The sequence below is a fragment of the Tenrec ecaudatus genome, chromosome 13 (assembly GCF_050624435.1).
Source record: "Tenrec ecaudatus isolate mTenEca1 chromosome 13, mTenEca1.hap1, whole genome shotgun sequence".
In the NCBI taxonomy this organism is placed as follows: Eukaryota; Metazoa; Chordata; class Mammalia; order Afrosoricida; family Tenrecidae; genus Tenrec; species Tenrec ecaudatus.
Window position 1 is genome coordinate 125,554,174 of NC_134542.1, and position 72,089 is coordinate 125,626,262.

The 72,089-nt window shown below is 42.0% G+C and overlaps 3 pseudogenes; 1 reads left to right on the forward strand and 2 right to left on the reverse strand.

Annotated features, from left to right (window-relative positions):
- The first annotated feature begins 26,475 nt into the window (after positions 1–26,475).
- Positions 26,476–26,879, forward strand: LOC142424329 (microtubule-associated protein 1 light chain 3 beta pseudogene; annotated as a pseudogene).
- A 7,282-nt stretch (positions 26,880–34,161) lies between these two features.
- LOC142424091 (peptidyl-prolyl cis-trans isomerase A pseudogene) lies at positions 34,162–34,581 on the reverse strand (annotated as a pseudogene).
- Positions 34,582–68,750: 34,169 nt separating this feature from the next.
- LOC142424092 (large ribosomal subunit protein eL29 pseudogene) lies at positions 68,751–69,219 on the reverse strand (annotated as a pseudogene).
- Between the last annotated feature and the right edge of the window lie 2,870 nt (positions 69,220–72,089).

Here is a 72,089-nt window from a genome sequence, read left to right on the forward strand (position 1 = left end):
TTGTAAAATCTACAGCCACATCCTCAACAGTCACTGAGTCCTAAAGTAGCCAGCACAATCTATTTTATCTGAGGATTAAGCATTCGAATATGTGTGAAAAGAAAGATGAGGCTTTTAATCTTGCAGTATGTTCATTTTATCGTGATTTTACACATAATTATGGGTTCTATAGGGTCTACTTTCGGGTTAACCCATTATTTTCATTCTTTAACAACATGCATTCAATTATCCAAAGAATCTCATCTCATAGACTTATCAATATGAAGAACCTTCAATATGTTTGTGAAAAACTTCCATCACCTTTATGGAATTAACATTTTTCCTACTCATTTTGCGAAGTCTCCTCAAGTTTATAACATAGTCAACTCAGCACTTCCCACTAGGCCTGTCCAATTCCAGTCTATATCCTAACCTAAGAGTTTATAATAATTCAGAAATTCTCTATTACAAACAACATATTCTTCGCCCCCTCTTTCTCTCTTATTGAGGGGAGGGTTAACAATTTCCACAGCGACAAATAAAACTTATATATATAGTTAAACTAAGTGAGTGTTGAAATGTTTTTAAATAGTTTCATTGACATATAATTTACATATATAATACAATTTAATAGTTTAATCATATTCAGAAGAGTTGTGAATCCATCACAAAATCAATTCCTGAACAATTTCTTCTTTCTCATAATCATTGTTTTTAGCTCTCCATTTCCCAACAATCTCCCCTTGCCATCCTAGGGAATGTTTTTTGATTTAAACATATTACTTATTTTTATTAAAAGATCCTTTTATTGGGGACTTTATAACTCTTGTTACAATCCATCCATCACTTGCATCGGGTGAATTTTTACATGTGTTGCCTTCATTCTTTTCTAGACATTTACTTCTATTGAGCGCTTGGTATCAGCTCCTCTTTTTCCCTCCCTTCCCACCAACTCTCATAACTTCTTGAGAGATTATAAATTATTATTTTCATATCTGACAATGAACACTTTCTCCCTTCCCCCTAGTTTTCTGTTGTTCTGCACCCCTGGAGAGGGGTAAATGGTTATGTGTTGATCATTAGGATTGGTTCACCCTTTCATCCTTCCTCTACCCTTCTGGAATCGCTATTCCCACTCCTATTCCTGGAGTCTGTGTGTTATGAGCACTGATCTCTTATCTATATACCTGTGTACATGTTCTGGTCTAGTCTGAATTGAGAAGAAGCATTGGGGTCATGGTAGTGGGGGGTGAGAAAGACTCAAGAAACCAGAGGAATATAGTGTGTTTCATTGATGCTTTACTGCTTCCTAGTTGACTCATCCCTTTCTTGTGGCCCCTCTGTGGGGGGAATTGTTCCATTGTCTACAGATGGGTTTTGGATCTCTACTACAACCCCTCTCATCCTTAACAATATGTTTTTGTTGCTGTGTTTATTATGTGTCTTCTGATGCCTATTACCTGGTCCCAATGATTCCTCACGATCACATCGGCAGTGTGCTTCTTCCATGTGGGCTTGCTGCTTCTCTGCTGAATGGCGAGTTGTGTAACTTCAAGCCTTTAAGACCCCAAATGCGAGATCTTTTAAAAACTTGGCACCATCTGCCCTCCAGTTTTGCCTTCAGTGATTGTGTCAGGAGGGTGAACATATCAGACTGCCGATATGTTAGAACATAGTGTTCTTTAATTTAGGGAAGGTGTGAGCAGAGGCCCGAAGTCTGATCACTACCTAAATGAATTGCCATATACATAGACCAATACCTCTATTTTTGTTGATTAGTGCATTTCCATATGTAAATGTGTGCAATAATTGCTATATTCTAACCTCTGAATACTGTTTATTTCTGTGTCCCATAGGCTTTGATATGTTGTGGTATCATTCGCATTGTTTATAGGAACATCCTAATTTCAACTTTTATTTGGGCTCTTAGTCTTTTTTGAGCTTTGTGTTGAGTCTCCATGTGTTTGTGTTTTTAGTATTTCTTTTTTAGTTTTTTGTATTTAGTCTTAATGTGTTTTTATGTTTTTCGCCCCTCACCCCTTGGTTCTGAAGATATCATCTGCCCCGGATTCCCTGTGCCTCCAGCTCCTATATGCACCAGTGTACGACCTCTGCTCTATCTAAACTTGCAAGGTAGAATTCGGATCATGGTAGTAGGGGTGGGGGGTGGGGTGGGAGGAAGCATCCGGATCTGGGGGAAAGCTGTATTCTTCATCGGTGCTACATCGCACCCCGACTGACTCATCTCCTCCCCTAGACCCCTCTGTGAGGGGATCTCCAGTGGCCGACAAATGGGCTTTGGGTCTCCACTCTGCACTTCCCCCTTCATTCACTATGGTAAGATTTTTTTTTTTTGATGATGCCTTATACCTGATCCCTTTGGCACCTCGTAATGGCGCAGTCTGGTGTGTTTCTTCCATGTGGGCTTTGTTGCTTCTGAGCAAGATGGTCCCTTGTTTACCTTCAAGCCTTTAAGACCCCAGATGCTATCTCTTTTGATAGCTAGGCACCATCAGCTTTCTTCGCCACATTTGCTTATGCATCAGTTTGTCCTTGGCGATCATATCATGGAGGTGTGCACCCAATGATATGATTTTTGTTTTTTGATGCCTGATAACTGATCCCTTCGGGACCACGTGACCACACAGGCTGGTGTGTTCTTCCATGTGGGCTTTGTTGCTTCTGAGCTAGATGGCCGCTTGTTTATCTTCATGCCTTTAAGACACCAGGCACTATCTCCTTTGCTAGCCGGGCACCATCAGCTTTCTTCACCACATTTACTTTGGCTTCAGTAATTGGGTCAGGAGGGTGAGCATCATAGAATGTCAATGTAGTAGAAGAAAGTATTCATGCATGGAGAGAGTGCTGGAATAGAGGCCCAAGGTCCTTCCGCCACCTTCCTCATATATATATTTGCATGTACATGTCTTTGTCTAGACCTCTATAAATGCCCATTGCCTCCTAGCTCTTTCCTCTATTTCCCTTGACTTTCCTCCTGCCCCACTATCATGCTCTGTCCCCACCTGGGTTACAGCTATACCTCTTCTTTATGTAACCTTACCCGGGATCATTCCCTACCAGGCCTGCCACTTCCCCCTCACCACCAATTTGGATCCCATGTTGTTCCCTTGTGCCTGGGTTTGTTAATACCACTTCCTTACCGCCCTCACCTCCCCCAGAACTGTCGGTCCCATTGTTTTTCCTCAGGTTAATTCATCCAGCCTGTCTTATTTAGACAGACCTGTGGAGATAATAACATGCACAAAAACAAGACAGAGGAAAACAAAGCAACAGTATACAACCAGACAACAAAACAGCAACAACAAACCACTGACAAAGAACAAAACAAAACACATCAACAAAGAAAAGCTTGTAGTTAGTTCAAGAATCATTTGTTGGCCTTTAGGAGTGTTTTCCAGTCCAGTCTGCTGGGGCACCACACCCTGGCCCCAAAGTCCACTTTCAGCATTCCCTGGGGACCTTGCCTCTCCATTCCATTGCTGTTCCACTGCACTTCCCCAGTGCTTTGCCTCGGTGTGGTGGGATCAGGTCAGGTGCAATTCGCACACTGTGTCTCCGGTGCTGTCCCCTGTAGCTCCATTGGTCACTGAGGGGCATCATATCTCATAGTGGGGCCAGCCATGTTGTATTCTCTGTGGGCTGGCTGCTCTAATCAGAAACATCATCCTCACGGCCTGGTGGGCCAGGCTGTGTTCCACTCTCTCCTCCTGCCCCTTCATCTGCTCCCGTGTGCTCTGATCAGATATGTCCCTCTTCCGGAGCTGCAGAATCAATGTCATCCTTTGAAACTAATTCTTTGGGGGGCGTGGTGGCAGGAATCCACTTAATTTTTGGTGCTGTGACCAGCTTCCCAGACCTCTCCACTGGTTCCCTACTCCATGCCAGAATGTTGCATTCACACCTTGCGGTACTGGGTTGAAGTCTGATCCCTCTTTCCCTGTTGAGATATAAACAATATTCTCCCCTTGGGGTTCATACAAGTCTTTTCACAATCCATACATACATCACTTGAGTAAAGCTCCTTAATATGTTCATTGCCCTCATCATTCTCAAAATTTGCCTTCCACTTGGGTTGCTGGAATCAGCTCATTTTCCTTTTTTCCCTCCTCCTCCCTCCCCGCTCCCCCCTCCCTCATGGACCCTTATAAATTATTACTCTATCCTATCTTAGACTGCGCAGCATCTCCCCTCACCCACTTTCCTGTTGCCCATCCCCCAGAGAGAAGGTTACATATAGATCCCCAAGATCGTTTCCCCATTTCTACACCCCCTTCCCTCCCAGTGTCTCCACTCTCACCGCTGGTCCCGAGGTGTTCATCTGTCCTAGATTTCTTGTGTTTCCAGATCCCAACTGCACCAATCTGCATTCTCTGGTCTAACCAGGTCTGCAAGGTAGAATTGGGATAATGATAATTGGTGGGGGATGGGGCCGGGGGCGGGGGGGGGGAAGGAAGCATTCAAGAACTAGAGGAAGGTTTTGAGTAACATTGTTGCTATACTGAACTCCGAGAGACTCATCTCCTCCCCACTACCCCTCTGCAAGGGGTATCCCGCTGTCTACAGATGGACATTGGGTCCCCATCACACATTCCCCTCATTCATGATAATATGATTTTCCTCCCACCTTTTTTGCTTGAAACTTGGTCCCCTCGGCCCTTCATGATCACACATGTTGGTGTGCTGCTTCCATGTGGGCTTTGCTGCTTCTGGGCTAGATGGCCGCTTATTTACTTTGAAGCCTTTAAGTCCCCAGACGCTATATCTCTCAATAGCCGGGCACCATCATCCTTCTTCACCACACTTACTTATGCACACATTCGTCTTCAGTGTTTATGTGAAGAAGGTGATCACACATTGATGGTTTTTGTTCTTTGGTGTCTGCTACCTGATCCCTTCAATACCTCGTGTTCGTTTAGGCTTGTGTGCTTCTTATCTGTGGGCATTATTGGTTCTGAGCAAGATGGCCGCTTGTTTGCCTTCAAACCTTTAAGACCCCAGATGTTATATCTTTTTGATAGTCAGGCACCATCAGCTTTCTTCACCGCGTTTTCTTATGCACACATCAGTCTTCAGTGATCATGTCGGGAAGGTGGGTATCATGGAATGTCCGTTTAACTGAGCAAGGTGCTATGGTATTGAGGGAGTGTACGCAAGGAGGCCCAATGTCCACCTGCTACCCTACTACTGAACCTATAAATATATGCATATAGGTCTATTTCCCCCATAATCACAAATATATTTACAAATGGACATGTCTGTATTTAGACTTCTATGTATGTCCTTTGCCTCCTACTCCTTTCCTCTTTTTCCATATGCTTTCCTCCTGTCCCACTACCATGTTCAGCCTTCATTCTGGTTTCAGTAATTCCTCTCAGTTACCTTGCCTTTGGTCACTCCCTACCAGTCATCCCATCCCCTCCCTCCACTGGTTTTGAACCACTTATTGATCCCTTGTCCCTGGTTTGGCCAACACCTCCTCCCTTCCCCTACCTCCCACACTCTCATATCCCTCTGGGACCATTGATCCCGTTATTTTCTTCTCACATTCTTTGTCCTGCCTATCTTATCTAGGTGGACCCGCAATATAGTAATAAGTGCATAAAAATTCAGGTGACTTTAACAGCATCAAAGTGACACATAATAACATGGCATTGACAGCAGCAACACCGACACGCTGACAAACAAAAAGGCCACTGACATACAAAATTTAAAAGAAGAGAATAAAAAGAAAAAAAACCAAAAAGACAGCTTACACAAAAATCTGTTAGTAGTTCGAGGTCTGTTTATTGGCCTTTAAGAGTGTTTTCCGGATGAGTCTGATGGGGTGTCATGTCCTGGCCCCAAAGTCCATCCTTTATACTCCCTCAGGACCTCCTTGCTCTGCTTCCCCTGCTACTCCATTGCACGCCCCCAGTGTTTTGCCTCAGTGTGGTCGGGTCAACTCGGTTGCACATCCCCCACTGTGTCTCAGGCGCTGTCCCGTGTAGAGTCATGGGTCAGTGCAGGATGTCGCATCTCACCATGGGGCTGGCTGTATGGTCCTCTTTGTACAATGGGCCCTTCGAGCCGGGCTATCGTCCTCTGAGCTTGGTGGGCCCAGGTGTGCTCCACTCCGTTCTTCCTCCTTCCTTTGCTTCAGCTTCCTTCTGGGTGTGGTGTGGTAGGTCAGTTCCTTTCCCACACCAGATGATCTGTTTTCATTTTTCTGTGGTACTCCCTTCAATTGTGGGGGCTGGGCTAATTCTGGTTGGGGCTGGCCTATGGTTCAGTCTCTTTGTGTATTCCTTCGTGCTTTACGTTGCACTCCTGTTTTGGCATGTCATGGTGGGGTCCATATGCATGTTCCAGTTCTGTGGGGACACAACCAATACTCTCCCCCGGGTGGGTTAGTGCCCTGTTCCCCCCATGCCATTCACTCGGTTTCATCCCACCCCGCTTCTCCCTCCCCCTGGCCCACTTTCCTTTCTTTATGTTGGGCTCTCATGTACCTCCCTAGGTGTGGCCAGCCCTCCCCTATCTATGCTTCCACCCATTTATTGCAAGATAGATGTTTATTCTTCTATTCCTGGCATGCGGATTATACTTACCTGTCCTTTTGGATCTGGCGTACCTCACTTAACATAATTCCTTTCAGTACTTCCCATGATATAACGTGTTTCATGTGCTCATTCGTGCTTTTCGGTGCTGCATAGTACTCCATTGTGTGCATGTGCCAAAGTTTACTAATCCACTCATCTATTGATGGAAACGGGCTGTTTCCAAGTCTTGGCGATTGTGAATTGTGCCGCAATGAACATTGGAGCGCATATGACTGGTCGTGTTTTATTTGCTGCTTCCACTGGGTATATGCCCAGTAGAGGAATGGCTGAGTCATAGGTAGATCAATTTCCATTTTCTTTAACTACCGCCAGATTGTTTTTCACAGTGGCTGTACACATCTACATGACCACAAGCAGTGGAGGAGGGTTCCTACTTCACCACAACCCCTCCAACACTTGTTGCTCTCTGATTTGCTGATCTGGGATAGCCTCAGTGGTGTTAGGTGGTATCTCATGGTTGTTTTGATTTACATTTCTCTTTTAGCTAAGGAACTCGAACACTTTCTCATACGCTTATTGGACATATAGGTCTCCTCCTTAGTGAAAGTTCTTTTCAGTTCTTTTGCCCACTTCCATAGGGGGTTAACTGTTTTCCTCTTTTTGCGGGTCATGATGGTGTTGTAGATTTTAGTAAGGAGCCCTTTGTCCGATGTGTCATTACTAAAAATCCTCTCCAGTCTGTGGGTTGTCTTGTCACCCTCTTGGTGAAGTCTTTCGAAGTGCACAGGGACTTTATTCTTATAAAATCTCATTTGTCTATTTGTCTGTTTCCAGTCCACCTGTGGGTATACCCTTCCCTATTGCAGTAAGCCTATGAGCTCCCTGGGCCAGTGCTCTGAGGTTAGTCCCAATTCCCTCCTTGATGGTCCTGATGGTTTGGGGCTTAACGTGTAGGTCTGTGATCCACCTTGAGTTTATTCTTGTGCATGGGGTGAGGTAAACGTCTTGTTTCATCTTTCTACATGTGGATATCCATTGTTTCCAGCACCACTTGTTTAAAAGGGCATCCGCTTCCCACTTGATGTTTTTGGGACCATTGTCGAAGATCGGTTTTCTATATGCTGATAATTTTACTCTTGGGCTTCTATTCTTTTCCACTGGTCTGAGTGTCTGCCTTTGTGCTAGGACCATGCTGTTATGACCACTGTAGCTGTGTAATAGGCATTAAAATCAGGTAAGGCGAGTCCTCCAACTGTATCCTTCTTCTAGAGGAGTTCTCTAATTCTGGGTTTCTTCCATCTCCATATGAAATTAGTGGTCTGTTTTTTTCCAATTCTTTGAAGAAGGTTGATGGTATTTGAATTGGTATAGCATTGAACTTGTAAAGTGCTTTAGGTAGAACTGTCATCTTTACTATGTTGAGTCTTTCAATCCATGAGCAGACGATGTTCTTCCATTTGTGGAGGTCGCTTTTGGTTTCCTGTCATAGGGTTTTAAAGTTTTCCTTATATAGGTCTTTAGTATTTTTTGTTAAATATATTCCTAGGTATTTCAGTTTGTTCTTAGCTACTGTGAAGGGTACTTCCTTCTTAATCCCCTCTTCCATGACCCTGTCCAATGTGTATAGAAAATCTACCGACTTCTGTTTATTGATCTTGTATCCTGCCACTCTTCCATATTCCTCTATAGCTGTAGTGCTCCAGCTGTGGAGCTTTTGTGGTTTTCAATGTTCAAGATCATATCGTCTGCAACTAGTGATAGTTTCACCTCCTCCTCTCCCATTTGGATACCTTTGATGTCCTTCTGCTGTCTTATGTTGTTCCCTGAATGTCCAAAATGATATTGAATACAAATGGGGACAAGGGGTATCCTTGTCTTTTACCCTTTTTCAGTGGGATTCTTCTTGTCTTTTCTCCATTGACTATGACGTTGGCTGTTGGTCTTTCATAGATAGCTTGTATAAGCTTGAGGAGTTTACTTTCCAATCCTATCTTCATGAGTGTCTTGATTAGGAATGGGTCCTGGATGTTGTCAAATGCTTTTTCTGCATCTATGGATATTATCGTATGGTTTTTATCCTTTTTCTTCTCAATGTAATGTTTAATATTGATGGATTTTTGGATGTTAAACCATCCCTGCATCCCTGGGATGAATCCTACCTGGTTTGGTGGATAACATGTTTTATATACTTTTGTATTCTATTGGCCAATATTTTTAAAAAGATTTTTGCATCTATGTTCATTAGAGATATTGTTCTGTAATTCTCTATAACTGTGGGGTCTTTATGCTGCCTTCATAAAAAGTGTTTGGGAGTTTGCCGTCCTCTTCTACCTTATGGAATACTTTGTGGCGGATCGGTGTGAACTCTTCCCTGAATGTTTGGTAGAATTTTCCTGTGTCACCATGTGGCCCTGGGGCCTTTTTATAGATAGGTTTTTGAGGACCCTCTCTATTTCTTCTTTTGCTATGGGTTTGTTGAGGTTCTTGATTTCTGTCTGAGATAATCTAGGGAGAGACTGCTTTTCCAAATATTTATCCATGTCTTCCAGGTTTCTGAATTCATTAGAATACAAACCGTCATAGTACTTAGTGATTATCCTTTTAATCTAATTGGAGTCTGTTGTTATTGCCCCTGCTTCATCCCTCATCCTGTCTATTGATGTTTGCTCCTTTCTATCTTTGGTAAACTTTGCCAGAGGACTGTCAATTTTATTAATTCTTTCATAGAACCAGCTTTTAGCTGCATTTATCTTTTGCATTGTTCTCTTGTCTTCCCACTGGTTTAACTCTGCCCATATTTTTATTATTTCTTTTCTCTAGCTTTTGGAGGTGCTGTTCTGACTCTGTTCTACTTTTTGGAGGTTTTATGTTAACATATCTGTCATACGCCTTTTTTCTTTTTTCATGTACGCATTTAATGATATCAAGTTACCTCTGATAACTGCTTTTGTAGTGTCCCATAATTTTTGATACGTTGTATGCTCATTCTCGTTAGTTTCTAGAAACTTCTTAATATCCTCTCTGATCTGTTCATGTACCCATTCATGTCGCAGGAGATTGTTGTTCATTGTCTAGTTAGTTGCTCTTGCTTTTCTGGATGCCCTCTTATTAATCTCCAGCATCTTTGGCATGGTGATCTGAGAAAGATATGTGGATAATATCGATGTGTTTGAATTTACTCAGACTGGACTTGTGTCCCAGCACGTGGTCTATTCTTGAAAAAGATCCATGTGGATTTGAAAAGAATGTAAAACCCTTTGCATTTGGATGGAAAGATGTCTATCAGGCCCTGTTGCCTAAGTACATTGTTTAGCTCTCTGGCTTCTTTGCTGAGCTTCTTTCCCAGTGATCTGTCTTTCTCTGATAGCAGAGTGTTAAAGTTACCTACTATGATTGTTGATTCCGTGATTTCATTTTTCATCTTTTTAATTGTTTGTTTGATGTAATTCGCCACACCATTATTAGAAGTGTAAATATTGATTATGCTAAGTGCTTCTTGATTTACTGAGGTTTTGAGAATTACGTAGTGTCCCTCTTTGTATCTTTTTATGGTTTGGATTTTGAGGCCCATATGTCGGAGATTAAGATAGCCACCCCTGACTCTTTTGAATTACATTCCATTGGTAAACTTTCTGCCAACCCTTTATTCTGAGCATATTCTTGTCTGTGTGCTTAAAATGTGCCTCTTGCAGGCAAAAGATTGATGGATTATGTTTTCTGAGCCAGTCCTCAAGCCTCTTTCTTTTAAAGTATGAATTGAGTCCATTGGAATTCAAAGTTATTATCACTATCTCTGGATTCATAGTTGCCATACCCTGTTTTGTGTTTTGGGTATTTACCTATTTCACTTCATATCAGTGTGCTGTGTTTGAGTGGAGAGTTTCTATCATGTCCTCATTTCCATCTGAGACCCTGTTGTCTTGGTAATTGTTGTTGGCATGTTGGCTTCTAGATGGAGATGGGCTACATTGTAGTCTCCTGTTTGTTCTTGGGGGAGGTTAGTCCTCTGGCCATAGTGAGTCAGTCAGTATCTTCTGCAGAGTCGGGTGACTTGCAGCATATTCTTTGAGCCTCTCCCTATCCTGGAAGACCCTTATCTCATCATCTATCTTAATGGATAACTTGGCAGTGTACAGGATTCTAGGGGAGGCATGTTTTTCTTTCAGCTTTTGGAAGATGTTGCTCCATTCTCTCCTCCTCTTCATGGTATCTGCTGATAGGTCTGAGCATATTCTTACCTGCGTTCCTTTGTATGTGACTATCTTCCTTTCTCTTGCTGCTCATAAAATTTTCTCTTTTTCCTCTAAGTTGGATATTTTACTATTATATGTCTTTGCGTGTTCTGCTTGGGATTTAGCTTAGCTGGCGTCCTTTCTGCTTCCTGTATGAGTGTCTGATTCTCCCTTGTTAGGATGGGAAAATTTTCTTCCAGAAATTCCTTTGCTATCTTGGCTGTCGACTTGTGTGTTGTGTTGTGCTCTGGTAGACCGATTATTTGAATATTATTCCTCTTCATAGCATCTGTCATTGATCTAGGCTTTCTTCTGTTTCTTTAATTTTCCTATCTGACTGTCTTTCTCACTTGCTTAGGTCTGTTTAAGTGTCCTTGAGATCAGATATGGTTCTCTACCTCCTCAAGCCTAATCGTAAATTCTATGACCTTGTTTGTGGCTTCTGCTACCGCCTCTTAGCTCCTGCAGTTCTCTTTGGTGCATGGATTTCATCCCGTCTATTGTGGACTTCATCCCCTCTCTTGTGCATTTCATCTCCTCTATCATTGCATCCTTATGCTGGGTTTCTTCCCTTAGCTCCTGTATTACTGTGAGCAGACTTCTGAAGATTTCCTTCTGTGGCAGATCTGTATCTGTTTCTTCTATAAGAGATTTTACGTCTGCTACTATGTCTCATCTCTCTGTTTTTTTTGTTGTTGTTGTTGGGAGTGATGTGGTTTGTTGATTTTTTCCTGATCCTTTCACAGACTCCATGCTTCTGAGAGGCCAGGGGAACCTTATCTGTGTTACTGTTAAGGATTATTTCAGGCGACTGCCTATGACCTACTATAAGGGTGGGTCAGACTGCTGTGTAGGCCGAGTTCCCCGACGGCTTAGTGACGAGCAGTGGTGAGATGTTTCAGCAGCTGGAGTGGGGGCTGGAGCCTCAGTGAGTGCCCTCAGACTGCTTTAACCTGGTTTATCATGGTACTCTTAGCAGCTCCCTTTTTGTTTAGTAATAAAAATAATTTAAAATTTTAAAAAATAATTTTTAACAAAATTTTGGGCATAAAAAGAAAAAAATGGAGAGAGAGGAAGAAGGAGAATCTATAAAAGAGGAGAAAAAGCAGTGATAATAGAAGTGGAAGGAGAAGAAAAAAGAGATAGAAGGAAAACCTACAGAAAAGGGGCAAAGAGAAGTACTAGTAATAGTGAAAAAGGAAGAAGAAAGAAGAGAGGAAAGGCAACAAAGAAAGTAAAAGAAAGAAAAGAGAGAAACCAGCGCGAGATAAAAGATGTATATATGTATATATTTTATATATATATATATATATATATATATATATATATATATATATATATATATATATATATATACATATATATAATTTGCCCCTTCTCTCTCTAAGCTCTGATGATTCCTAATAGAATGTGGAGGTGGGGGATGCCATGCTTTCACAGGACGTGGTGCTATTCTGGGCTCCAGTGCCGGGTTATGTGGAGGGAAATGCTCTTTAGATCAGCAGGCCTTCCCAGGTCCCTGCAGGCCTGTAGAGTTGAGCCTGTGGGTGGAGGCTACACAGGCAGGAGCAGCTCCCCTAGGGCGGGCCTCCTGCACCGCCTGGAAAGTGCTGGGGCCACTATTGGTGCTGAGAGAGGCACAGGCCCAAGCGCCAGCCTCCTATGCTGGCTGGGAAGGGCTGGGGCAGGCTTAGGAGCTGGCACTGGGAGCCCCACAGGGTCCCTCGTTGGTGAGAGGCAGCTGGAGCACACGAATGGCTCTGGTAGGGACTGCAAAGCCGTGTCCCAGGCTCCCCAGCAGGCGGGGACGTTTATTGCTTAATCCACCAGCCCTGTGAGCAGTGCAGGCAGGCTTCGCAGTGATGTGGTGAGAGCCAGATCAGACAGCGGTGGCTCTGGCAGGAAACTGCGGACAGTGGTTCAGAGCTCCGAGCTGCTGGCCGCTGGAATCCCCGCAGCGCATGTGGGGGTGGGACAATGCTACTTCCACAAGAGTGCAGAACCCTGTCACTTAGTGCTCCCAGTGGGCAGGGGCACTCACTCTTGCGTCTGGTGCTGTTGATGCTGGACGGGGCGCCCTCAGCAGGCAGACTCAGCTCCCCGGGCCACAGCTATAGGTCTCCCAGGCCAGCCTGCAGCAGCTCCGGTGGAAACGCAGTGGGGGGAGGGGGGGAATAGCAGCGGCTGGGCTATGGCTCACACTGGTGGGAAGTGCTCAGCGTAGGTTCCCGGGCCGGGAGTGGAGCCCGTGCTAAGCTGACTGGGGGTGGGTGGCCAGGCAAACGGAGTGCCAATGGAGAGGTCCCAGGCAGCGGTGTGGGTGGAAGGGCCCCCATGGGGGTCGCCAGGCAGCCCGCAGGTCAATTATCTGGGCCTAGGATGGAGGGATGTGGGCCCAATGGCAGATCGCTGCCGCTGCCACTTGGGGAGAGAAGAACTGTGGGAAAAGGAAGCTTCTCTCCTAGTGGGGTCCTGCAAGTGGGCAGCTGCTGTAGGGGGTACCGCAACAGCTGCGCGTGTCTCAGGAGTGCTGGGCTCGGGGTCCCGGTCTAGGGATGGAGTGGGGCTATAGCTAGTCACAGCTGCAATGGCGGCAGCCTAGTGACAGATGTCCCACGAATCCGGTCCTGTATCACCCAGGTCCCAGCTCAGGACAAATACATGGGGTGGGACTGGGGTGCTGTCCCAGTGGGATATTTCACTCACCAGACTCCTACCGCTCAGCTACCTGGACACCAAACTAGCTTTGTTGGAAAGAGCTCTCGGAGTATGCGGGTCCCCTGGTTGGCCATCTTCCCAGAATCAACAATAGCATCTTTACACCACAGCTGTGCTTTCCCAAGAGACCCACAGCCCTGTCAGAAGAGAACTGATAGCCTTCAGTGTCCACGGCTGGGATTTTAACCTAGTGCCTGAAGAATGATTTGCATAGGAGGGAGCCCTGTGCTTATGAATAGATGCTCCTTTGTTTCTTCTGAGCCCATTGTAGGGTAATTCTTCTTTTGGACTCACCTGTGTGATAATTTGCAATGAGAGAGCACTTTTTCCTAGAAAGTGTCTGTGAATGGTCAAAGGACAGCCCAGGATTTCTGAGCCCAGTATTCTCTCCCTCCAGCCCTTCATTGCTCCTGCCCTGACTGAGGCTCCCATATATCCTGTACATCAGGTCCCGGGCAGTAAAAAGTTCCTTGAAACCAGCAGATCCACCGCACAGTGTCTTCTTTACCTCACACTCTCCAAAACACATTTCTTTTAGATATACTGATGCCACTTACTCAACCTCCTCAAAGTCCTTGTTAATTTTCATATGTGGTAAATATATGTTTTAGAAGAATTAATTCCAGACCAGTCCCAAGGAGTTAGGGATTGATGATGCCTCAAATATCCACCTCTTCCATGATGCCATTCAGTGCCCCTTTCCACCCACTCCTCCCTTGAGGATATTTCCTCAAGTTTCTGGGCTCTTCCAGCTCTTATACCAACTCATATATCCATTGCTTCAAGCACATTTGTACATATGTCGCCATCATCCTTTTCAAAACATTTTCTTTCTACTTGAACCCTTGGTATCAGCTCCTTATTTTATTCCTCCCTCCCCCACCCTCAGAACTCTTGATAAGTTATTATTATTTTCATATCTTACACTATCTGCTGCCTCCCTTAACCCATGTTTCTCTTGTTTATCACCCTGGGTGGGGGTGTTGCATGTACATCATTGTGATCAGTTTCCTCTTTCTCCTCCGGCCTTCACCCTGCCATCATGGTATTGTTACTCCTATTATTGTTCTGGGGGGGGGGTTAATCTGTCCTGGGTTCGTGTTGAGAGCTCTTAAGAGATCACTGGTACATATAGTTTTATGTTAGTATGTTAGTTATTAAGGTAGCAGATAGACATTGGGCCTCTACTCAAGTATCCCCTCAATGAAAGAGCACTTTGTTCTAAAAACCTGACATTCTGTGATGCTCACCTTCCTGACTCAATCGCTGAAGACAAAATGAGTGCATAAGCAGTGTGATGAATAAAGCAGATGGTGCCTGGCTATTAAAAGATAGACCCTCGGAGGTTTTAAAGGCTTAAAGATAAACAAGAGGCCATCTAGCTGGGGAGCAACAAAGCCCGCATGGAAGAAGCACACCAGCCTGTGTGATCATGAAGTGCTGACAGGATCAGGTATCAGGCATATTAAGACCCAAAACAAACAATCATATTCATGCAGACGAGGGAGGTTGGAGTGGAGACCCAAAGGGTCACAAGGAAGGAACGAGCCAGCCAAGTGCAATATAGCATTGATGAAGCATACCACTTTTCTCTAGTTCTTTAATGTTTTCTCCCACCATGTTTAAGTTGTTTTTGTTTGTATGTTTGTTTTATCAATCTTGAGTTTGTTTTGTTCATGGGATATGGTATGCATCCTGTGCAGATGGAGATCCAATTTATAATCACCATTTGATGAATCGAGAAATTCTTTCCCATTCAACATATTTTTCCCATTCATATTATTTTGGCTCTTTGTTGAAGGGTTTTCTGTTTTCCAAAGTACCATGCAGTTTTGACTACTGTGGCTGTGTAATAGTTTTTGATGTTGGGTAGTGGAAGGTCTCTTACTTCATTCTTTGAAATTTATTGCTTATCCTGCATCTCTTCCCTGTTCATATGAAGTTGATAATTACTTTGAACATTTCTGTATAGACTAAAGTTGCTACTTGGTCATTATTTTGTTGTAATTAAAGACTGACTTCAGTGACATTTATATTTATATGATACTGACTCTTCTTATCAATGAACATGGGCTATTCTTCCACTTATGTAAGTCCCTTTTGGTTTCTTGTTGTTCTGAGGTACCATGGAATAGGTTTCTGACTTATAGAAACCCCAAGCACAACACAAGGAAACACTGTCTGGCCTGTGCTGCCCTCACAGTTGTTCTATTGTTTGAGCCCATGCTTGCAGCTTCTGTGTCAATACATTGTGTTGAGGGTATTTCTTTTATACCCTGACCCTCTTATTCACCAAGCATGATGTTCTACTTCAGCAGCTGTTCTCTGCTGACATCGTCCTGTCATTCTTCATTCTAAGGAACATTCTGGCTGCTCTGCTCTATAATTTTCTTTGTGCACTTATTTTATTTCTCTGGATTGTTTTAACCCTGGGTATTGTAAATGATAGTTTCCTTTGTTGCTTTTTTTAGAGCTCTCATTAGTATACAGTAATACTATTTACTTTGTGTTCATTTTATATTTTGCCATATTGTCATGCAAACTTTGTCTCATCTTTGTTTATTTCTACATAGACTATTATATATGTGGATAATGAGAATTTTACTTTCTGTTTGCCTGATTGTACTGTTATGTAATAGTTCTCGCTAAGATATCCAGCACAAAGGTGAGTAAGACTGGTGATAGGGGACATGTTTGTCTGGCTCCTGTTTGCAAGGAGAATGCTATTAGTTATTCCCCAGTGGAACACGGTTTGAAGTAAACCAATGGCACGTGACAGCAACAATGAAAATGTTCACGACAAAATATATATATTTAATATAATATATACACTGGCATATATATGAACATAAGTTTCTGCAAGGTTACAGAAAACTTTATTAAATAAACATGTTGTGTTTAATATTATCCTTATTCAAGGCCAATACATATATGAACTCAGGGTCTCTGTCTTTTAATGCACTGTTACAAAACACAGATTGTAAGGATTAAAGAGCATTGTGTTCAAATCCAGGACTAAGGTGAACCTGATGCCAGCAATAGTACTGCATGGAAAATCTCACATGCATGGGAAAGTTGTACAATGATTAAAGAAGACTGATACAGAGTTTGTCCTTATAATTAGGTGTTGGGGAATATTGAGGATATCATTGACTACCAGGATAGTGATAAAATTCTGTGTTGGAAGAAGTACCATAAGAATATTCCTTAGAAGTTTGAATGTTGACAGTCAGATCAGAAACTGTGCTCAAGATTTCAGAAGGGGCCATTCCCTGGAGAATGACATTTTGCTTTCTGATTAGAGGATAAACAAGATGCATTGTTACTGTAACAATGTGATAAGACATGCCAAATATGATGATGGCTTAGGATCAGGCAGTGTTTTATTCTGTTGTACATAGAAACACTATCATTAGGAACAAATTCAATATATACCACTTGGTTTGGATTGAGGAAATGTGATTTATAACCAGTAAAATGTTATCTAAAAATTATTGCTAGAAAAAGTATGACAAATGAAGGTCTAAATAAATTAAATCACTGTCCTATGATAACTCTTTTTATCTGAGAATAATCAGGATTTACAAAGGACAAGCACTGATGTTCTTATCTAAGGCTTTTGCTGAGTGTGAACAGTGAAGAGTGAGATAAAAAGGAAAGCTTGGACTTCCTCTGCACCTGCTCCCAGCAGGCTTCCTTTACTACATGCAAACTGAGCACCAGTTGCAGGTCCACCCATTTCCTGCTGGGAGATATGTTTCTGGGCTCACTGTGACTTCCACACACTGTGTCCCTTGTACAGTAATACATGGCTGTGTCCTGTGCTTTCAGGTCTGTCATTTTTAGAGACACTATGTTTGTGGGCTTGTCCCTGGAAATGGTGAATCGTGTTTGAACTGATGGGAGAGTACCATTAAGTACTTCCACTTGGATTACTCACTTCTACAACCCCCTCCAGCCCCTTCCCTGGAGCTTGCTGAACCCAGTGCAGGTGATAATCAGGGAAGGTAAATCCAGAGGCTTTACATTATAAGCTCAGAGAAGTCCCAGGCTGTGTCACATCTGCTCCAGACTCCACAAGCTGGACATCACAGAGAACACCTGAACAAAGAGAACAGAGACTACACTCAATCCAAACTGCAGCGCTTAGACCAAGTCTGATGTAGGAGGGAAATTACCTTTGACAGTGATCAGAAGGGAAACCCATATCAAAGCTGTCGACATGATGTGGATGAGTACAGACCAGGGATGCTCTGAAAGGACCTGCACACACAGAGCATCGAGTGCCTTTCATTATCAGAGGAGGAGGGACTGCATTTGCATTTTTTTTGTTCCAGTGGACATTTATGAGCCACCATCCATGGATTCCTGAGACCTGATGCTCAGAGTTACTCTGCTTCTTGCTCTATGGACCACATGAGAGCTGCAGGGCAGTGGCTGCCCCTTCCCAAACCTATGTATAAAGGCAGGAAGCATAAGAAAGGAGGACAAATGTTAACAGAACACTCAAATAGGAAAAGGGGAGATAATCAGCGAAGGCAAATTCCACGACTTTTCTGGACAGACTCAGAGAACCCCCAGGCTGTGCCTATCTCTATGGCTGACTAGTGAACAAGAGAGAGAATGTACACACTGCCTAGGTACTTCTAGGTTATCAGCACATAACACCAATTAAATCCAGTAAGTGGCTGCATAGAAGAAATAAACAACCAACTGTACTTTGTGCCTCAGTTAATTCTGTAAGCTGTCTATATGCTTTTTGTTACTGAAAGGAAATCTACTGTGTATGGAACCATGGGTCTACTAGCTGGTCCAAATGGCATATTACCAGTATGTGATTTCTCCTATAATATCACATGAAAAGCTGACCTTCTGGGACCTCTCTATGCTCCTTCCTGTACACTGGAAGAAGTGGTTGAAAATGTTCCTAATATCAAAAATGAACTTTTACTCAATCCTGCTGTCATCTGGCAACAGTTCACCTAAAATGGCAAACACTGGACTTGATTGTACTGTCAACACCACCAGCACACACACTTCAGTTACAACAAAATCGTGGATTAGTTACTGTTTCTATCCTTGTTTACATTCTCTTTTTTGTTCAGAAGTCAACAAATGGAGCACCAAAGGAGATACTCCTGGGGTTTTCTGGGTGGTGATTATCAATATCATTCATATCTGGACAGTGTTCTAGTTGTTAGCAAATAGATTGTGGGAAGACCACTCTACTTTCAGTTTGTGTAATACTATTATGAAATGAAGTCCTAACTGACCTCTCCTGGAATCAGGATTTGGAGAGAGTTTAGAGTGGTCAAACAGGGCTGAAAACTCTGTTCAATTGTGCAGGTCACACAGGTGTGCATATACTGTGGCCTACACAGGAGCTTCTGTGCCTTATCTATGTTAATTACCAGTGGGATCCTTAAAAAAAAAGCTGGAGCAGAGAGTTATCCAGCAGATGATTGCAGCCATAGAACTTTCATTCTCACTGTAAAGTCAATGGTGAAACACTACGATCCTTTCTTTATTAAAATCACGAGAGAACGCATGGGGTAAAATATTTCTGTTGCTAACTGATGCTTCAGTTCTGATGCAGCGATCCGATGTACAACAAAATGGAACACCACCCAGTCCTGAGCCATCCTCACAATTGTTCTTAGATTTGAGCTCAAAGTGTATCTTGTCTAAAGTCTTCCTGCTTGAGGAAGAAAAGTCCTGTAGCAAAATATACAAACACTAATGCATACATATTACCATGACACAGTAACATATATACTAAACGCGAACACATGCACAGAAACTCGCATAATTATATTTGTATTTTCAGTCACAGTAATATACATATGCATATTTTGAACAAATTAGCATATACATGCATACTAGAACAAACCTTCATACAGTACCCACTCAATAATAAATACATATGCATTTACATAAAAAGATAAAAAAACACACCCTAAAATATACTCGAACTAAACAATAAAAGCAATGCAGACAAGACTACAAGTTCTATCACATAGTATTACATATTACATCAAAGGGTAGGACATATATATTAGCAAAACCAAACACAGAGAAATATATAACATGCTGGCAGTTGTCTCCAGGCTGCTGCTAAGCACCCAGGGCTGCATCAGGGGAGGTCCATGTGGCTTCTTCTCAGGGATGTCTCACAGGAAGTGAGCCTTGCCAGTTGACGCAGGGAACTGGGTAAGGCAGCTTCACCCTGGTCCAAGCATCAGAAAGCAAGAGACCAGAGAAGTAGAAAGGCAAACCTCACTGATTTCTCTCTCTACCCTTTTATCAACCTCACATATGTTTGTCGGCCAGGTTGGAACTATAATCTTTTTTTTTCATTAAAAAAAAATTTAATCATTTTATTAGGGGCTCATACAACTCTTATTACAATCCATACATACATTAATTGTGTAAAGCACATTTTTACATTCATTGCCCTCCTCATTCTTAAAACATTCGCTCTCCACTTAAGCCCCTGCCTTTTTCCCACCTCCTTTTTTCCAGTTCCTATCTGTACCAGTATACATCTTCTGATATAGCCAGATTTGGAAAGTAGAATTGGGATCATGATAGTGGGGGGAGGGTCAGGGGAATGGAAGGAAGCTTTTAGGAACTAGAGGAAAGTTGTGTTTCATCATTGCGACACTGCACCCTGACTGGCTTGTCGACTCCCCGTGACCCTTTCATAGGGGATGTCCAATTGCCTACAGATGGGCACTGGGTCCCCACTCCGCACTCCCCTTCATTCACTATATGACTTTTTTGTTCTTTGATGCCTGATATCTGATCTCTTCACACCTCGTGATCACACAGGCTGGTGTGCTTCTTCCATGTGGGCTTTGCTGCTTCTGAGCTAGATGGCTGCTCGTTTACCTTCAGTCTTTAAGACCTGTCTTTTGATAGCTGGGCACCATCAGCTTTCTTCGCCACTTTTACTTATGTACAAACTTTGTCTTCAGCGATTGTGTCAGGAAGGTGAGCATCATGGAATGCCAGTTTGATAAAACAAAGTATTCTTGCATTGAGGGAGTACTGGAGTAGAGGCCCAATGTCCATCTGCTACCTTAATACTAAATCTATGCATATGTGCACATAGATCTATTTTCACATCCTCCTACATATATTTAAATATGTACATGCCTTTATTTACACCTCTATAAATGCCCTTTGCCTCCTAGCTCTTTCCTCTATTTCCTTTTACTTTCCTCTTGTCCCACTATAATGGAACAATAATTTTTAACTATATCTAAGTGGCAAAGACATTTATCTGCAGAAAATAGGCTTTTTGTTTGTTTGTTTGTTTGTTTGTTTGAACAAATTCCTCTTATGCTCCTCTGCATTTTCATTCATGTGGGTCCGTGTTATCTTTGTATCTTGAGTAAACCCTGAAGTCCAGCCCTCTCCCTCCATTGGGGTTTGTGTCCAGGCTCCGACTGCCTTTCCCTCTGTGTGTGTGTCTGACTCAGAAATATGTGACTATAACTATAGCAGTCATAGAGCTAGCAGAGGGAATTTCAGTCTCTGGCATGTCTCTAGAGAAAGATATTCTGATCTGGAGTGATATTTGGAGGTACTGCCATCCACTGAATGTGTAGGGAACCAGTGGATGCCCTGAAATGAATAGGACTTGTATAGTCCATGGGAAAGGGACACAGGACAGGAAGGGAGGTGAGTTCTGTGGATGAAAATTGAGATTCAGAATAAGAGGTGCTTTGTCTTTCCCTTCCCATCTTTGTATCAATATTCACAACTACTAAATGAAACAAAACACCAAATTTGAATTCAGAGAAATGATTGACTCTCAAATGAGTCTGCGGTGAACAGGGGCAGACAGGCGTTGTGAATTATGACAATGAATGAACTCAGAAAGGAAAATTCCTGATTGTGTGAATGGAGACAGGATGACTTGACTTTGGACAGGTCTACTGGTGATAAGCTCTTTCAGTGCTCTTTTGTCTGAAAATATATAATAATAATATAGTTAGATCCTGCGAACAGCAGGTTCAGTTGTCCCTGGTTAGGAGGGATTAAAGGAGGGGAATTGAATGCAAGGGAGAAAGTGATTGAGGAAACAGATGAGATGAAGAGAATTAAACCTAGACATAGGAATTACCAATGAATATGGGAAGTATAGGGGACTGAAGATGAGAAAAGAACAGAAACTAAGTTCAAAATCATCATATCATTATAGGGAGGTTGGCTCATAGTGCTGATAGAAGTGAGGAGATCCACCATTTCCCTGCGGGATACTGAAATGGACAAGAATCCCTAGACACACCGGAAGCCAGTGGTGATGCTCCACCTCTGGGTCTTGTGCTTTGTGAGTCTGGAGAGCCCCTGCAGCCATGCCCTCCCACCAGGGAACATTTATGCCTGCATTAACCTCCAGTTCCCCTCACTGTGTGTCTTCTGCAGAGTCAGACATGGCTGTTTCCTTGAATTTCAGGTTGTCCATTTGAGGATATCGTGTGTTCTTCCTGTTGTCTCTGGAAATAATTTTTAACTATATTTTGGGAGGATGTCAGATGCTTACAGGCATCCTCCCTGAGGGCAATCTGTTGCCAGACTGCAGTGGGCCCCACTCCTTGCTGTGAAAGACAATGGACGCCTGCAGTCATCTATTTGGTTCCAGTAGGTGGTTTACACCCTACTGATAATGGTTCCTATGGAGATCCAGAGAAAAGTCAAAGTTAAACTGTCATCCTAAACCTAGGATCTGCCCATCTTGTCACATACATACTCCCAATCCCTCCTCTTCCTATTACATGTATGTCCCTAGACCACCCCCTCTCATAACTGTATTACCTATAGCACAGCCCCTTTCTGTGACATATGTCCTCATCTGTAATTAGGGGGTTTGAATGTCCCCAGAGAAGATAACAAGCCCGGGCTAGCATTAAACATTCTCCCTCCCTCCACGTGGATCACCAAGCAGGGTGAGCATGCTACCATGAATTGTGTCTGACTCCATTTATTTCAATAGTTCTCTTCTATCTCTCATGCTCTCCATAACTTTACTATGACTTTTACTTATTATTGTTGTACAGTTGCGCCTACCGGACCCATAATGATGTGTTAGGGGCTGGCTTCCCCTGACAGTGAGTTAGCCCTTCATAGTCTGTGTGGGATATCCTACCAACACTATAAATGTATGAAACCCACTGCAGCCCCTTCTCTGGATCTAGGCAGACCCAGTAAATATTAAAGCGACAGATAGTGAATGCAGAGACTGCAAAAGAGAGTCTCAGAGAAGCCTCAGGCTGCCTCAAGTGTCCCTCAGATTCCTCCAGCTACATCTCTCACTGGACACTAGAAAACACACAAACATCCTGGTTATCATATTCACTGTCTGTAACTCATGTCCACTTATACACACTTGCTATCTATCAAATCATCTTTTAAAATTCCAGGAAGTAAAAGTCAGCACAATCCAGACTCTATAGTGACTTAATGTGTTAAGTCCTGAATGGGGTCACTTGGAAATTCCAGCGCTGGGCACCTCTGCAAGACTTTCAGAGGTGGGGCTGGGTGGCTCTCATCAGCAGAGGCGGGGCTCTATTTGAATACCCTCTGCCTATATATCCATAAGTGAAGTTGAATGACTACTAAGAGGGTCACTCCCAGAGTAGATAAGAATGTTCTAGGTATCTTGGAGAGCCATGTGGGTTTGGTTCATTATTCAGTGGGCTGCTAAAAGGTCTGTCATTCTAAATCACCAATTGCTCTGCAAGAAAAATGTAATGCTCTTACTCCCATTAAGGTGTACAGCCTCAGAAGCCTATAAGGGCAGCCCTACTCTGTTCTATAGGGTCCTTATGAGAAAGAATTGACTTAATGGAAATGTCAACCACAGTTAGAGACACTTCCTAAAAATGCAGGGCCCCTCTCCACCTCTTTAAGTGTGGTCCTCGTTCTTTTACTGAACCAGTTAAATATTCCTGGTAGAATTAGATATTTAATCTGACTCAAGCACCCCTATCTAATGCGGTTTTATATTAACTTTTGGAAGAGGAAAATCCATATGCTAAAAGGAAAGCCTTCCCCAGCCCTCTCAGGACCTGCCCTTAATTGTTCCCTTGAGTTGGATATGAGACTGGCTCCCAAGTTACCTTCCCTTCACAAGGCCTCTGCACACCAAGCACTTGAAGGTACCGAGTTAACCTTAGAATTTCTATAGATGCTGAAGCTCTCTGCATCCCTCAGAGAAGCCAAAGCTGTTTGCAAATTTGCATAACACACTGGGAAGTTTCCAGGGAGTCTTCCATTGCCTCGAAAGAAGTCCCATATTTGAGCAGTTGATTGTGTTCTCCAAATCTGGGTATTTTGCTTTTTTTAAACGTTTTATTCGGGGCTCATACAACTCTCATCACAATCCATACATACGTCAATTGTGTAAAGCACATCTGTACATGAATTGCCCTCATCATTTTCAAAGCATTTGCTCTCCACTTAAACCCTTGGCATCAGATCTTTTTTCCCCCTCCCTCCCCGCCCCCCTCTCCCTCATTAACCTTTGATAATTTATAAATTATTATTTTGTCACATCCTGCCCTGTCCGACGTCTCCCTTCACCCCCTTTTCTGATGTCCGTCCCCCAGGGAGGAGGTCACATGCAGATCCCTGTAATTGCTTCCCTCTTTCCAACACACTCTCCCTCTACCCTCCCAGTATTGCCACTCACACCCCTGGTCCTGAAGGTATCATCCACCCTGGATTCCCTGTGCCTCCAGCTACCCATCTGCACCAGTGTACATCCTCTGGTCTAGCCAGACTTTCAAGGTAGAATTCGGATCATGATGGCGGGGATGGGGAAGAAAGCATTTAGGAACTAGAGGAAAGCTGTATTCTTCACTGGTGCTACATTACACCCTGACTGACTCATCTCATCCCCTAGAGCCCTCTGCAAGGGGATCTCCATTGGCCGACAAATGGGCTTTGGGTCTCCACTCTGCACTTCTCCCCTCATTCACTATGGTAAGATTTTTTTTTCTGATGATACCTGATCCCTTCGACACCTCGTGATCGCACAGGCTGGTGTGCTTCTTCCATGTGGGTTTTGTTGCTTCTGAGCTAGATGGCCGCTTGATGGTATTATGCTCTCTAATACTATATGCTTCCTAATGACCATGAGGCACTTTGATGCTTTATTCAGAATCTCAAAACTTCAGTTTCTCCAACTTTCAAAATGATATACAATTATCAACTATTTCAAGAATTGTAAAAACATGTTTTGTTTTGTGTTCTCTTCAAAAGATATTTGGGCTGAGATGAACACAATACAGTGTCAATCTACTGGCATTTGGCTGAACTATAAGGATGGAGAGAAACTGAATATGTTGAAAGAAGCTCATTGAAGTCAGAATTTAATGGTATAGAGACCACTGGACCTTCTGGGATTGATTTCAACTTATCCAGAGTTTGATGTGTTTCTCCCATCTTCTTAGAAAGAATGACAGATTTTCATTTTCAGTATCTTCCCGGCAGGAAAATAAAAGAGATATTTGGACTGTACTTGCTGAGGAGTCCCTGGAGAGGCTCTGGACTTGGATAAATTGGGAAAGTCTAGACACAAGAGGAAACAAACACTCAGCACCCTGCACTTGCTCCCATGGCAAAAACTGGGTCCCATGTACCTGAGCTTCCTCTGCTGCCCTCTTGGTCTCCTGACACTTGAGATGTTTGATCACTTCCCCTTCAGTGTCTCCTGGTACTTTTCCCACAGAATACATGCCAGTGTCCCCAGGTTTCAGATTGTTCGTGGTTGCAGTGCATTGATTTGAGAAGACAGGGTTGTTGCTAAAACTGCCATCACTAGGCTTCTTTGCCATATAATACAGGCTTTGTTTCTCAGAGCCTGATACATGTAGAAACTTGCTAGCTGCAGACATGGCAGTGAGAGATAGCCGTCTGAGAAAGCGTTCCCAACCCATGACTGGTCTGTAGCAGCTCTACCTGCACGATCACACCTAGGAAAAAGGGGGAAAGGGGAGCGCAAATTTAAGAGTTCTAAGATGGAAAGCACTATTTTTGACATTGAAAGTGCTCACAGGGTAGGACATTCGTGTCACCAAGAAGAATCCGGAAGGGTGTTACCTCCACAGGCATCTCTGATCAACATGGGAAGGATGAAGGCCCCAAAAGCTGACCTTCACATGTGACGTGGAGTTCTGCTGCCATATTTTACACTGCAGGTGATTCATGTGTGCTGGGTTTGTGGAAACAGGAGCAGGATGGTTCTAAGTAGGAACAGCTGAGTGATGGCCCCTAGAGGGGATTTTCCTGACCCATGTTCTATGATTCAATCTCTCCCCTTCATCATTTGCACTGACTGTGGACAAACAAGTCCTCCCTGAAACCATGGGTAGTTTGGTAGAAATGCATGTGGTTGGCCTGAGACGTGAACCACAATGAAGGAAATTCCCGAGGATGCCATTTTCCTTGGAATATTCCACTTTCTCTCTGGGGAGCTGAGTCCTATCCGAAGGACAAGGGCAGTCTATGAGAAATTCAGGCTGTTGGGTTAAAGTGAGGGTAAAATGATGAATATTTCTGAACATCCACGTCTCTTAAAAAAACACATTTTAATGATACTTTATCCACGTATTATACAATTCAGTGATTAAATAAAAGGTTGTAAAATCTTTACCACGATCAATTTTAGAATATTTTCTCCCCCCCATAATCATTAGTATTTATGTAATATTTTCACATTTTTCAAAAATACACACAACAAAGAAGTCACTAATTGAACAACTTCTACATGTGTGATTCGGTGCCATTGACCATTCTTTTTATGTTGTACAACAAATTATTGTATACTTCTGTGAATTGTTCCACAAACATTAAAATTAATTCACTGCCACCTAAGCAAAAACTCTTCCTCCTTCACGCATAGTAAAGTTTGGTTTCTGTTTAAAAATAATTTTCTTGACAGGGGAAGTTGCCGTCATCCTAGTCTGAGCTACCGTCTGACGCCGCCGCCACCGTCCCGCGATATGCCGTCTGAGAAGACCTACAAGCAGAGCCGCTCGTTTGAACAAAGAGTGGAAGATGTCCGGCTTATCCGAGAACAACATCCTACTAAAATCCCGGTGATAATAGAAAGATACAAGGGGGAGAAGCAGCTTCCTGTGCTGGATAAAACCAAGTTCCTCGTCCCCGATCACGTCAACACGAGCGAGCTCATCAAAATCATACGAAGGCGCCTGCAACTGAACGCCAACCAGGCCTTCTTCCTGCTGGTTCGCGGCCACAGCATGGGGAGCGTGTCCACGCCCATTTCTGAGTGTGCGAGAGCAAGCGGGATGAAGACGGCTTCCTGCACATGGTCTACGCCTCCCAGGAGACGTTTGGCATGAAGCCGGCTGCCTAAGACCAACCAAACCATCTTCAGAATGTCACCCCTTACTAAGGGGCGGGGAAGGAAAGGGATGTTAGCGCAGGTCGATCGGTCAGCCCCTCAGCACAGGCCCTCACCTCTGCGGTGTCCCGCCCACTGGAAGTTGTAGCATGTTTCCCTCACGCAGTGCGCACCCTCAGCTTCAGCAGACTATTTTTATTTAACTCAGATGTTAGGTTTACAAATAAAGTGCTTTGCATTTTAAGTTGCCAATAAAATAAACATTGGAGTTAAAAAATTAAAAATAATTTTCTTGATATAATATTCACACTTCTATCATTAAACCACCTCTAAAAATAGTTCCATATGCATCGTCACAATCAGCTCCAATGCGATCCTGCCTCCTTGCCCACTGATCACTCCCCAATTACCCTCTCCCTCCCCTTCCAGATAAACCATTGCCTCAGTGATTGTCTCTATGAATCCACTTCTTCTGTGCTCCAAACAGGAGACAAACAGAAAGAAATAATAATATAAAGATACAACTAAAAATAAAGAACATGAAAAAAAGAGAGGGAGCACCTTCTTCCCTTCTCATTTCCTCCTTCTCACCTGCCTCGGTGGTTGTGGAGTCTCACCTGTCACTTTTCAGTTACTAGTCAGAAATGCCCATGGTTTGTGACAAGATTTAGCTAATCAGTTCTCTAGGTGACCATAATCTGAGTACAGGATCTTATAACATGGCTCTGCACAATCCTCGCCTTCATGAGGAGATCACTGAAGATAAGGGCATTAGAGCAAAGTGTGGTCAAGAAAGCAAATGGCACAAGGCTATCAATTACCTGGGATCTTAAAGTCTTGTCTTCAAACAAGCAGCCATCTCAGTGAGGTGTCAAGTAAGTCCACACTGAAGAAGCACATCAGCCCATGTGATCCAAAGACAGTGACAACAAAATCCAAGTATGATGAAGGGAAAAGTTTCAGCGCTCAAATTGTGAACCTCCAATTTGTAAGAAGCTAAGTGGGCAGTTGGAACTCAAAGTCCATCTGGAGAATATCTAGTCATATTGGGCCTTTGGCAGATCCCCTTGACAAGCTTTATTACCAGACAGAGATGATTGTAAACTTGATCATGGTGGATCAGACCATGGAATAATATACTTGGTCAGTTGACCTACCTCTTCACCCAACCTGAATTTTCTCTAGGGTCAAATATTTTTCACTTGTTCCACAGCAATTTTTCCCCCTCTGGACTTTAAAATACTGAGGGTGATCTTTTCTTTGTTACTCTTTATTTTCATTTTTATATTAATTTCTTCTTGCTGTTTTATTTTGTTTTTGTGTTTTATTGTTTCTATTGGGTTTCCAGGTTTGTAAAGCACTGGAATGGATGCATAGAGACAATATCTAATGTAATGGTCTATGGGGCATGTGGGGAGCAGAGGAGTCAGGAGGGTGAGGGGATTTGGGGAGCAAAGAATGAATGCAAGAGAAGAGGGAACATAAGAATTCGTTATGATGTGTGTGTATATACATATATACTTACTACTCCTAAAAAGCGATTTAACTACGTAAGTTTATTATATGTGAATATATCAAGAAACCCTACATTAAATAAACAAAGTTTGACCAATGGTTACCATGGGTGAAGGAGAAATGGTTATTAGGGGGTATTCAGTTTATATTAATGGTGGTGGGATAATTTGGAAAAAGATATCAATAATAATTGAAAAAGTAATATATGAAGAGTATAATCAAAGGCACTGAATTATACATGTAATCATTGTTGAATTGGGGAATTTTTTTGTGTATACCGTACCAAATTAAAAATATGATAGGACTAACCATGAGTATAAAGAAGAAAAATTTGGATTGATAATGATTGTATGCCTTCCCCCCCCCAAGAAACATCTTTATTGATACAGTATGTATTTGCCATTCCCTCTGACATACCCTGAGCTAATTACTATCCACAGGCTGACCGGGGAGGTGCAGGGAAAGGAACATACTGGGCAGACAGACGTGGGACTAAGAACTGCGGGGGGTGGATACGACTCCTTCACGTGGCAAAGATGAGGAAGGCCACCATTAGGCAGAAAAGCTCCACGGCCTTTGAGAAGGCAAAGCCCAGGATGACATAGAAGAGCTGCTGCTTCAGAGAAGGGTTCCTGGCACACCAAGGATGAGGCTCCCAAACCCAGTCCCAATGCCGCCACACCAACTGTGGCAGCCCCAGCCCCAAAGAACTTGGCTGCTGTGCCAATGTCCTTGCTGGCTTAGAAGCTGAGACTAGGGATGAGTGAGGTCAGGTAACGTGGGCTGTCGAGCTGATGAAGTGCTCATCTGTCAGTGTCTCCGGCTATTTCTGCACCAACACAGACAAAGGTCAAGTCAACAACTGGGAGATGCTCCTGACCAGGAAAGGGGTGGAGACGAATTTGGTGCAGGCATACATTTTTTTTTAATTTTAACAATTTATTGGGGCTGATACAATTCTTTTCACAGTTCATACATATACATACATCAATTGTATAAAGCACATCTGTACAGTCTTTGCCCTAATCATTTTTTTCTCTTTTCTTCTTTTACATTTTATTAGGGATACATTTTTAAGGGATGAGGGGCAGTGTCAGGGGAGCTGCTTTTAGTGCAGAGAAGACAGACAGCTGTATGCCTCTTCTTGATATGATTGAATTATTGAATTGTAGCATATGTGCATGAAGTTCCAATAATTTTTTTTTAAAGAAAGAGATTGTTACTTACACAGACCTTCAGGTAGGGCTTTGGTTAACAGGCTCATGGCTGTTTTTCTCTTTGTGAATAAAATTCTATTAACACACAGCTATGTCCTTCACTACTGCCTGCTGTTGCTTTTACACTCAATTAGTAGGGTTCAGTAATTGTCTCCAAGACTCTATAACTAATGAATAATAAATTATGGTTTTCAGGCCTTTTTCAAAATGGAAATTTGCTAACCCCTGATCTAGGGGTAGAGTTAGGAAGAAAAACAGCAAGGCTTTCTGAAATATATAATTTTAAACTATGATGATTATTTGACAGAATATTTTTAAAATTTCATCTGGATGGATAGGTTAGAACTACCAACTCCAGTTGCACAGTGGTGATTCGCTCAGCTGTTAAAATGAAGTCAATCATTCAGATCCACCAAGTGAAATACAGGCTTGAAAATCTTATAGAAGTTCTAGTCTATCCTATAGGATTACTATGAGTTGGAAACTATCCGTGTTAGCAGAATTTGTTTGGGCGAAAAGTAACTTTTAAAATTTTACTTGAAAAAAATGACAAACCAATTTCAAACCATCAACTTTACAGTCATTAGTTCAATCCTTAACAGCACCACCCAGAGAGTCCACTGAGTCTGCCTGAAAGGTATTCCAACTATGGCAGTTACATGATCTCCTGTCAACTTGCAAAGGAATGAAGTCTAGCCTGTCAATCAGGTCACAGCTTAATGACCTCATTTGGAGGTATAAAGGAGATAAATAGCTCACTGGAGGACAGATACTCTCTCTCCCTGCAAGGCATTCCTGTTGACAAGCCACATGGAGCTATGCAAGTATCAGCCAGAGCCTTGGAGCTGGAGGAGCCATAGGGACAGACCCATGCCAGCACTAAGATGCTTTCAATGGCACTGGATCCACAAGACCTTCCACCTCCTAGCCTGTGGTGTGCCTTCACTCAGCACTGTTGCATGTGTTGCATGAATCTGAAGTGGAATTTAGAGACTGGTATCAGACATATGGGCTAATATTGGACTTAAGGTTTGATCTGAACTGGGCTGGTATGTTTTCTCTTTATATATGGCTTTTTCTATACACATAGGAATATCTATGAATTTCTTTATATAGTCCACCCGGACTAACACACTGACCTTCTCAAAACATATGCTGATCGCCCCTGGCAGAGTAATATTCACTCCCTATGGAACAAGCTCATTTGTGTTTTTCTCTCCAAGAGAATGTTTTCTCTTCTTAGAACTTTGAATTCACAGATACCAAGAGTAGGCACTGAATCAAAAAATATAGATTCCAAGTGGGAAACTGTGAGATGAAGAACCCTGAATTGAAATAAGAAAACAGACTTGAAACTCCCTCTCCAAACACTCCAGAGTCAGAATTCTTCTTTCAGGCCCTTACAGTGCCCTGCAACACAGCTCCCTCCCTGCATGCGTGGTTCGTATCTGTACTCACACTGACTTTCCTCAGTGTGTCTTCCCCACCGTAATACATGGATGTGTGATTGACTTTTAGACTCTCCATTCACTGATACAGTGTGTTCATGGTAATGTTTCTGGAGATGGTACACCAGCTTTCATAGAATCTGTATAATACGCGATAACAACAGTACTAATATGTGAGACCCACTGTAGGCTTGGAGCATGGCTGATACAGGTCACGGCAGTGCTACTCAAAGTGAATCCAGAGATTTCACAAGAGAATCACAAAGACATTTTATGCTCCCTCAAGTCTCGTCAGACTCAACCAGTTGCACATTAGTGTTGACACTTGTAAACACAGTATATGTTGGTCATGAAAACCATCACACATTTCCAGTCTCCTGTTCATAGCCACTCACACACACTAGCCCTCAATAAAATGACTTGTTACAATACCTGAGTGAGATGACTCTTATGTTCATACAAACTACTGAATGGGGATACCTGGGAACTATGGTACTGTGGATCTTCTACCAGAACTGTATGGTTGGGAATGGTGTGGATTTTATTAGCAGAAAGGAGGGAGGGAGTCTATTTGCATAACTTCCTATTACACAGCAGCAAATATGGTTGGATAATTTCAAAATGCTCACTATCCCACCATACACATAAATGAATATACCAGCAGAATTGATGGGAATAGTGCTTGGAAATGATTTATTATTATGTGATTGTGATACACAGAATACAGGTCTCTTCATATTGTTTCATACACAAGTGATTTATATATAGATGATTTAAGGCAGAATGTATGCTCACTTGCTTAGCTTTTTTCAATTTATTTCATTTATGTGACAATAGACCCATAAGTTTATATCTAGCCAACATGAATTGATTTTAATGTTCAATATCTTAGAGCAGGAACATGTGTATACCTCAATTTATCTGTTTTTATACATTTGTTTCTTGTTTCTGGTTTTTTCTTCTCTTTCTCCATTTTTTAAAACATTTTATTAGGGGCTCATACAACTCTTATCACAATCCATACATATACATACATCAATTGTATAAAGCACATCCGTACATTCTTTTCCCTAATCATTTTCAAAGCATTTGCTCTCCACTTAGGCCCTTTGCATCAGGTCTTTTTTATTCCCCCTCCCTCCCCACGCTCCCCGTTTCTGGTTTTTTAATGTAAGTTACTATTTGGGTTGAAATAAAAAAGTGAGGGGGGGGGGAAGCATTCACATTCTTATTACCAGAAATCACAGAAACAAGCATGACCATACTGTAAAATTTTCAACAAAGTTGTAATATTAAAAACAAGAACAATAAATATACTTTTAGTGAGAGAGTTCCCATTAGGAGAGAAAAACACCAAAGTCTTAACTTTGCTGGAATATAATTCTTAGATAATATTTAAACTGCATAAAGGTTTTTCTAAAATATTTAATAATTTAAAACTTCTTGTGTTAAAGTGAATAGGATCTCCCAGAAGCACAGACTTATGAAAATACTTGTTTTATTGCAGAACATGTCTTAAGATGTAGATAATAAACAAAAATTGATTTCTTTCTAATCCCTTGATGGTGACTAGGGTAGCTGGAGAGTAATCACTGACAAAATGCAACCAAACTTACCTCTCCCGACCCTTAGCAGAACAAAAATCACTGAAAGGCTAGGTATGCATTAATAAAAATCTACATTTAACTGGCACAGGCCAGAATACATCTGAAATTATGTCCAGAAGCAACTCTCTTTGGTTTGTTTATGTATGAAGTATTCAGTCTGAAGAAAAACATGAAAATATGTAGCTGAAAATCTTCTTCAGCAAGGGAAAAAGGAAAGGGCAGGCCCAGGTCCTCGACCAGTAGTAGTACCTTTGCAGGAGGAAAGAAACAATGAGAAAGCTGTATCTCAGATCCAGCTTCTAAAAGGAAAGAAATGGGCTTTCTTGAGACAATGATAGTTACCTGGGCTCGAGATGGGTGATCTGTGGGGCCTCACACCCTGGGTACCATCAATCCTCCAAGGCCAAGCCAAGCAGCTCTAACACTGAGGCACCTTGAGCAGGGAGCTACGAAGGTCTAGTGGGATAAACTATTCCACCCACTCTCTGTTGAGTTGGGCAGTCATTTCCCCAGTGACCTTTCTATTCATAGTATGGACATGGCCTTCTTGGAGGTCACAGATGTGGAGCAAGGTCCTCATGGCACACTCTTGTGCGGCCCAATAACTAGTTTAGTCACACCCACTCTGCCCTGGAGGGCACTTGCTAACATTTGACATTTAACCTTATCTCTTTGTAGCTTATATAACTTTTCCTGATCCTCCCCATTGTTGAAAACTTTGAATGCTGCACTGAGATGGTCTTACTCTGAAGTCTGGGGTCCACATTCTAACCTTTTTAAAGTTTTATTTTAACGTCTGGAGCTGATTGTGAGATGAAATTTGAGTGAAGTACAATGATCCCTTCTGGTGTAGTAGGGTCAACTTTGGTATACTTAAAACTTCTGGAAGATGTGATAGAAATTTGGTAGAATTTTCATTTAGTTCCCAAATGATTTCCCTAATTTTGTCATTAACTGTCTGCCTTAGTTGAGGCTTTCAGCAAGCCCTCAATGAGATAAAAATCATATCATTTTGAAGAATAAGGTGCTCATGACCATCTGATAATTCCAAGCAGGGTTGTGCTTGGGACTGCCTTGAAGTCTACGGGCTTATCCCAATTCTGGGCATGCCCTTCATCACCTCTCTTTGTGCAGCTATCTAAATCTCTCCCCATCTTCAGAGGTCAAGGCAGTTGTTAAAATCATATAGATGTCATGCCAAGTAAGATCATATGACTGAGATATTTAAATTCTTTTAAAAATTATTTATCTTTTATTTCATAATCATAAACTTAACTCTGTTTTACAGCTGGACTCAGGGGCAATAAGGGAAGTAGGAAACCCAAAGAAGTGGCGTGAGAGCACAAGATTAAACCACACTGCAAGCACATTGGGAATAGAAGGGTGATTTCCCAAGCTATACAAGGAATGGTCTGGTGCTTAAAACATGAAAATCCAGATCAAATTTAATTAGAATTGTCCATAGTCAACAATGGTGACCTTCTTGCTGGTCTTGCCATTTCTGGAACTAAAACACCCCATGGCTTCCTCCTTTCATCTGACCGAAGACCACGTGCTTGCCATCCAACCATTCAGTCTTAGTGGTGCAGATAGAAATCTGGGAACCATTCAAATTGGGCCCAGCATTTGCCATAGACAGGATGCCAGGACCTGTGTGCTTCAGGATGAAGTTCTCATCTTCAAATTTCTCTCCATAGATGGACTTGCCACTAGTGTTATTATGGCGTGTGAAGTCACCACCCTGGCACATAATCCCTGGAATGATTCTATGAAAGCAGGACCCTACATAACCAAAACCTTTCTCCCCAGTGCTCACAGTATGGAAGTTTTCTGCTGTCTTTGGGACTTTGTCTGCACACAGCTCAAAAGAGATGAAGCAAAAGAGCTTGCTGTCGACAGCTATCAAAAAAAACTCAGAGTTGACCATGGCTGGACACAACAGGGCCAGAAAGACTACAAATTCAGGCAGTGGCGTCTGCAAAGCCGATATTTAAATTCTTTAATGTAAGTGTCTGGGTCCAACGTATAACTCCAAGATGTTTTCCTAAGACTGATAAATAATTTAACAAGAAAGGGATCTGAACTTTTACAAGCCTCTCTGGTCCTGGGACATCACAGAGGGGAATAAGGGGGACAGGATTGAGGATGGATCCTGTGGATTTGAAGCTGCTGTCTTTGTGCTGGAGAGAACTGAACATCAAAGAGTGAGAGGCAGAGATGGTGCGGGCAGTAGGGGACAGGTGTCAGATGTTTTAGAACATGGCAAGGGTGGGAGGAGTAGACAATCATGGTATGGGCAAGGGAGGAATTTGGGTAAAATTTTGTATGAGGTAACGGGAGGGGATATTGGATTACACTTTGTAGGCTCAGAGGTGGTGAGACAAGGCAGGAGTGGTAGGAGGTGGTGAGGAGGAAGACTGAAGAAGAATGAGACACTATAGCAAAATAGAGGGTTATAGTCTGACAGCAGGGAGATTGCAACAGTATCCAGGGGGGTTGGAGAGACCTGGAGGGGGTGTAAGGGGGAGGGGAGAAAGAAAGCCCAGCAGCAGTTTAGTCAGAGACAATAGGCACTGAAATTGGCTGCACAGCATGATCCGAAGGATCAAAGACTGATTCTTAGTCTGAGAGAGGAACATTTTCCTGAACCAGAACTTGGATAGGGGAACAATTCTGACATAAATGAGGTTGAGCACAAAGGAGACAAAAAACTTAGATATATGGAATATCAGATTATATTTTATAGATTAAAAAGAAATTATTGAGATCTTGAATAATGTTTAAATCAAGTACACCACCTGGTAACCATCTTGAGTTGTTCAATTTGTCCGTGTTACATAAGAAAATCCATTTTCCCCTTTGAATAACTGATTTAAGACCCAGGGAATAGAAGTTTGCCAGTAAACTAACCAGAGGAGTTTTATGCCATTGCTTAGTGTGGTAGTTATATAATCATTTGTCAATTTGATTAAGACTGAAGGGGTGGAGTCCAGCGTTTCAATCAAAATATAACCAATGGCCCCTGTGGCAGGTGTGGGTATGCCCTTCTCCTGTCAATTCTGGGAATTTTGTAATTTCCTCCTTGGAGGCAAGAGACAGACTCTCTCTTTCTCTTTTGGCTCACTCCTTTAAAGACCCTCTGCTGACCAGACACATGGCACTGCACTGATAAACCGCATGCCCTGGGAACTAGAGAAGTCATGTGCAGACCCTGCCAATGCTGAGATGCTTACACCACCACTGGATCCAATGACATTCTACCCACTAGCCTGTGATCATCCTGCATTCAGCATCATTGCATGTGTTTCTTAAGTCTGAAGAGGACTTTATATAGATTGGTACCGGATACTTGGGCTAATATCAGACTTATGAATTGAACTGGGCTGGGTTGGGATGCTTTCTTAATGTATAATTACTCTTTATACAAAACCCTTATACACATGCGTTTCTATGGATTTCTCTAGCCTACTTGGACCAACACACTTAAAATTCTTACAACCCATTTTAAAAGGCTGAGCAAAAATTTGAGCTCTCTTAAATGAGGTAGCAAAACAGGAGAGCATACTTACACTGAATAATTACCACCTAAGCCCCTGGGGCTGGGAAGGCCACCTGACTGAGCAAAGATTCCTGGTATATGGACATTTTCAGAAAGGCCAAGAGAAAATGAGCAGACCACCTTGGGGAAGGGAGCCTTGGATTCAACACTCACTGATGCGTTGTCAGAGGGTCTTTAGCTGAAGATGAGATCCCTTTGTTAGGCTCGCTTGAAGTGGGTCCGGAAAGGTTGCTAGAAGGGGGTCTGGAAAGGCTGCTAGAAGGAGGTCTGGAAAGGCTGCTGAGGACTTTACTGGCTAGGGAAAGGAAAGTGCCACTTCAGTCCTAGCCTAGACAGCCTCCCCATGCAGGCCACCATATAGTAGGTTTTACAGAGACAAGAGACAGAGTGAGATGTTTAATTTATAGATTTATTGAGAGAGGTGCAGTTTGTAGGGTACAGGAAGTCAAAAGAAATTAGGTGAAAGGGGTTTAAGATAGTAAGGTAAGAAAGGTTAGAGCTGGCTCTTCGTCTAAAGCCAGAGGATTAGCCAAATTAAAAGGTGTAAAGTCCATGAGACCTGCTATTACATAAAGGAGAACATTAGGCTTAATACAGACCCATGAACAAACTACAGCAGAATTGGTGAGGAAGGGGCTAAACAACTCTAATGTCTGATGCAGAACTGGCAGAAGAAATCCAAGCTGGAGGGAGAGTCCGCCTTCAAGGTAGAGAGAAGAGGTGAGAGCAAAAGAGTCCAGAGCAGCAGGAGGGTAGAAGGAGCCGAGTCCAAGCGAGGCAAAGGATCAATTTGGGTATGTAAGTCTTTGGGATGTCTGTACACTTTTTGATATGAGGGTTCCCCCACATCTTTCTGGTTGGTGTGGATAACTCCAATGGGCTGGCTGCCAGCTTCCACAGACTGACACTTCTTAACTGGGCAGCAAGATGGGTGGAGTAAGCTTTGTAAACAGAAGAAACCTATGCTGTCCTTAGTAAAGGCTTCCAAGGGACCCTAGAAGGGGTCTGGCCCTTTGTCCGGAGCCATGAGGCCCGGTCATTACTTGGAACTTATTAGGACCTGCCCGGAGCCATGAGGCCCGGTCATTACTTGGAATTCATTAGCCTGAGCCAGCCTACAGCACTGCAGCTGTGTTTGACATACTTATCTTGCCAGACATAGATAAGGAAGTCTCTATCTGTCTGCATGATTCTGTTCTGCGGTCACTATTCCCGGTATGAACTCTGCTCCAACCTTGGGTAAACATATGTGTAATGATTATATATATACATCTGCATCCTGATTCCCCCACCATTGTTCTCAGGGAAACATCTGCGTTTTGTTTCCCCCACTAGTGTTCTCAGGGAAACACTTGCGGCTTGTTTCCGTTTCCCTGGCCTATATAAGCTATAACTTTCCACTCAATAAACAGGACTTGATCAGGATATTGTCTTGTCCTCATTCTCCATGCCTCTTGTACCCCCCCAATTCCCACTCTCTCCTCCAGGACCCACGGTGAATGTCCCGCGGGACGGGGCAACTGGCGCCCAACGTGTGAGCTGGATATGAGGCATAAAGTGAGGTATGAAGGCGCAGGAATAAGCTGGCGAGTTAAAGTGGAAGAAAATTCCTTCGGCCGCCATGGGAACCTGCTGCGGCGAGACTGAAGGTGAGAGCGCCTAAAGATGGGTCAAGAATTAAGCAGGCATCAGATTTATGTGAAACAATTGAAAGAGGCCTTAAAGGCATGGGGAGTAAAGGTCAAAAGTTGTGATTAAAAACAAAGGATCCCATGTCAGACACCACTGAATAGCACGGCCGTGAATATTTAGAGAAAATTAAGAGTAAGTGGTGAAAAGTTGGAAGTAATAAATAATGGGACAGATTTCTAGTAAATAATGTATGTATGTAAATATGTTTCAAAATGTGTTATAAGCTAAAGGAACAAATATAAGTTACCAATGATTAGAGAAGTTTTCAGAATTTGTGGGTAAGATATGTCTTTGGTTTACTGAGGATGGGACTGTAAATATTAGGGATAGCCTGGATCCTAAGCATGAAGGACTCTGGGGTGAGAATAATTTGGTTGCATGCTCAAACAAAATTGAAAGAAAAGTTGCTGCTGAGCCTCCAGCTCCTCCCCCTCCACCACTGAAGCCCCAGAAGCCGCTGGAAAGTGAACCTGAGGGCTTTGAAAGCAAGCAGAAGCAGTTAGAGGGCGGTCAATACATTATCATGATAAGGATCTAGGACTTAGAAACCTGGTGCCTGGAGACTCAGACGTCCTGCTGGGATGAAACAATTGGCAAAGGGGGTAGCCTGGGAGCAAGTGTATGAGTCATTAGCAACAAAAGGGGAGTAGATTTAGGAATTCCAGGATGTTATCTATGCTCAAGGACTGGCGAATGTTCCCCCCATTTCATTCAAAACTGTAAAAGATTTAAAATCTGCTTGTTCTCAATATGGTTCTGTGGCTCATTTTACTATGGAGTTAGTAGAAGCCGCGATAGGAGAAAATGTGTTTTGGGCAGAAGACTGGTAATAGCTGGCTCAAACGTGTTTGTCAGGAAAAGACTACTTGTTGTTGAATTCAGAGTTTCTTGAGAGTTTTCAAAATACAGCAGATATAAGCTGTTTGTGTGAACAAAGTTTATGTGAACAATGTGTGTGTGGTGCGTGCACACGTGTGTGTGTGTGTGTGTGTGTATTACACACTCTTTCATTTTGTATGTACAAATGTTTTTCTGAATGTTTATTTTAAGAATAAAATCACTTGCTTGTGTTTATTACTGCTTAAAGTTGAGTCTTTTTTGAGTATTTAAAAATAATTATACCAATGAAACTACTCTGTCAAGGAAAATATTGCCATCATTTATAGACTATGTAACTTTCAAGTATGTGCTAATTTTTTGTCCCTTTGTCTAATTAAAATCAGGAATTGTATTAAAAAATTAAACAATTGTTTTTTAAAAAAAATGCAAATACTGCCTGCTAGGTAGTGCTGAGACCTTTAAGAAACAAGAGCAACTTGTCTGATTATATCAGACTATGCTAAAACGTTAAAACTTTCTTTACTCAAGGCTTGCTATAGCAGTTGCTTTGCAAGGAAAAACAGTAAAAGAGGGTTAATGATACTGTGAAATTTATGGAAGCCCTGCAGCCTGGGCTCCCTTCCCCCTCTGCTATTCCAGCCAATGCATATAAAATCATTTTAGATTTAAAAGATTGTTTTTATACCATTCCCTTGGATCCAAAAGATTATAAAAGATTTGCTTTTAGTGTTCCTAGTGTTAATTTTAAAGAACCTATGGAGCATTATCAGTGGAAAGTCTTACATCAGGGAATGTCTAATAGTGTCACCTTATGTCAAAAGTTTGTAACTGCAGCTATAAAGTCAGTGAGAACTTCTGAAACGTCGGTATATAACATTCACTATATGCATGATATTTTGATGGCTCATAGGGACCAAAAAGGGTTCTCTTTATTTTTTACTTATTACGAGAAGCATTACAAAGGCATGGGTTAGTTATAGCAGAAGAAAAAGTACAGGTTATTGAACCTTACAAGTATTTAGGACATATTTTACAGAAAGGTTTTGTTTAACCCCAGAAGATAGAAATAAGAAAATATCACTTACAAACTTTAAATGATTTCCAAAAATTATTAGGAGCTATTAATTGGCTTAGACCATATTTAAAAATAAGTACTAGAGAGCTTAAGCCTTTGTTTGATATTTTAAAAGGAGATCCTGATCCAAATTCAACTCGGGAAATTTCCCCTTTAGCAGAACAAGCCTTAAAAATTAGTAAATTTATGTATTCAAGAACAAATTATGTTTATTAATTATGGTAAACCTTGGTACTTTTACATCTGGTGTGTTATGGCAGAAAAGACCATTATTGTGGGTATACTTAGCTTCTTCAAGAAAAAAAGAGTTCTGAAACCTTTTTTTTTTAAAAGCATCAGAAGAATACATAATTTTTATTCAAAGGGGATTTAGAATCTTTGTGGAAAAAGTTCTTGTGATAGTTAGGTTTTATCCAAACCTGATTGGGCCACAATCCTTGGTAATTTTTTTAAAACAATTTATTAGGGGCTCATACAACTCTTATTACAGTCCATACATATACATACATCAATTGTATAAAGCACATCTGTACATTCTTTGCCCTAATCATCTGAAACCTTATTTTGAAGAAATAACTGAATTAGTGATGAAAGGTAGGTCCAAGTCTGTTAAATATTTTGGGAAAGACCCTAATTCTATAGTCATACCTTATGACAGGCTCCAAACTTCTTGTTTATGGGAAAGTTATGATTCATGGGAATTAGCATTTGCTGAGTTTTGTGGATTGGTGAACAATATTTATCCTCCAGATAAATTGTTACTATTTGCTAAAAAACATTTATTTATTTCCCCAGCATTTGTAAAAATAAACCCATACTTCATGCCCTTACAATATTTACTGATGGTTCCTCTAATGGAACTGCAGCTACACACTATGGTAAAAAAATTCCCTGCTCAATCTGCACAGTTAGTTGAGCTACATGCAATCATAGCAGTTTCTCAATGACATCTTTGGCAGATGGATGTTACTCACATTCCTTCATTTGGTAAATTGAGCTATTTGCATGTTACTTACTCTGGATTTATTGTGGCCATTTCTATGACTGGTGAAAAAACGTCTTTAGTTATTCAACACGTTACGTTGTTTTACTGTAATTGGTATACACAAATGCTTAAAGAGAAATAATGAATCTGCTTATATTAGTGAATCATTTACTTAATTTTGTGTCACTTTTCGAATTAAACACATAACTGGAATCTCTTATAATCCTCAAGGCCAAGGTATTGTGGAATGTGCCAATGAAACTATCAAGCGACATTTAGACAAAATGAAAAAGGGGAGATATACCCTTTTACTCCCCGCAATTTAATTAATCATACTTTATTTTAACATTTTGGAATTTAGATGTACACGGTCAGTCTGCTGCTGACTGCCTTTGGAAAAAGATTGCCAAACATAAAGACAAAGCATATGTAATATGGAAAGATCTACTTAATGGAAAATGGCAAAAGCCAGCTCCCTCCTGATTTGGGGGCGAGGGCATGTTTGTCTTTTCTCCCACAGGAGGCTGATGGAGCAAGGTGACTGCCTGAACCTTTGGTGCAGTTTGCAAACTAAGCAGATGGTAATTCGCCTCTAAGTGCTTCTGGGGACATTGCACAGTGAGCAGTACTAGGCTTAAGTTCCTGATCCACCACTCTTACATCCTGCTATCGGGGAGTCTGGAAATCACAGTGTGGGTTAATGACTCACATCTTCCCTGTACAAGGTGAAGGAAATGTATTCTCATCCACTCCGCAGTCTTTTTCTTTTTGTGGACTAGAGATGTGAAAGAATAAAAAACCATATTGTGGAGATCAGGTCCCATGGACAAGCCTATCCAGTATAACATCACAAAAGAGATATATCATCGATTGGTCCAGCAACCAGGCAAATACTAAAAAATATTGCCGAATGGAAAATAGAGACTACTTTGGAGATGTGAAGCTTATGGGCCTTTCCTACAAACCGCAAGGAAACGTTACTGCCTGTGTAACATCGTCTTATGTACTTTTGGCAGGGAATATTATAATAGATCATGATGATTATAAGTTTAACATGTCTTGTAATAATTGTAATTTGTCCAATTGTATTACCTGAACCCCTGAGGGTGTTGTCATTGCTATTTTGTATCAATCTTTTATTATTTAAAAAAGATGGTTACAGGTATTTGAAGAGATTGAGAAAACTAAGAGTTTTGTAAGTTTGCTTATAGCAAGTATTTTAGCTATATTGTTTAGTTGCTACTGATATTATTAAAGCAACTGTACTTTATCCAAAAATGCGACTAATGTGTTGGGTACTCAAAAAGACAGAACGTTAGAACAAAAAGTTAATGCTCTTTATAACATGGTCACAGCAAGAGTGTGTATTGTTGATCTTATGCATACTTCCTATGATACTGTGCAAAGTTATGGTTAAATTATTGGCCTTAGGAACAAAACTTCATGAAGTGCACCTGTGCACTTCGCCCCCTCCCCGAACAGGGGTGTAAGGCAGAGGCTGGTGAGTCAATGACGGGTAAAATCGAGTCTGAGTCTCTCAACCTAAGACAGGTCATAGTTGCCTGGAGGACTATGACTGATGACGGGTAAGGGAGATTTCAGGACTCGAAGACCTAAGCCAGACACAGTCATCTGCTGATGTTTTGAGTGAAAACGTCTTCAGTAAATTAAAAAGGAGGAAGAAAGATGTTAAAGGCCATTAAGACAACCTTAAAACAGCTGAAAATTCTCATGACTTGTGTCAGTGTTTGCTGATTTCTTCTGTGACTCTATCAAGAGCAAGAAAGTATGCAAGGTCTGGAAAAACAGGTGTTTTAATTTTCTCAAGGATGTCTAACTTGGCAAAAGATAGAGTTGCTATGTGTATCAACTGTGCTCGCTTAACAATGAGATAATTAACACTGGGTTGTTTCTGCATGAATATAAGGAATATAATGTTGTTATCATTATTTTAAATTTTTTGAAATTTATTGCCTTGTTATCTGTAATGTCCTCGAACCATGCTAGCATGAGGTACTGCACAAGTTCTTCTGAACAGCCATGAGTTGAACCAAGTTCGTGGAGTAATCCCCCTCCGCAAAGCCTGAAGGACTGGCAGTCATTGACGGGTAAAATCGGCACAAGACATACCAACCTAACACAGACATTGGTTTGCTCTTATTTTATGAAGGCATTCCATTGATCAATGACGGTTAAGGATGATTCTTGATGCCTGACAACCTAAGACTCAGTTCCTGAAGGGATTTCTCTTGGCTTTGAAAAATATATAAAAGGGAGACCTGTCCGGAGCCATGAGGCCCAGCCATTACTTGGAATTTATTAGCCTGAGCCAGCCTACAGCACTGCAGCTGTGTTTGACATACTTATCTTGCCAGACATAGATAAGGAAGTCTCTATCTGTCTGCATGATTCTGTTCTGCGGTCACTATTCCCGGTATGAACTCTGCTCCAACCTTGGGTAAACATATGTGTAATGATTATATATATACATCTGCATCCTGATTCCCCCACCATTGTTCTCAGGGAAACATCTGCGTTTTGTTTCCCCCACTAGTGTTCTCAGGGAAACACCTGCGGCTTGTTTCCCTTTCCCTGGCCTATATAAGCTATAAATTTCCACTCAATAAACAGGACTTGATCAGGATATTGTCTTGTCCTCATTCTCCGTGCCTCTTGTACCCCCCCCCCCCCCCAATTCCCACTCTCTCCTCCAGGACCCACGGTGAATGTCCCGCAGGACAGGACAGCCCTTCTTTACAGACCTGTAGGCATTCCCAAAAAAGACTGGGCCTTCCTCTGGCTGAGTTCAAGGTCAACGAACCCTATCTTTCTGGAGCTGGGCCTGTCTCTTCTTCACTTGCCAGCTGCCAGGTTGACGAATAGCCTCCAAACTGGGCCATTTCCTTGAGGCCCCCAGTCCTAGAAGGACTTAGCCCAGCAACCTGGGAATGCCTATCATGTCTCAGTGCGCGGTGGATGCCCGGGAATGTCACTTCAACACCCTCAAGGCTGAGTGAGCTTCCCTGTGGCCACACACTAGCTGGCACGAAGAGCCAGGGAGTTTCTAGACCTGGACCTTGGGTTCTCCGCTGCCCCGCTCCCGGGAGAAGGTACCGCACAGGTGACAAGACTTAGCAAACCTCCGGGGGAAGCCCTAACGTTTTGTGCATCAGCTGCAGCCACTTGCTTCCTAAGATGCGTTCTCTTCTTCGTAGTGAGAGAAACAACACACCCCGGCGGTTACCCACTAAGAGCCTCAACCAATCCAAGAGCTGGGAGATGGGATCAGGCTCCTGGGACTCCCGCTCACCTCTCACCAGGTGAGGGGCGCCGCCTGGGGAAGGGGAGAAGGAAAGGGCGCTTGCACCCCAGCAGGGCTGCTGCGTGCACCAGGGTACCCCACTCTGGCCGCCGCCCACACGCACGTCCCTGGAGACGAGCGCCTCTCACCTGCGAGCGCTGGCTACACGGTGCTCAGGTTGTGGGCGCTGCTCTGGCTCCACGCGCAGCGCACAGTAAGTAGGAGCCGCCAAGTGAGCCGCAGTTCCACTAGGACACCGCGACTTCCGGCCCGTCTCAGAGCGACCCGGGTGGGAGGAGCCCGCGGGGTCAGGGTCTCCACCTTCACTTCCCCTTGGAGGCGGCTCTGGACCCGTCCATTGCCGCGGCTGCCCAAACCCAGGTGCCTGTCGAAGCGGGGAGGGGCGGTGCTGTTTGCACTGGGGCGGGGCCTGGGGCGGGGCCTGGGCGGCGCGGGGAGGAGCCAGGGAGAGGCGGTTGGCCAACAATGGCCGGTGGCTGCAGCTGCAAAGGCTCAGGTGGAGACACATGTGGGCAGAAAAAGTACTTTCCCCCAGCACCGCCAGTGTGCATGGGGGACATAAAACGATACACAATGTACGTGTGTCAGCCTGTGATCAGATTCCCCGGATGGGGCATCCTCCTAACTAACGAACCACCCAGCCATCCAACCTGCCACCATGTTAATGGAGCTGAAGCAAGAACCGAAACTAATGACCTTTGAGGTGAAGGACCATTCTGCATCCCAAAGTACTGACGTGTATGACTGCCTTTAGGAAATGAGAAATACCTGGCATCATATGGTCTTGGTAAATTATATGTCAGTGTAACAAAATTTAAAAATAAAACAAGCAGGAGCACTAAAAAGTGATGGGAGAAAGGGAGAGGGCATGGTTGTTAAACTTCATTATTCTTAGAGTTGGAGTTTATATTTTTATCTTGTTTTATTTTGCTTGAATGCTATTGGGGCAGTTAAACTTGACAGTTCAGTTCAATTATGTTTATCATGATTTCTGCACGCTGCTAATTTATCACTCACCAGAGGTTCTATCAATCCAATGGTTTCAAGTTATGGGCAGAATGTATGTAGAGACTCTTCCAAATTGAGAGGTCTGGAATTTAAATTTACTTCCTCGAATTAACTCATGGTTTCCGGGTCTCTGAGAACAAGCGCTTATGGGACAGATCAAAGTGAAGCATTTCCCTATTAGTTTGCATCCATAAGGATTATGCTTCTTTTATACCTGTTATACTAGAGAATGCCTCTATGAAATTTCCAGTCAGATTCCAATGTTGCTGGCTGAAAATGGAGATATGAGAATTGTAATACTTTGTCACATTTCCGAATTTGTGCAGATTGTTCTGCACACTGTACAGAAAACTCTGTCTCCTAACTTTATCAGGAATCGAAAAAAGTCACTTAGCAAATATTTACTGAATTAAAGTAATTTATGTTCCCAGTTCTGATGGAGCCACCTTATCCTTAATTCTTGGGAAACAGAGGCTAGATTTTGCAACTAAGGGAACTGCTCTTAAAAGACCTGCCTTGTTCGACTGGGTAGGCTAGAGAAAAAATCCAGGGATACTCATAATGTGTAAGACGGAGTTTTATATCAAAGAGTAATTGGATATCTAGAAAACATCCTAGCCCAGTCCAGATCAAGTCCGTAAATCTGATATTAGCCCATAAGTCCAATACTAGTTCATATGAGTTAGTTATTGGTCCAACCTGACCGATAAACACATGTGGGGTTAATTGAAGGGCAGAGGGATAAATGGTTCAGTGATCCTCACCTTTCTAGTACTCGGGTCTCTTGCTTTGTGATAATCACACCAGGGTGCAGCTGCCTTAGCAGTTCCCTGCTTCAGCTTGCAAGGCTGACTTCCAGCAAGTCATCCCCAATGAGAAGCCACATGGACCCACCCCGATGCAGCCCTGGATGCTGCAGCAGCCGTGTGGAGACCCCTGCCAGCTCTGAGATGCATACACATTCACTGACTCGGCTTTCCTCCTGCAGTTGGCATCATTGCATCTGTTTTGTGAGATGGAGGAGGACTTTGTGGATTGGTCTTGGACATATGGGTCCATGGGTTAATGTTGGACTTGTGGACTTGGGCAGCACTGGGTTGGGCTGTTTTCTTTATGCACACTTAATCTTTGTATAAAACTCTCTCTTATACATGAGTTTCTGTGGGTTTCTTTCTCTAAAGTACCCAGACACACCATAGATTCCTCTTCAGACTCACGCAGCACATGCAATGATGCTGAATGCAGAAAGATCACAGATCAGTGACTGAAAATTATTGTGTATCCAGTGGTGGTAGAATTTCTTAGTGCTGGCGCAGGTCTCCACATGGCTCTTTGAGCTCTCCGAACAGTGAGAAGGTGAAGCAGAGAGGAAGGGTGGCCCACCTCCAGGGAGAAAGAGTGGAAGTTCCCAGATTTCTCATGGGAAGAGAAGGTCAAGCATACCAGGAGGCATCATGGATCTGTGACCTGATTTACAGGCTAAACTCCACACCTAGACTTAGTTATCAAGTGAATATGAAATTATGCAACTACTACACCTGCTTTCATTTGAGGTTTTCTGTCCCCATGGATAAATCATGAATTGTCAAAAAACAAACAAACAAAAAAACCAACTCACTGCCATCGAGTCAATGTGGACTCAGAATGATGCTATAGGACAGGGTAGAACTGCCCTTGTGAGTGTCCAAGACTAAATCTTTGCTGAAGTAAAAAGTTCCATCTTTCTCTGTGGCGTGAATGGTGGATTCAAAGTGCTAGTCTTACAGTTAGCAGCCCAACTCATAACCACTACACAAACAGGGCTTTGTGTGGATCATTGTACCTCTACCCACAATAGCACACAAGTAGAGTCCAAAAGGATCCCTCAGTTATGCAAGTTACTGTCCATCGAATTGCTAACCTAAAGTTAGTGATTGATCAGAACCAGATATGCCCAGTTACCACTACCAAGTGCTCCGAAAGGAATCCCATTAGAAGATCCTAGACAGAGTGGGAGGAAAATGTGGACCAAAACTCAGATCACCAAAGAGACCCTCAAGACAATGGCCTTTAGTCACCTTTCAAGTCCAGGCTTTGTGTAAACAAGCCTGTGACAATCACAGGGTTCCTAAGTGAAATTGCATGGCTATAAATATATAAAGACCATACTAAAGTCATAGAACATAGGAGAAAATAAAATAAAGGAGTCAGACTCATTTTATGATAGCATAGTCACTTTCGAGATGGCCATGATCTCAGCAGCCAGGTCCACGCAGAGAGGGAGGAGGAGATAGTCAATCTTTACTGTCTTGGTATATTTGTAGATAGCCATGAGATGTGCATAATCAGTAGTTACATACAGTACAAGGTGAGTGGTAACCACAGTAAAGTCTCTGAGTTCACAGGTGAGGAAACCTAATACCTGCATTAGAGAAAGGCATGAGGGGGGATGGGTGCTGCGGCAGGAAGAGACAACACGAACGTTTGCTTCTATAGAGAGATTGAATCAGCCATGTGCTCACTTTAAGGCAGAATAGGGGAGCATCTGTGGGAATTATATTTAAACCAGGATAATGTACTTGTACTTTATCTCTAATGTACCAAAGTGGTGGCTTTCCTATTGTGGAATACTAGCTTTCCAGATTCCCTCTGTTATAAGTTAAAGAATATAGTCCTAGTCATATTTCCGTCAGTCTTCGTTTCCTACGGTCAGGAACTGAACCCACCCTGTTGATAGACTAAACAACCATGTAAGTAAGATCAAAAGTGCAGTACAGGACAGAATTTTGGAAATATGGAGGAATAGAAACAGGAAAGCCCTGAAGAGAATAGGATGAGGGATAGTGTGTTGTTGCTGATATTTGCCCTCCATAAGGTTCCAGCTCACAGAGAACCTACATACAACAGAATGAAACACTGCAAAGTACTTTTTCAACCCACAGTAGTTTTTCTGCTTGTGCTCATTGCTGCAGTCAATGATTCAATCTCTCACAAAGGTCTTCCTCTTTTTTCACTGCCCTTCTACTTTCCCAAGCATGATATCCTTTTCCAGGGACTAGTTTCTCCTGATAAGATATCCAAAGTACATGAGACAACATCTCACCTTGCTCACTTCTCAGGAGCATTCTGGATGTACTTCTGAGACATATTTGTTAGTTCTTCTTGAAGTCCATGGTTCTTCCAATATTCTTCGCCAAACCATAATTCAAATGATGAAAGAAGTATCAAAAGAGGATGGAAGAATTACAAAAAGCAAGAGGTAGCATATGATCTAGAACCAGTGGTAGTGAAGGAAGAAGACCTAATGGTACTGAAGATATTAGCAAAAAACAAGGCTCCAGGAGTTGACAGAATACCAGCTGAAATGTATCAACCAGCTTGTAAAGCACAGGAATCACTCAATTCTCTATGTAAGAAAGTCAAAACATAGCTGCCTGATAATAAAACTGTAGAAATTATCAACCAATTGAATTAATAACACATGCACATAAAATTTTGCAGAAGATAATTCAATAATGATTGCAGTAAGACTTCAGCAGGGAGACTCCAAAAATACAATCTGGATTCAGAAGAGAATGTGACATGAGATTTCATTGCTGACATCAGATGGGCCTTGCCTGAAAGCTACCAGAAAGATGTTTCCTTGTGTTTCAATGACTATGCAAAATCATTAAACTGTGTGAATCTATGGCAGGTAGATTTATGTCAACTTGAAGATGTATGAACGTGTGGTGGAATCCAACCTGCCAATCAGGCCACAGCTTCATGATGCCTCCTTGGGGTGTGGCCTTCTAATAATTGGAGAATATTAGAAATTTCCTCTATCTGCCACTCCATATTTCTGCTTGATAGAACTCTGTCTTCCTTCAGGCGTGGTCCCATGTGGGCTGCCTGAGCCTGAGAGCTATTGGCACCCTCCCACAGTATGACTGACCTTGGATCCCTGTGATTCTGCATCCACTGGCCTGTTATCTTCCACATCCCGCTTCACCTGCATCATCAGCCTGAAGCTATGTGAGTGTGCAGAGGATCCTGCCCTGCATCAGACTTGTGACCTTGAGTTAGACTGGGGTGGCATGCCTTCTTGGTATAATATTACTTCTTGATATAAAACTCTTCCTTATACGTATATGAGTGTCCCTGGATTTGTTTCTCTAGACAACCTGGCCTAACACAAGATCGCTGCATTGAGATGAATGAGAATTTCAGAACACATAGATATGCTCATGTAGAACTTGTACATGGACCAAGGGGCTCTCATTTAAAAAGAAGAGAATATTTTGTGGTTCAGAATCAGGAAAGGTGTATGTCAGAATTGTATCCTTTCAGCATACTTATTCAATCTATATGCTGAGCAAATCATCCAAGAAGCTGGAGTTTCTGAAGAAGAACTTGGCCTTATACTTTGCATTGTCTAGGAGGAAGGCTTTTTAACACCTGTCAATGTACACGTGACACACCTTGCGTGCTGGAAAGGAGGGAAACCTTCCGTGTGGATTCCAACGCAGTGTAAAGAAAACGAAACTCTCAATACTGGACCAAGAGATAATATCATAAATAGGGGACATTTTGAAGTTGTCAAGGATTTCATCTTTTTTGGACACATGTTTGCATTGGGAATATCTGCTGAAGAGAAAAGAGGTCACTTTAGGACAGAGGTGCACCTTTTTTCAGCCCCATCATATGCATGTGCAAGTTGGATATTGAGTAAGGAAGGCCAAAGAAGAATCAATTCATTTGAATTATGGTATTGGCAAAGAATGCTGAAAGTCCCATGGACTGCCAGAAGGTAGTAGCTTAAGGGGATTGAAATGGTCAAGGGAAAAATGATGAGGGTGGGCGGTGAGTGAAAGGGTTAGCCTGCTGTTAGTTAAAATATGAGAAATATAACCATATGAGATTTAGGTGTTGGAAATAAAAAATGTAGCAGTCCCCTACTTGCAGTACAAATTGCTCTTAAGCTTAATTAGTGGAGCTAGTCTTCTAACTGAGGAAGATGGTATTAAGATAGGCAGGCAGACAGCATCCCCCTTTAGATAAGCAATCAAGTCTAATGCTTCAGGGGCTGATGGTCTGGTAACCCCTGGAGAAATAGAGGTATAGATACTTGTTATCTGTGGTCGCTGCACAAACCTGCTTTTTACCACACAATTTGGGGTACGCGCGTGCACACACACACACACCAACAGGTACGTACGCACCTGCACATGCCAGACGCACCTCAAGTGCCTGTGCCTTAAAGTAAAATTGACCTGCAGGTGTTGATGCAAATGGGCACATCTAAGCATTTCCAACTAGTTGATTGAAAGGGACTCCTAATTGACTTCCCAAGTGGCACATTCTGTTTCAGGGCTCTGGCTGTATCAGTGTAGCTGCACATGGCTTGTCATCAGGAATGTCTCAAAGGGAGTGAGGTTATCTGGCCTCCAGTGAGTTATAGCCCCTTTGTGGCTCCAAAAGAGGTCATGAAGCCTCGACCTGATTGAATGGCGAAACTCCACCCCTTCAGAAGTTGACAGGAGATTATGCAACTGCACATCACTGAAAACCTAATTTTTAATGGTGTGCTCCTTTTCCTTGATTTCCTAATTTTCATTCATTTAATGATGGGTTTACTTGCTGCTGTTCTCAATCCATTTTCTGTCCCTACTACATTTCCGGTTGTTGTCTACGAAGTGATGGTCTACAATTCTAGGCTGAGACTTTCATGCAACATCCTAGACAACCTGCCTTCACAAAGGCGGGTAAAGTATATTTTGAATGTGTCGTACCAGCACAGTTGTATTCAGAGGGATCAGTGAAGGGAGTTTTGCTGCTCACTTAGTTCATTAAATATGCTTGTTCTCAAGTCTGACAATTGGGACCATGAGAACAACATATTAATAGGTTGATCCAGACAGATAGAAATAAAGAAGCAGGACCAGAGTTACAGAGGATAAGACTACAATGCGCATTTAGGAGACTACATCGCTCACCTGTGAGTATGCAAGTGTCACATATCCTTGCCTTTGAGATCTCATGTGATATTTGTGAAACAGGGTAAACACAACATGAAAAGTTGACTCTTCAATCACTTTGGCACTTCACATGGTTTCCTTGCAACCAGAAATTCACAGTCCTTTTCAAAATCAAAGAAAGTTATGGAGATTATTTTGATTAAAAATAAAACAAAAACTAAAGAACACAACATTGACAGATATGCAAAATTTTGTTTATTGTGGAAATTTCTATAATAGCAAAAAATGGGGACAATCAAAAACTGACTCTAGAGGGATGGATAAAGAAACTTCTGTATTTATACAATGGAATGTTATGGAATATCACTTAAAAGCATCTTGAGTCTGTTACTCATTTTAAGACATGGACTTAGCAAGAGAACATTATAATTAGGAATGTTAATCTAACAAAAGATAACTATTCTATGAAATCATTATTGTAAGAAATTAATAAAATGTCATTTTCATAAGAAAAGATAGGATTTTAAGAACTACAAGTTTGCTGAAATGTGGTGGGGGAAGTAAGATGAAAGGGACAGAAAATTTTGGAGGAAGAGACAGACAAAAAAAAAAGGACTGCTTAAAGTGGGTGTGGGGAAGAGCACTGGGTCACTTTTACTGATTTGACTTGAGTTGGGCAGTGCATCTACACAGAATGTGTTTTTATTTGAATTATTGTGTTTTACATACAAAATATCATAAAGATGTATTTAAAGTATGTAAAAATGTGTAAATACCAATATGAGTAAATAAAGTTAAATTTTCTTTTAAAAAAATAGAGAAATGTGACAGCATTAAAAACCCTTCATATTCTTTACCCATTAGACATCAACATTGCTCTCAATCACAAAAGAAAAGAAACACTAAAGAGAATGTAGATTTTTTTATTGATATAAAATTCATTTTAATATATGAGCAAACAGACTGCTTAAGGCATATCCATATATTGCTTAGACCTTGCTGGTGGAACTGTAGAGACAAAAAGGAAATTCATATGTATTGAAAATGAAGTGCAGAGTGGAGACCTAAGGCCCAAGTGGAGATCCCCTCATAGAGGGGTTTAGGAGAGGAGATGGGTCAGTCAGGGTGCGAGGTAGTACCGATGAAGAACACAGCTTTCCCCCAGATCCTGGATGCTTCCTCCCCCGAACTACCATGATCCAAATTCTACTTTGTAGGACTGGATAGGGCAGAGGTTGTACACTGGTGCATATGGGGGCTGGAGGCACAGGGAATCCAGGGTGGATGATACCTTCAGGACCAAGGGTGTGAGGGGCGATGCTGGGAGAGTGGAGGGTGAGTGGGTTGGAAAAGGGGAACTGATTACAAGGATCCACATGTGACTTCCTCCCTGGGAGATGGACGGCAGAGAAGGGTGGGAAGGGAGACTCCGGATAGGGCAGGATATGACAAAATAACAATGTATAAATTACCAAGGGCACATGAGAGAGGGGGGAGTGGGGAGGGAGGGGAAAAAACAGAGGACCTGATGCAAACGGCTTACGTGGAGAGCAAATGTTTTTAAAATGATTAGGGCAAAGAATGTACAGATTTGCTTTATACAATTGATGTATGTATATGTATGGATTGTGATAAGAGTTGTATGAGCCCCTAATAAAATGTAAAAAAAGAAAAGAAGGGAAAAAAAAGAAAATGATTAGGGCAAAAAACATATCTTCCATGACTTAATCAGTTTGACTTCATGTTAAAAATAAAACCCAAAACACCACCTTAAAAAAAAAAAAAAAAGAATTGTACGAGCCCCAAATAAAATGACTAAAAAAAAAAAAAGAAAGAAAGAAAATGACATGTGTGTGGATCTTAAGTTCCAGAACAACAGTTTCTTAAAAAGAAAAACAAACAAACAGAAAAACCACCTCAGATTCTGATCCTGTATAAGCATTATTTATATTGGGTTGTGTTTAGAGAAAAGACTTATCCTTCTCAAAATCCAGTTTCTCTATTTTAAAGTGATAATGCTTTTTTCCTGAGGTCCTAAGTAGCGTAAGTCTCAGACATAGACACCCTTCAATCTCAGAGTTCTACTGGAGTTGTCTCTTGGAAATAGCCTGTGGTAGTTACAAAATCTGTTGTCAATTTGAGGCTTAAGAATGAAGGACTGGAGTTTAGCCTGTCAATCAAGTCGCAGCTTGATGACCTCATTTGGAGGCACTAAGGAGATAAATAGCTCACTGGGGGCGGGACACACACTCACTCCCTGCCAGATATTCCTGCAGACAAGACAAATGAAGCTATGCTAGAGCCCTGGAGCTGAAGGAGCCACATGGAGACCCCTGTCAGTGCTGAGATACTTGCATGGCCACTAGATTCACAAGTCTTTCCAGCCACTGGCCTGTGATCTTCCTGCATTCAGTGTCATTGCATGTGTTGGGTGAGTCTGAAGAGGACTTTACAGATTGGTATTGGACATAGGGGCTAAAATCTGACTTACAGACTTGATCTAGACTGGACTGGTATGTTTTCTCAATATTCAACTGCTCTTGTTTATAAAGTTCTTTCTTATACAGTTATGAGTGTCTAAGAATTTGTTTCTCTAGTCTATCTGGACTAACACCTAACCCTTAAAGCAATCCCTGTTGGATTCTTAGATTAACCAGTAAGCCAAAAGACTGTTCATTGTGACCTCCACCTGCATTTCTGTCACAACCCTCCAGACATTATCCTACTTAGCAGTCCCACCAAATGTGCAATGCAATTTTTTTTTTTTTGCCACACTCTCCTAAGGGAAGAGGTGTAAGCCTCTTAAATCAGTAAGGGCTTATATGGAAAGAAAAGAAACTAGGTAGAAATAAAGCACTATTAACAAGTTAAAACAAAGTAGGAGGTCTTTAACACCCAGACATTAAACATATTATATAGCCATGGTAAACGAAACAGCTTGGTACTGGTACAATAATTCATATGAAGACCAATGTTTAGAATTGAAAACCCAAAAATACAATCAAATACCTATAGATGCTTATTCTTTGATAAAGGTTAAGATAGAGTAGGTGGGGCAGAGATAGCCTTTTCTCTCAGAGATCTAAGTTAATTTGGATCTTCAGCTGCAAAAAAAAATTTTTTTAATGAAGAGGACCCATACTGCACACCATGTAAAAAATGAAGTCACATAAATCAGAGACCTAAACAGAAACCCCAGAAACATAAAGACTAACAATGAAAAATTAGGGACAAACTAAAGGGCATTAACACAAGACACAAACACACTGTGAACATAATTAAGTATCCGCAGTATAGAAGAAATGTAAAGAACTGAGACCTACTCAAAATACAACATGTGTGCAGATCGAAAGACTTCATCAAAGAATTTACAAAGAACGCACAGATTGAGAAAACCATTCAGTAATAATACATCAGTTTAAAGGCAAACCTCCAAAATCTATAGGCAACTACAATATTTAATAAGAAAAATACAAATAACTCAATTGAAAAATAGGCACAGGGCAAAATAGACAATACATTGAAGATGGCATTCAGGTGTTCAACAATCATATGAAGAAATGTTAACATTCACCAGGGAGAAGAGAAAATAGATTAAAACAATAATGAAATACAACCTGATACTCAGGTTTTAATCAAAATTCAATAAGACAAAATAATAAATGCTAAAAAAAGGTAGAAATTGGAATGCTCATACATGAATGGTGTGACTGTACAATTTTAAAATCTCTATGGAAATCAGTATAACACTTCCTTAGAGAAATGCAAACACAAATATCTTATAATCTAGTAGTCACATCATTTTTATATATACCTTGAAGAAATAAGGAATACAAAACAAAAACAGATTTATGCACACCTGTGTTTGTTGCTGCATTTTCCAAAATATCAACAACAAGGAAATAACTAATGACACCTATTATTTTTTTAAATCATTTTGTTGGGGGCTCGTACAATTCTTATCACAATCCATACACACATCCATTGTGTCAAGCACATTTGTACATTTGGTGCCCTCCTTCTCAAAATATTTGCTTTCTACTTGAGCCCTTAATATCAGCTCCTCAATTTTCCCCCACCTATTTTGTCATATCTTACACTGTCCAACGTCTCCCTTCACCCTCTTTTCTGTTGTCATCCCCCAGGGAGGATGCTATATGTAGATCCTTGTAATCAGTTTCCCCTTTCTACCCCATCTTCCCTTCACCCTCCAGGTATCACGACTCTTACCACTAGTCCTGAAGGGTCATTTGTCCTGCATTCCCTGTGTTTCCAGTTCCTATCTGTGCCAGTGTACATCCTCTGGTCTAGCCAGATATGTAAAGTAGAATTGGGATCATGGTAGCTGAGAGAGGAAGCATTTAAGAAGTAGAGGAAAGTTGTATGTTTTATTGTTGCTACCCTGCAAACTGATTGGCTCGTCTCCTCCCCAGGATCCTTCTGTAAGGGGGTGTCCAGTGCCCTACAGATGGGCTTTGGGTCTCCACTCTGCACTCATCCTTATTTACAATATGATTTTTTTGTTCTTTGATGCCTGAAACCTGATCCCTTCAACACCTCATGGTCACACAGGCAGGTGTGCTTCTTCCATGTGGGCTTTGTTGCTTCTGAGCTAGATGGCTGCTTGTTTAGCTTCAAGCCTTTAAGACCCCAGACACTGTAACTTTTGATAGCCAGGCACCATCAGCTTTCTACACCACATTAGCGTATGCACACATTTGTCTTCAGTGATCATATCGGGAAGGTGGGCACCCGCTGATATGATTTTTTGTTCTTTGATGCCTGATACCTGGTCCCTTTACTCCTCATGGTCACACAGGCTGGTGTGCTTCTTTCATGTGGGCTTTGGTGCTTCTGAACTAGAAGGCTGTTTGTTTACCTGAAAGCCTTTAAGACCCCAGATGCTATATATTTTGCTAATTTAAAAGAACAAAGTGTTCTTGCCATGAGTAAGTACTTAAGTGGAGGTCCAATGCAAAGATCCCTATTATAAAGGAACAGACAAACCCTGGTACTTCCATACAATCGAATATTATGCATCAATTAAAACAAAATGATTGTCGGGTTAGGTCCAAGTGGAGTGAGGCGAGGATCGCAGACTCTCAGTTCCCGTTTATACTGCATAGACCACATCTCTGCAAAGATGGTCAATGTATCCCAAGTCTAAAGAACTTTCTATAAGAGGTGCAGCAAGCATCAACCGCACAAAGTGACCCAGTATGCAAAAGGTCAAGGATTCCTTGTACACACAAGGAAAGAGGTGCTATGATGGAAAGCAGAGTGGCAATGGTGGGCAGACAACGCCAATGTTCCAGAAGAAGGCTAAAACCACAAAGAAGATTATGCTGAGGTTGAATGTGTTGAGCCTTCCTGGAGGTCCAAGAGCATGCTGGCCATTAAAAGATGCAAGCATTCTGAACTGTGAATTGATAAGAGAAAAAGGGCCAAGTGACCCAGTTCTAAGCCTTGATTTATCTTGTAGATTTGAAAAGTGTTGAATCAATAGTCATATTATCTGTAATAAAATATAGTTATATTCTTATTTGAAAAAAAAGTCTTAAACACCATGAGGCATGGAAAAACTTATGGTTCACAAACTCAGTCAATCTTGCAAACATAAATATTTAATAACAGCATTATAATGAAAAACAAAGATAAAGAAACTTGGATTATACTTGAAAAGATAAGACTTTGATGACTGTGAGGAGGCAAAGGACTGGGAGGGAACAGGGATAGGAGAGCGATAGGCTATTGAGGAAGATGGGGCAGAGAAAAGAAAGAGAACCACTTACATAGAATGTTTAAAAGGATATTAATTTTGATTTCCATTTCTTGAGAGATGGGCTGTGTAAATATATGCACTGTACATCTCTTTTTAAAATCCCTCCAGATTTCTTATTCTTCCTATGTAAATCTTGGCCTAAGGGACTAACAACAACAACAAAACCCAAAAGCAGGAAAAGTAAAACTGAACTGGATTAGGGTCATTAACTATAGGAAAAAAGTTCCATTCAAACAAAAGAGACAAAGAAATCAGTAAAGGCTTTTTCTTTTTTTTTTTAATTTTTTTAATTTTTTTTAAATTTTAACAATGTATTAGGGGCTCATACAATTCTTATCACGGTTCATACATATACATACATCAATTGTATAAAGCACATCTGTACAGTCCCTGCCCTAATCATTTTTTTCTCCTCTTTTCTTTTTTTACATTTTATTAGGGACCCATACAACTCTTATCACCATCCATACATATACATACATCAATTGTATAAAGCACGTCCATACATTCCCTGCCCCAATCATTCTCAAGGCATTTGCTCTCCACTTAAGCCCCTTGCATCAGGTCCTCTTTTTTTTCCCCCTCCCTCCCCTTTCCCCCCTCCCTCAAGTGCCCTTGGTAATTTATACCTCGTTATTTTGTCATATCTTGCCCTATCCGGAGTCTCCCTTCCCCCCTTCTCTGCTGTCCCTCTCCCAGGGAAGAGGTCACATGTGGATCCTTGCAATCAGTTCCCCCCTTCCAACCCACTCACCCTCCACTCTCCCAGCATCGTCCCTCACACCCTTGGTCCTGAAGGTATCATCCACCCTGGATTCCCTGTACCTCCAGCCCTCATATGCACCAGTATACAGTAAAGGCTTTTTCTTATGGGTACCCACCCTACTAAGGATCATTGACTTTATAAATCCATTATGCTGGAAACTGAGAGCAGCATAATCAAACGCTTAGACAAATAGACATCAATAAAGAAGCAGACTAAGACTCGGGACAAGAGAAAAGAGGAAAGTAAATGGTGTTGCTGGTTTTTAAATTGCAATATGCTTTCTTTCAGAGTTGATAATGAACACTTTTCCATGGCAGAAAATTAATTCTATCTTAGTGTCCAATAGAAGTTGACTTCTGTCGAAAGTCATTTTTTCTGTGTTTGCCTGATGATTTCTGACCATTTTTCATTGTGAGCCCAACTTCTGCTTTTTCACTGGCTGTTTCAATAGCAATGATAAACAATACAGGCTGCAGTAGAGTTTGGGAAGGTAAAAATCTTGTGGGTCATTGACCATCAAGGACAGACCAGTATATATAAGGTATTGAATGGGACATTAGATGAATTCAGATTAAGAGAAAACACTGACAGCCCATGTTATTTTAGGTGAAGCAGTGAAATAGAAACCTCCTCACCTAATTTAATGAGGCGTTCTTTTTCTCTGGATTGCTAATTTTCATTCAATGATGTGTTCAATTGTCACCAAGGCCCATTTTTATCAGGTTTATGCTCACTTTATTACCTCTGTCTACTTAGAACCGTTCTTAAAGGAAAGACTTATCCCATTGAATTTTTTGTTTTTAATATGAAGTGCTTTTTTTCCTGAATTGCTAATTAACAAAAGTCTTAGAAGTTGGGAAGCATGCAGTCCACCCACCACTTTAATGTCAGTTTGTCTTTCTCTCAAGGCTTGTGTGTTGTTGTGATTCAAATGCAAAGGTGTTTCAAATGCAAGCAGGGTCACCCAGAGTGAAGAGTTTTTGGCAGAACTTCCAGCCTAACAAGAAAGTACTAAGAACGAGTCAGTTGCCACTGGAGGACTTGAATCTCACTTCTAGGCCACTCCCTCCAGAAGTCCCTCATTACCTCCAGACTCCGCCCCTTTGAAAGGACCCCACCCCTACCCAGGGGATGCAATTTCCTGTGGAACCCACTTCTGACTGAGAAGATGCAACCTGAGCTTTCTACAAGGGTAAGTGAGTCTCTATGTTTCTATACTGATCCTAGGCTTGGAGCTCCCTACAGACCCGGCATCCCCAGCTGTGCCTCGATCCCCAAGGATATTACAGTTCCTGCCTCCTGTCTGCATTTCAGGTCGCTGCGACCCCCTGAGATATTCCCAGTTAAGTCCTTTCTGAGCTGGTTACAAACCTCTCTGCCTTCAGCCCTGGGAATACGCCGGTCCCCTTTCCCTGCTCAGAGCCCCTCATTCACCCTCACCCCTCACACCAGAAATGTCCGATTGAGGGTGGGTCCCTGCCTGGAGCCCATTCCCTCCTTGTCAGTTACCGGGCATGAGAGCAGGGGACCCCAGAGTGGCCTTTACTGAAAGGAGAGGCCAGCCTTGCAGTCTTCAGGCCACTCCACTGATGACCCAGGTCTGCATTAGAGCTTAACTTCTCAGCACTGTGCTTTGCAAAAGGGTACAATAGCAGTGACGGCCCCAAGTCCCCGCACAGATTAGGTCCTCACATGCATTGCAGAGTCCCACATAGAGCAAATCTCCACTGAACGCTTTCTGAGCAGGAAGCGAGGGCTTGGGAGTGTGAATTACCGTCACCTCTCTCCAGGCAGCCGGTGGGAGGGGCGGTCCTTCTTAGAAGCTTGAAGGCTTGTGTGTCCTTGATGGAGGTCACCAAACTGAAGACTGTACATGGGGTCAGGAGCCATGCCCTATCAGTCTTGCCCTGACTGCATGGGTCAGAAGGCCCCGGACCAATCGGAAGCCTCTGTCATTGTGATGTATTGATTGGCTACCAATCATGCTTTTGTGAAAATTTCTTTTGTCCTGCTCCCCCCCCCACCCCCCCACCCCCACCCCCTGCCTCCTTTTTATCTCACCTCTTAATTGAGAACCTGGGAAGCCATTTCCACTTCCTGTTGGTGGCTTCCCTCATTCAGATGATGTATTTGTGTCTTTGTCACTTAAGATTGAACAAATGTTCCCTTTCAACTATATTTAAAATGGGGTCTCCTTTTCCTCTAAAACATCTTTCCTGTGTGTGCCTCCTCAATCATTTCTGCCCAGCAGAAACTAGCTTGTGCTCTGTTGTAGACTGCAAAAGGGACTCCAATCTCAAATATAATTTATGGAGAACACTTATTAAGTCTTAATTGTGACAAAGAGAATACAAAGATGCAAACAGACGTCACCCGGATGAAGGAGATCATTCGTGTAGGTCAAGAAAACATTCAAGTTGGGAATCTAGTTAAATAATGCTGGAACAAAGGAAACTGTCACAAGTTCATGATTGGTAGATGATCAATACTTCATTGTTATAAGACTACAGAAGCAGAGACAGGGCCATAATTGGGGCATCTACACTGTCAGAACATTTTACAAGACTGGTCCAGGGCTATCTGATATAGGCAGGCAGGGCTAAACATAAAGAATATAGGATACCCTGGATTGGCTGGAGAATGGTGGTGGTTGTCCACTTTCCAATTTTCTCTGCCTCTCGGCAAATTTAATCTATATCCTTGATTAATGATTAGAAAGAATTCAATGGCGGTTCAACCTATGTGGAGATCCTTCCACTGGTCTTTAGGCAGTCACTGCCATCCATAGACCTTTACTAATTTGGGTGCTTAGACTTGAATCCTTAACACAGCCCCCAGGACTTGTCTCCTAATCTCTGGCTGATGCTGTAACTTTCCACTTACAGTGTGAAGAGTCTCACTTGGAGATGTCTCCCCAAATAAACCTCACCTCAGAGATTCATCCTATTATGGGCTCACTTCTCTTTAACACTATACTCCATTGCTACCACCCCATACCATCCCTCTTGGCATTTAGAGCATTGCTAGACCACATTTAAAGTCCACTCAATTTTTTAATAGGGAATTTTGATTTCCTTTTATATTCTCTTGATTTATAGAATCCAGCAATTATTTATTGATGCTTCAGGTCCTTTTATGCATTAATCTGGAGAAAGAATAGGTTTTCTTCATCTATAAAGAGTTTCAGTTTTGAAGATCTACAGGGTAGTTCTCTCTGCTATAGGGTTACTATGAGTTAGAATTGATTTGATGGCAGTGAGTTTTGGTTTTGTGCATTAATATTATATTTTAGTGACAGATGTCCTAAAGGTCAGAACTTTTTTTGTTGTTTTATTTTCACAGTGACACAGAATTTAAATCGGTCATTATCCTAGTACAGCGGTTCTCAACCTGTGGGGTGTGACCCCTTTGGAGTTTGAATGAGCCTTTCACAGGGGTCACCTGAGACCATGGGAAAACACATTTCTGATGGTCTTAGGAACTGAGACACTGATCCTCTATCTGTCTCCAGGCAAGTCCACCCACATGTAGATATGCGCACATATGAGTACCTGGGGGTGAAGATTGTTACTCATGCTACACCATGATTCAAGACAAATTTTCCTTTATTGGTAATTAGAAATAAATATTTCACAATATATAATTATATATTGTTTTGTGATTAATCACTATGCTTTAATTATGGTCAATTTGTAGCAAGGAAAATATATACTGCAGATAATTACATGACGATTCATAACAGTATCAAAATGACAATTATGAAGTAGCAACGGAAATAATTTTATGGTTGGGGATCATCACAACATGAGGAACTGTATGAAAGGGTTGCAGCTGTACAAAGGTTAAGAACCACTGACCTAGTGGATCTAGAAAATGTTTTTTGCAACCAAATTCTAAGTATGTAAATTCTTTTTATCCTTTTGATTTATTTTCTTTGTTAACAGTTTCTTTTTCAGTGTGTTTGATTTTACTGTGTAAAACTATGTCCCAGTGTCACAATTTTTACAAATTGTGTTATAATTGTTCCCAGTACAAAGCAACATCCAGATATATAATTCTTATATATAGTAAGACATCATCTTATTTAAAATAAGTGACCATTTTCTCTGTCCCACTTCATAAATGCTCTAACCTTTTATCCAAGTGTTCTTGAGAAAAGGCATGCTTTATTCACTGGTTTATTGTTCTCAGGTGCACTCCAGTGCATTCTGTTAGTGATGCCATGGGGCCTTAAACTTTTCCTTATGGTTTTTAGACTCTATATGTGAATATATTGCCACCTCATGGACCCAACTGCTTTCATTTCATAGAGCTGGCGATCATTTAAACACCGGAGCATTAGGGCTTCTTCACTGACTAATTTAGACATGTTTTGCATTATAGACATGGTGATTCTTTTTTTTTTTTTAAACATTTTATTAGGGGTTCATACAACTCTATCACAATCCATACATATACATACATCAATTGTATAAAGCACATCTGTACATTCTTTGCCCTTATCATTTTCAAAGCATTTGCTCTCCACTTAAGCCCTTTGCATCAGGTCCTCTTTTTTTCCCCCTTCCCTCCCCGCTCCCCCCTCCCTCATGAGCCTTTGATAATTTGTAGATTATTATTTTGTCATATCTTGCCCTATCTGGCGTCTCCCTTCACCCCCTTTTCTGTTATCCGTCCCCCAGGGAGAAGGTCACATATAGATCCTTGTAATCGGTTCCCTGTTTCCAACCCACTCACCCTCTACTCTCCCAGTATCGCCCCTCACACCCCTGGTCCTGAAGGTATCATCCACCTTGGATTCCCTGTGCCTCCAGCTCCTATCTGCACCAGTGTACAATCTCTGCTCTATCCACACTTGAAAGGTAGAATTCAGATCATGGTAGTTGGGGGGGGGGGTAGGAAGCATCCAGGATCTGGGGGAAAGCTGTATTCTTCATCGGTACTACATCATACCCTGACTGACTCATCTCCTCCCCTAGACCCCTCTGTGAGGGGATCTCCAGTGGCTGACAAATGGTTTTTGGGTCTCCACTCTACACTTCCCCCTTCATTCACTATGGCAAGAATTTTTTTTTTTTTTGATGATGCCTTATACCTGATCCCTTTGACACCTCGTGATCACACAGGCTGGTGTGTTCTTCCATGTGGGCTTTGTTGCTTCTGAACTAGATGGCCGCTTGTTCACCTTCAAGCCTTTAAGACCCCAGACACTATATCTTTTGAGAGCCGGGCACCATCAGCTTTCTTCACCACATTTGCTTATGCACCCGTTTGCCCTTTGCGATCTTATAATGGAGGTGTGCACCCAATGATAAGATTTTTTGTTCTTTGATGCCTGATAACTGATCCCTTCTGGACCACGTGATCACACAGGCTGGTGTGTTCTTCCATGTGGGCTTTGTTGCTTCTGAGCTAGATGGCCGCTTGTTTATCTTCAAGCCTTTAAGACCCCAGACACTATCTCTTTTGATAGCCGGGCACCATCAACTTTCTTCACCACATTTACTTTTTCACCCGCTTTGGCTTCAGCAGTTGTGTTGGGAGGGTGAGCATCATAGAATGCCAATTTAATAGAAGAAAGTATTCATACATTGAGGGAATGCTTGAGTAGAGGCCCAGGGTCCTTCCACCACCTTAATTCTAAACCTAAAAATATAGGCACATAGATCTATTTCCCCATCCTCATATATATATTTGCATATACATGTCTTTGTCTAGACCTCTATAAATGCCCTTTGCCTCCTAGCTCTTTCCTCTATTTCCCTTGACTTTCCTCCTGCCTCACTATCATGCTCCGTCCCCACCTGGGTTACAGCTATACCTCTTCTTTACGTAACCTTACCCTTGATCATTCCCTACCAGGCTTGCCACTCCCCACTCACCACCAATTTGGATCTCATGTTGTTCCCTTGTCTCTGGATTTGTTGACACCACTTTCTTATGCCCAACCTCCACCTATCCCAAGTCCACCCAGAACTGTCGGTCCCGTTGTTTTTCCTCCAGATAGTTCATCCAGCCTGTCTTATTTAGACAGACCTGTGGAGATAATAACATGCACAAAAACAAGACAGAGGAAAACAAAGCAACAATATACAACCAGACAACAAAACAGCAACAACAAACCACTGACAAAGAACAAAACAAAACACATCAAGAAAGAAAAGCTTGTAGTTAGTTCAAGAATCGTTTGTTGGCCTTTAGGAGTGTTTTCCAGTCCAGTCTGTTGGGGCACCACACCCTGGCCCCAAAGTCCACGTTCAGCATTCCCTAGGGAACTTGCCGCTCCATTCCATTGCTGTTCCACTGCACTCCCCCAGTGCTTTGCCTCCGTGTGGTGGGATCAGTTCAGGTGCAATTCGCACACTGAGTCTCCGGTGCTGTCCCCTGTAGCTCCATTCGTCACTGAGGGGCATCATGTCTCATAGTGGGGCCAGCCATGTTGTCCTCTCTGTGGACTTGCTGCTCTAATCAGGAACATCATCCACATGGCCTGGTGGGCCAGACTGTGCTCCACTCTCTCCTCCTCCTCCTTCATCTGCTCCCTTGTGCTCTGATCAGATATGTCCCTCTCCCGGAGCTGCAGAATCAATGTCGTCCTTTGAAACAAATTCTTCTCAGGGGAGGGGCAGGAGTCCACTTAATTTTTGGTGCTGGGGCCAGCCTCCCAGACTTCTCCACTGGTTGCCTACTCCATGCCGGAATGTTGCATTCACACCTTGTGGTACTGGGTTGAAATCTGGTTCCTCTTTCCCCGTGGAGATATAAACAATACCCTCCCCTTGGGTGGATTAGTACCCCATGCCCCCACTCCCCTTTTCTTAAATTCATCCTTTTATTTTCCTTCCCTCACCTCCTCCCCAGTGGTCTACCATGATATGGGGATTCTTAATGAGAATTATTTTTGTGTTTCTGTGCACAGAAATTTTTTGTTTTAGTTCATTCATCACTATATGAGGAGTTTCAACACTGCAGAAAAAACTACAGGACTCTAAATCCATGATTTTTTTTTTTCACAAAATGGGTAGAAACAAATTCCCCATTTCAGGGTCTTAACCTGAATAATTTTGCACTTTTGGTCATGCTGTGTTTTCTTTAATCATGTTTAAAAGACTTGTTTTATTCTCTTCAATATGGGTTTAGAGTGTGGCCGGATTATTTGATGTTCATTGTCTTTCAGTCAGTACACACACATCATCACTGTTTGAAAGGTGTTAACAGCTATTAAGGAACCTTCATAAAGTTGAAGATTATTTCTTGTGACATTGCTGTAGGACAGTAACATTTCCCTATTGCACATGTTATATTCACAGCTAGGAGAGATAGGCGCAGAATTACATGACACGTTCAGCACTTCTCTAAGGCAGCTGCTTTTCTACAACCAAAGTGTGATCTCTCCCATCAGATCTGCAGTTAACGCATTTTCTAGTCAACTATTTCTATACTTTCTCTTAAATGAGAACTGGCTTTGACCCAAGTGAAGAGCTCTGAAGGCAAATAGTTCACACACAGATTATTTTAACTTCTAAGGAGGCCTGATACTTGAATTCATAGATCTCAGGGCTTTGGAATATAAAAATACAAATAGAGATGCTTTCTTGGGGAAACTATGAAACTGAGAATTCCAAGACTGCAACAGGAAACCCACCCTGACAACCCATCTCTCCCTGCCTCAGAGCCTGGTTCTTGTGCTCACTTGATCATAAACATCCCTGTAGCCCATTCCTGAAGGTGAGGTTTGTCCCTGGGTTCACACTGACATCACTCACTGTGTCTCACACAGTGCTAGCTGGCCATGTCCCACATTCCAGCTATGGATTTACAGGCATAGCTCATCCTTTGCACCTTCTGTGTAGATGACTAATGAGGCTTCATGAAGTCTGCATATTCTTAGCACAAGCATCAGGTTATATTGGGAAATTCACTGCAAACCCCAGCATGGCTGTTCCAATAAGCAAGGCACCTGGAGGATACATTATATTGATTTATTGATCATGCTGAAGTAATTCTGGGTGATTAATGTTTAATCTGTCTCAGCCTCTCCTTTATTTTCCAGTTTGAGCTTAGACCAAGGTGATCCTGGAGACAGCTTATTTGATTGAGGTGTTAAATTGGGGGCAGATGTGGATCTCAGATCAATCATCCTATGCTGTGTGGAAAGATAGTGGATCGTTCTTCGTTGGATATTTTGTGCTTCCTGGAAGGTAAAAGAACCTGGAACCTGGACAGGGGGGCGATCCTAGGCCAGGTACCCTCATCCAGTAGGTATGTAATACAGGCTAAGATAGGATCTCTGCATTTTGCCTCTGAGGTTGAGCTCAAAATTATTCAGCCCTGGGCCATCATCCTGATGATGAAGCATCCACTAATCACTTCTGCTAATTTTTCCACACCAGGGCCTCACTTTCATCCCAGAGTTTATTGAGATATCCATGTGCCCAGGGTGCCCAGCCAGCATTTCACAGGTTAGGTCAGAGAGGGGTTGGCCCGCAGTTGTTATCATGAGTGACTCTTTGAGGACTTACTTCTTCATGAGAGGACAACCCCAGTGTGCTCTGACAGGGAGTTCCTGGCCCTGGACACACAGGTGTCCATAGGATTGACACATTTCCAGTTTGGGGTAAAGATACAGCCCCACTTGAAGTATGTCTTGTGAGGTTAATTTGTTGGCTCACACCAATCTAAAGGACGCCTGGAGCCAAATATTTTAGGGTTATCAGCTCACACTGGTAGAGGGGGTTACACAAAATAATACTCTGAGCCCTTTCCCTAGGTCTGAGTATAAGGTCAATGTTAGTTTTGAAAAATGGATACAATGGTTCCAATGTATGTACCTTTAATTTTCTGCCTCCTGCATCTCTTGTGACCTGAGCGTCCCCTGGGAATGAGGGGAAGGAAGGGGCCGATGACAGAATAACCAGTAATTAATATTCCTTATTTAACATGGGTTTCACTACATCTTTGAGGAAGAAACCATATGAAATTGGGATATACAAATTAGTGACTCAGTAAAACTGAACCTCAGGCACCTTGCTTATTGGGTAACACATCCCTGCATATGTCTGATAGCAGAAAAGATTCCTTGAGACCAGGACACATAGAGGGGAGAGCCACAAGACACCTGTGATATGGACATGTTGTTGTTTATCATCTAGAAACATTTATAAACCACTTTGCTTTGCCAACTACCATCAATCAGATGCAAATTATTTAATAGTTTACTGAAAATGTGCCTGTGATTCCTGGTTTTGTCTATCTACCTTAGTTCCATACATTTAGGTGAAATCTGAGAGAGAAGACAGGACCACATACACAATTAGCAATGTGAGTTTCTTGATGGGTTAGATTTGGGTTCATTTTAGGGTTGTATAGTGCTAGAGTCAGAGTCTGTTAGATTGGAATCTAGGTCCTGGGATTAATGTTCCCGGTTCGAGAACAAGAGTCAATGGATAGAAACAGAACATGCATGTCATGAGATAAGAGACATATGTTAGTGGACAGATTAAAGGGCTTTATATTTAGAATGTGTCCTTTCTAACAGCTTATGTTTGGAATTGCTTAGGGCTCATGTATTATGGTATAAAGATGTAGAGTTATGGTTCAAACAGTACAGTTTTGGAAGTTGGTTTCTCAATTTGAGATTTTGGATTATAAAGTTAGGATTAATGTTATAGAATATATTCCAAGTTGTGTTCCTGATTTTTAAAATTGGGATAAATCAATTATGCTAATTTTAAAAAATTGGTTGTGGGTATCAGGGAATACTCAGGGTGTTAATAGCAATTCTGGATGATAAGGGGCTTTTCAGGTAGTGGTTCAGTGTTTGAAGAGATTATCAGTGTGTTGTAAGGACGCTCAGCATGTTAAGTTATAAGGGTTAATAGTTTGGGAGTTGTTGTCTAGCAATTAATGGTTTGTGAATTAGTACCAAAAGTTATTTTTGTGTGTTAAAATGTAGCCTACAATGTTTTTATATTTATTAGCTAGTTATGGCATATCTTGAATGTTTTATGGGTATGATCATTAATTTATGATTAGAGGAGTTTTTATTTCTCTTTGGAAGCCTGTTTTCTTCCTTAACAGAAAATCATATTCTGATTGCTGTAGTTTTAATATACAGTCAATTTTTAATATCTGTGGTGAAAGTGGATACTTTTGTACTTTTTCTGAGGTGGGGTGATGTTTTCTTTACATTTTCCTCTAAGTCTGACATTTTGACCTTTTCTTTTCTATTTTTTTAGGAATGTTTATTAGCATCGAAACATATTGAACTATAAATTTAATATATATTTATACAGAAAGATAGATATATACCATAAGAAATAAATGGTTAATTAAATTATAAAGCAATACAAATGGCTCAGTGCAACTCACTCCCGCAAGACAGTTGTGAGCCACTGGCAGTCCTTCAAGTCTTGAGGGCTGCGGGGTAGTCCTCTGTAGATAGCAATTCAGGCTATCTGGGCACAGGCTGAAAACAGCAAGGCAGGTCACCAACAGTCAGCCAGATGACACGGTCCGACAGTCCACAGTGTGGTGAAGTAGGTCTTGAAGGAACCTCAAATTACAGCGACACAGTCCATGGAATAGGTGTCCCACAGGTAGTGTAGCTTGCAAATTGGGCCACAGAACAAGCACGGCAGCCCCACACTAGTCTGATGATCAAAAGCAAGAGACAAGAGAGGTGAGGTATGTCAGCCATGTATCTTTCCCACCTTCAGTTAATCCCATATGTGTTCATTGGCCATGTTGGCACAAGAAACATTAACTATCTCATTTGTGTAGGGTTTTTCCCCTTACCATTAAAAGCCTTTTACTTTGTTTAGTATGTTTTATGTGTCTATTTAGGTAATTAGTTATTTTTTACATTAATTACTATATTACAGTGCTTATTTTCTTATGTTAAATCAACTCTAGGACAAATTTCAATTAATTGTGGAATATAATTTTAATGTGTTGTCTGACTTGGTTATATATATATATATATATATATATATATATATATATATATATATATATATATATATATATATATATATATATAATTTTAAGTGCCAAGCACAAGAAGACACCAGTGCCATGCAGGCAGCGCCCAGGGCTCACACCAGTCCCTCTTGCCCTCACACAGAGAACTCTACTTGGTGGGAGCCTGGGCGCCTTTGGGAGCTTGAGCTAGGGTCAGGACGCCTTTGGGAGCTTTTGCTGGAGTCGTGGCTTTGGCCTTGCTTTGTGCCTTGGCCTTGGGCTGGCAAAGCCTCAGACCCTTGGCAATAGGTGCCCGGGCCCACTTGCCAAGTTGGGGTGGGCAATGTAGGTCAGTCAGCTGAGCTTGTGGTTGAAGCCCACTGGGATCTTGGCCTTGACCTTTGTGGGCTTCACAAGATCCTTCATGGCCTCAACCCGAGCAGCCGTGGCCTTGGCATTGTTGGCCTGCATTTTCTTCAGGCCCTTCTTGTTGTGCTTCTTGGCGAAGCGCATAATTCTCAGGAACTTGGGGTCCACCCCCTTAAGAGATTCGTATTGTTGTGACCTGGGGTTTTCATGCCGTTTCTGTGCCATTTCCGGGATTGGTTGTGCGTCGTGTGGTTCTTGGATTTGGCCATGTCTGCACCGACGCCTGCAGCTCCCATAGCACCAGGGACCAGAAGAGAGGGTTACCAATATTTTTAAGAACTTTTTCATGTAGCTCCATTATCAATATTGGACATCAGTTTACTTGAAATATCATTATCTGACCTTGGTATCAGGTTATTACTGGTCTCATAGAAAATGCTAGTAAGTGTACTGTCACAACCATTGTTATGTATGTACCAAATAACTTGAACTTAAACAACAAACATAAAGTGTTTATTCATACTGTGTGAATACTCTGTTGTGTAGCTGCCAGAATCTCCAACTTTAATCTGTCTTACAGTTAGCCTTGAAGTTTCTCATGGAATTTAATTGTGATTCAGTTGATTATAGACCTTCTGAGCATCCTGAAACCCACTCAACTCTCATAAATCACTTGCTCTGGCTGGATACTCTGATCTTGCAGCTGAACCCTCAGTGTAGAGGACTTCTTGATTTACATTCCCCTTGATAGACAAATAGTCACTCACACCTTAGTGACTGTGTGCTGACTTCACACTAGAGCCCAAGTTTGGGAAATACTCTGCCATAAGACATGTTGGGTGAATCTTAGAGAATTTCCTTCAGCTCACCTCCTGAAGAACTGTCTAAGTCAATGAGGGACAGGAATTCCTCAGTGATTTTTGTCATTGCTTTGCTACACACACACACACACACACACACACACACACACACAAAACCCATCCCTTCTTTTTAGTAAGAGAGCTTATGTTCCAGCAAATGTCACACGAAAGGTTTGCCATCGCTTACCATGTAAACATAGCCAACACATTGGTATTTTGTGCCTGTGTTGGGTACAGATTAGTGGCTTCTGAGGTGTTTTGTTGCTGTTGTTGTTAGGTGTCATTGAGTTGATTCCATATCATAGGGACCCAGTACACAACAGAAGGAAACACTGCCTTCTCTTCTTCCATTTAGGATGAACCCATTGTTGCCATCACTGGCAACATCCTTTTAGTTGGGGATTCCTATTTGTCACTGCCCTTCTACTGTACCATAAACACCAACCTTCTCCAGGGACTGCTCCCTTCTGACAACATTGTCCAAGGTATGTAATGTGAACTCTCACTATCTTTACCTCTACCTAGCACTCTGAGCTTACTTCTTTGAAGACAGGTTTGTTTGTGCTTTTGGAGACCAATGGTATTTCAGTATTCTTGGCCTTGACTACAATTCAGTCAAATCGATTCTTCTTCAGTCTTCCTTATTCAGTGTTCAACTTCCACATACGTATAAGACAATTCACAATACCATGGTTTGGGTGAGGTAAACCTAGTCCTCAAAATAAGATCCATGCTCTTCAACACTATAAACAAGCCTAATAAGGCATATTTATCCACTGCAATGTATCTATTGATCTCTTGACTGTTACTATCACCAGTCAGGTTTTTTGAGTATTTTTTTGCATAAGCTAACAGTATTTCTGGAAGGAGTTAAAATTTAGTCAAGCTTAAATTACGAATGTTGCTCAAGGAGGGGCCTGGAAGCCAAACTTACTCTGCAACCAACCAATGTAAGAACCCTGAGTTTAAGCCTTTTGTTAAGACCCAGTGGAATGATGAGCCTTATATTTAAGGTATGCTTGATGACTGGTATACATGAGAGAGTTTAAAACAAATTGTGCTTTTCTTTAGTAGCCTGACTTGCTGATTAGTTTTAGAGGAGCACTAATCTGCACCCTTTATCCTACAACTGCAACCTCACACATCCTTTCCTTCAGCGACACCCTGGGGGTTGCAAAAGGGCAGTGACAATGATATCCAACTAGCCACTCAGACTACTGCCTCCTACTTTATCACAGCACAGCCTCTTCCCGGCACATTCATTTTGATTTCCTGCCAAACTAGGTTCCTATTGGAGCATGTTTCACAAGCTTACGCCTAGGAACTAGCTTTTTCCCTTCTCCATAGAAGACCAAGACTATGGATGAGTCATCCTAGAACCCAAGCTAATAATTCCTGTCCAATAGTTTGTGTTGTTTGACATCTGTCAGCATTACCTAGAGCTTGGAATCCAGAATCTAGGCCAAGATGATACAATGGTTGATCAGTAGTCTCTTTCCTGGATCCATCTTGCTCTTTTAAGCTTCTGCCCTCACCTTGGCTCTTGGCATCACCCATATACCTACCCTTTGCTGCAATCTTTCCAAAAGGCTTTAAAATTGGACACCCTTCAATCCAAGAGCTTAAGAGAGTAGCAAGTAAGCCAGGATTCCCCTGGCTAGTTTTCTTGTTTAGGATATCTGTGTCTCAGCCAAAGTACATCTGGGATGTCCTATTGGCGTCCCTCTGTCTATTTCTGTGTACTTATACAACAACTTTCTCTACCTACACCACTATTGTGAATAAATGGACTACCCAACCATAGGATTTCTTCATGCACAATACATATTGTAAAGAATACACAGGATGCAAGGGGATAGGGACAGGTTAAACTTGATGAAAAGCTCAGCTTGGGTTGGAGTGACATATATGAGCATAATTCAGCTTGATCACTTTTTGCCAGATATGTCAGGGGTTATGGTCTTAGGTGCGCAGTATGGGCTGGTAAAGAACATTCTTCATAAAATACTCCTTTTTTCAGTTAGATTGCTGGTGAAAAGAAGATATTTGCCTTAAATGGAGCTTGAATTTTTGAGGCCTTAAATCTACTTTATTCTAAAAATAAATATTATATATATAGGATATGGACCCAAAGTTGAAAATGATGTTTGAGAAATTAGTAAAATTGCTCTGCAAAGATAGCGTGGTCTCCATTTTAATGCAAACACCCACAGATTGGAGCATGGTTTTGATCCCAAGGGGTGGGGGTGGTCACTATTTAGCTCAAGAAGTACAGGCCA